The sequence below is a fragment of the Rhinoderma darwinii genome, chromosome 4 (genome assembly GCF_050947455.1).
Source record: "Rhinoderma darwinii isolate aRhiDar2 chromosome 4, aRhiDar2.hap1, whole genome shotgun sequence".
Classification (NCBI taxonomy): domain Eukaryota; kingdom Metazoa; phylum Chordata; class Amphibia; order Anura; family Rhinodermatidae; genus Rhinoderma; species Rhinoderma darwinii.
In genome coordinates, this window is record NC_134690.1 from 171,308,506 (window position 1) to 171,374,806 (window position 66,301).

Sequence of the window (66,301 nt, forward strand, 5' to 3'; positions counted from 1 at the left end):
CCTGCATTTAAGTCCTGTGTAGTTTCTCTTATACAGGACAGGAGGAGAAACTACACAGGACACTGGTGTGTTCTTACCACATGTGTCCTACACCGAACATTATGGGTAGGGCATTTTGGGGGATGCCTTTACATATTTAATTATTATTCAGCTACTCAGGACCTGCTGACTGGGAAGCAGAAACACTAGCAGTGAGCCACAGGCTGTACTACTTACGCTGTGTGGATGTGCAAGCATATACAGATATACAGTATAAATATATGGCAAAGTTCTATAAAAAAAATCAGTAAACGTTACAAAAGATAACGACAAAAACAATTGCAATAAACACATTTTTTTTTTTTTTTTATCATATTCAAAGTTTTTATTGGTTTTGAAACAAACAAGTATAAAACACATTTGGAGGAAAGGCCTCCACACGGTGAAAATAAAAATAACAACAAGGGCAAAGCCCAAACAAGTGGGTGGGCATCACATCCCATGACAAACGGCGGTATACATCAGTAGCAAGTGTAAACATACACCGTGTTCCAAATTATTATGCACATTGGATTTAAGTGTCATAAACATTTCATTATTAATTTTTAAATTAAACTCATGGATGGTATTGTGTCTTAGGGCTCGATGGATCATTGTAATCAATCTCAGACACCTGTGATATTTAGTTTGCCAGGTGTGCCCAATCAAAGGAAAACTACTTAAGAAGGATGTTCCACATTATTAAGCAGGCCACAGGTTTCAAGCAATATGGGAAAGAAAAAGGATCTCTCTGCTGCCGAAAAGCGTGAAATAGTGCAATACCTTGGACAAGTTATGAAAACATTGGATATTTCAAGAAAACTTAAGCGTGATCATCGTACTGTGAAAAGATTTGTGGCTTATTCAGAGCACAGGCGGGTTCGTTAAGATAAAGGCATAATGAGGAAGGTTTCTGCCAGACAAATTAATAGGATTAGGAGAGCAGCTGCTAAAATGCCATTGCAAAGCAGCAAACAGGTATTTGAAGCCGCTGCTGCCTCTGGAGTCCTGCAAACCTCAAGGTTTAGGATCCTCCAGAGGTTTGCAAGTGTGCATAAAGCTATTATTCGGCCACCCCTAAACAATGCTCACAAGCAGAAACGGTTGCAGTGGGCTCAGAAATACATGAAGACTAATTTTCAAACCATGTTGTTTACTGATGAGTGCCGTGCAACCCTGGATGGTCCAGATGGATGGAGTAGTGGATGGTTGGTGAATGGCCACCATGTCCCAACAAGGCTGCGACGTCAGCAAGGAGGTGGCGGAGTCATGTTTTGGGCTGGAATCATGGGGAGAGAGCTGGTAGGCCCCTTTAGGGTCCTTGACGGTGTGAAAATGACCTCTGCAAAGTACGTAGAGTTTGACTGACCACTTTCTTCCGTGGTACAAAAAGAAGAACCGTGCCTTCCGTAGCAAAATTATCTTCATGCATGACAATGCACCATCTCATGCTGCAAAGAATACCTCGGTGTCATTGGCTGCTGTGGACATAAAAGGAGAGAAACTCATGGTGTGGCCCCCATGTTCCCCTGACCTCAACCCTATTGAGAACCTTTGGAGCATCCTCAAGCAAAATATCTATGAGGGTGGGAGGCAGTTCACATCAAAACAGAAGCTCTGGGAGGCTATTCTGACATCCTGCAAAGATATTCAAGCAGAAACTGTCCAAATACTCACAAATTCAATGGATGCAAGAATTGTGAAGGTGATATCAAAGAAGGGGTCCTATGTTAACATGTAACTTGGCCTTGCTTTTGATTTCTGTAAATATGACCTCCTGATGCTGCAAATTCAACAAATTACCATTTTAGTTCTCTTTACAACCTTTAAAATGTTTTGATCTCTGTTGTGCATAATAATTTGAAACAGTGCATTTTGAGTTTTTTACTTCTAAAAAAAAATCTGTTATCATTAGGAGATTTGTTCAATAAAATTAGCATTATACTCCAACGGTTGATGGCTTGAAGATTATACTGACTGTCATTTGCATCGACTATTTAGGAAAATCAGCGAAAAATAACATTTGCATAATAATTTGGAACGTGGTGTAGTGAACAGGAGCATTGCATAAAGATGAGACAGAACAGCTCGGTCTCCTACATAACATAAAGTATATCTGCATCCTATAAGCGCTATCACAGGGAGCGAGGCACCACACACACTTAGACAAGAGAAGGGAGAAATAAAAGGGAGACAAACAGGGGCAAATGAGGGATATGGTAAGGCTCAAGTCATGTCGAGCCTGGACTCAATTTTCGGACTATTATAAGAAAGAAGCATCGAGGGCATCTATCACCTGGTAGAGACATGGTTGGAGAGCGCAAAAAAACACACAGAACCTCAACGGCTACCACCTCAGGTGAGAGCACATAGGAAGTAGAGGGGGAGTTAGGTCTCAGGTCACTACGTTCAAATATGTGGGAGAAGAGAGGAATGTAATCCAATGGGACCACGTAGATGTGTATCATGTAGAAGCGGCTGGAGAATGTGCCAGCAGCTGTTCCATTCTCTGATAAACACATTTTTTTTTAATACACTTTGTTAAATAAATATAAAAAAATGTAAATAATGTCGCTGCAGAATTTACATTGTCCATTAACGTTGGACATTATCTTCATTTGTCTATGAGCTCCAAATTAATGAATGCTCTCTCAATGGTGGATCTGAGAGTGGTCGGCCGGAGAGACCATGACACGCAGCTTCAGTGTTCAAACAGTCTCTGCCCTAGGGGGCGGATCCATCTTTATTTATAAGAAAATGAGAGTAGGTGGTGACCTCGTACTTGCAAAGCATGAGCATTCTAAATATGGGTAAAGGGGAGGAAGCCTCCAGCTCACCGTTCCAGCACCCGACACCTTCGCCTCGCCCGGATCTCCGCGACGGTCCGCGGCAAACAATAGTGGTTTAGGAAAGAATTTGATCCAGCGCTGCAGGTATGTGATTTAAAAAGGATCTCGGTCCCACTTTTATTTGTATCAAAAATTTAAAATTCGATATCAGGTGCATTCAGGCATCAAGGCAGTATTTTGTAGGTATTCAGCGCCTACGCGTTTCAAGCACGACTGGTGCTCTTAATCATGGCATCCATTCACACACTAAGGCCCAAGGGTATGAACTTATATACTGTGTTTTACTAGGTGGAGCTAGGAGGCCAGCTTAATTAAATGATTGCGAACAGCTTGTGTGTTTCTAAAACACAGGAAAATTTGTCTTATCTTTTAAATCATTATATATGTCAGTTTGTATTAAAAACACAGAAATCTGACTTATTATTCTGTTGTTATTGCAAGAAGGAATTATTATGCGAGCAACATTGGCTTAGTTGCTGTATTTTCCCCTTTTGCTGCATTATCTTGCTATTTAAAAGAGCCCCGATGTAGGAAAGGGGAAAATATACTGGCTTACTTCAGAACCGCGTGAAAAACCGTGGTTCAAGCTTTCCACAATGAATAGAAATAGGGCTTAGTACCTGTGTGTGAATGGGTGCTGAATTATTACCGATGTTACATCTTGTTTCGAAATTAAACAATTATATGTAAAAACAAACCGATCTAAATAGAAAAGTCAAAACATAAGACAGAAAGAAAACATATAAAATTGGGCTTTACAAATACCAACAAATAGTGTGCTGGGATCTGAAGATATTTAACATAATAAAATAAATGAGTATATCATGGATATTACATCTAAGAATATAAAATATTTTGGTATTTTTTATTTCTGTAGTACCTCACCGTGGTATTCATTGTAAGATAGTGGAAAAAACTCTATATATGCATATAAATTAATTTCTATACAGAACATTACTGTGTCATATTTACGTAGCTATATAAGATAGAATTCAATGATAAGCGCAATTATATATAGTTATGTTGCAATGCATATTTTTCTTATAATCGATGTTACTGCCTAAATATTTTTTGTGCATATACATTTATTTTTTATATAATTTATCGTTTAATATTAACATCCTTCGATCAATATGAAATAATTGTTAGTGAGTAGCTGTTATTTTTAATTGAACGTATTATATATGTGTAGATTTTCAAGTTTATAGTATGTTTATCATACGGTATGGAGTTATATAAACTGGATCTATGTTAGATAGAGAGATATGGGATTTGACAATCCTGCTTATGGAAACATGTATTTGAGAATTAACTCATATCTCATATGCTACAACATATATTGACTAAATTACCGACTTGTATGAACTGTAACCTCTAGATTTTATATGACAGATTACATTCACTTTTATTCTTTTTTTCCAATGGAACATCTGCAATCAAGCAGGATGGAAGGACTTCCTATTGCGTGCACCCTCTCCCGTGAAACACTCCCACTTTGTTTGAAAATCAATGATATACAAATTTCGTCTGGCTATGGGTTGTGAGGTATGTATTATTTTAAATAGATTTTTCAATGTTTATTTTTCCCATTAGACAATTTATTTATCCATTTTTAATTTTTGGTTAATATAGGAACATTAGCTCTCTTTTTAAATTAAGTCCGTGCGGAAACCTTGTTTGTAAATTAAATATCCAAAAAGCTTCTCGTGTTAGGAGTAATTTTTTAAGATTTCCCCCACGAGCCGTGTGTTTGATTTTTTCGATGGCATATGTTTTTAGATATGTGGTATTTCTGTCATGACACGTAATAAAATGTCGTGCGGCATTCGATATGTTGACAATTGCCGGGTTCCTAATGTAACCAAGATGTTCTAGGATTCTTGTTTTGTATTTCCTGGTGGTACTTCCTACGTATTTCAGGTTACAACTAGTACATTCTATTATATATATTACAAAATCGCTGTTGCAATTAATGTATGATTTAATAGGATGACTCTGTTGTCCACTAGAGTTTTCGAATTTTTGGACTATTCTCGTGTAATTGCATATTTTACAAGGGTGGGATCCACACTTATAGAAACCCAATTGCTCCAACCATGTGGCTTTAGTAGTATTTGATGGTAGTAGTGAGGGGGACAATGTGTTCCCTATTGTTAGACCTCTTCGTGCTACAATTCTGCATCCTTGTTTTAATATATCTACTAGTTTGTCATCATCATATAATAGTGGAATGTACTTTTGTACCATATTTCTGATAGTGGAGAATTGATTGCTGTATTGCAAACTTAATGTAGGAATGGCTTTGGTTGGTTTATTGGTATTAGTCGCTACATACTCTTTGTCCATTAATAGAGTGTGTCTATCCTTGGTCCTAACTATTTCCTTGGCCCTATTCAACATCCAGTTCTTATACCCCCTTTTGGCCAGTTTTTTGCTCATGTTTGATTGTTCTTTCTCAAAACTCTGTGTTGTACTACAATTCCTTTTGGCTCTTGTGAGTTCGCCTACCGGTATAGATGTAATCGTATGTTTTGGATGGTTCGAACTGGCATGTAATATGGTGTTTCCTGAAATAGGTTTTTGATATATTTCAGAATGTATCACTTCATTAGTTGTAGCAACTATATTTAAATCTAGGAAATTGATATTGTTCCTGCCTATTTTATGTGTGAATCTCAAATTGAATTCATTGTTGTTAAGGTAGGTAAGAAAGTCTTGTATGGCAGATACATCTCCCTCCCATATAAGTAGGAGGTCATCGATGTATCTGCCATACCAATGTATATATTTGTTGAAGGGATTGGACATAGAAAAGATGGTAATTTCTTCCCACCAGGCCATAACGAGGTTGGCTACTGATGGTGAAAATTTGGCTCCCATGGAGACTCCACGTTTTTGAAGATAGTACTGGCCATTGAATTTGAAGTAATTGTGGGACATAAGAAAAATAAGGGAATTACTCGCGAAATCCTGTAAATGCTTGTCATATGTGCCATATTTTAATAAGTGAAATTTGAGAGCTTTGACCGCAATTGTGTGTGGTATACTTGTATATAATGCGATCACATCGCAACTTAACCAAGAATAATTATGTTCCCATACTTTGTTGGAAAATATCTGGAGGACGTCTTTCGTGTCCCTAAGATGACCAGGGACCCTCTGCACAAGGGGCTGTAATAACAGATCGAGCCATTCTGAGAGCCTCTCTGTGAGAGACCCAATGCCCGACACTATAGGTCGCATAGGGGGTGGGACTATACCCTTGTGAGTTTTGGGTAGGGCGTGAAATATGGGTATAATGGGATGCTCGGTGAGTATATAATCCAATTCTTTTTTGGAGATAACCCCATTATCTAAACCAATGTTTAGTAGATCTTTTAGTTCTAACTGATAGATTTGGGTTGGGTTATGATCTAATTTTAAATACGTCTCTGTATCCATAAGAAGCTCCATAATTTGTTGGACATATATATCCGTATCCAAAACTGTCACGCTACCCCCTTTGTCGGACATGCGTACAACTAAGTTCCTGTTGTCTTGTAGTGACTTGATGGCTTTTTTATGTGCAATGGATAAATTGTGTCTATGTTGGCCCCCTCTAATAGATTCTTGTAAGTGTAATAATTCTTTTTCTATAATGGCTTGAAATTTGTCCATAGACTCAGTCCTTGAATTGATAGGATAATGTGCTGAGTTGGATGTCGTGAAATTGTTCAATTTTAAAATTGGTTCTTTTACAGTGTTGTCTGCAAGTTCTTCCAGATTTATAAGTGTCAACTGTTCTTGAAACATGAATTGTCGGTATTCATTCGGATTTTTCTTTGTAAGAGGGACATCTGATAATGCCGAAAGTGTGTCCGTTTCCACTTGAGATGAAAAATGTCTCCTTATTGTAAGGTTCCTAATGAACTTGTTAATGTCCAATAGTGTAGTAAAGATGTCAAAATCTCTGGTCGGCACGAAATTGAGACCCAGCGTCAGTACCTCTATTTGGGTCTTTGTGAGTACAGTAGAGGACAAGTTGATAACGTCCATGTTTAGTACTTCTGATTCCTCAGTTTCCGAGGTGGGTAATTTACCGCTGGATTTGTGTTTCCTGCCCCCCCTTTTTCCCCGTTTTTTGACATGTTTGATATTTCTCTGTAGTTGGATCTTTGTGCATAGTGGCTTGCTGGAAAATCCACGTCCAATCCTCCTATAGCTTCATCCGAAGTTTCCATTTCTGTTGAACTGAAGCTTACTCTATGGGGACTCACATTGCGTCTTTTAAATCTTCTCGGTTTTTTCAGGATGGATCTTGTTCCTTGTCTGTTGTAATCCCGATGATTCCAATTGTATACTTCATTTTTGGCATAGTCATTCATATCTCTCGTGAATTTGCTTTTTTTGGTCTCAGCAATCGATTTATCCAGTTGTTCCAAATATTGTGATGTTCTTATTTCCAACTTTCTGAAGTCTGGTAGGGTGGAGGATTTTTGGATTTCCTCTTTGAGAGTTTTGATATCCACTTGTAATTCTACCAATTTTAGCTCTTCCTGTTCCACAATGAGATTCATCAAACTTAAGGAACACTGCGATAATATGTTATTCCACTCCGCTGTAAAGTTGGGAGAATAAGCAAACGTTGGCGTTTTTCTTAAACGCAGTCCTCGGGGAATCATTTTCTTGGTAAGATAATTGCGTAATGTGGTGAGATCCCACCATATTTTGGTCTCTTGCGTCGACACTTTTTCCAACTCTCTGAATTGGTTTTGTAGTGAGAGATCCATGTTGTGGTGATCACCATTATCAAGAAAAACCGAGGCTGCCAGTTCAGCTCTTGAACTCTGCTGGTTGTGTGACATATTGATCGATATAATTAATTCCACGTTAATATCTTGAATTGTAGCCAGATAACTTTCATTTGTTTTCCATATTTGATGGTTATATGTGTATAACAAAGAATGAACATATGCTGCCTTGTATGGTAACTGTAATCATTAGTTGTTCACTGAACAATATATATTACATATAGTTACTCTTGATATATGTGTAGGTGAGCACGAGAGATATGACCGTAATGACTAGAGTAAAGGGGAGGAAGCCTCCAGCTCACCGTTCCAGCACCCGACACCTTCGCCTCGCCCGGATCTCCGCGACGGTCCGCGGCAAACAATAGTGGTTTAGGAAAGAATTTGATCCAGCGCTGCAGGTATGTGATTTAAAAAGGATCTCGGTCCCACTTTTATTTGTATCAAAAATTTAAAATTAATTGGAATTAATTATATTGATCAATATGTCACACAACCAGCAGAGTTCAAGAGCTGAACTGGCAGCCTCGGTTTTTCTTGATAATGGTGATCACCACAACATGGATCTCTCACTACAAAACCAATTCAGAGAGTTGGAAAAAGTGTCGACGCAAGAGACCAAAATATGGTGGGATCTCACCACATTACGCAATTATCTTACCAAGAAAATGATTCCCCGAGGACTGCGTTTAAGAAAAACGCCAACGTTTGCTTATTCTCCCAACTTTACAGCGGAGTGGAATAACATATTATCGCAGTGTTCCTTAAGTTTGATTAATTTAATTGTGGAACAGGAAGAGCTAAAATTGGTAGAATTACAAGTGGATATCAAAACTCTCAAAGAGGAAATCCAAAAATCCTCCACCCTACCAGACTTCAGAAAGTTGGAAATAAGAACATCACAATATTTGGAACAACTGGATAAATCGATTGCTGAGACCAAAAAAAGCAAATTCACGAGAGATATGAATGACTATGCCAAAAATGAAGTATACAATTGGAATCATCGGGATTACAACAGACAAGGAACAAGATCCATCCTGAAAAAACCGAGAAGATTTAAAAGACGCAATGTGAGTCCCCATAGAGTAAGCTTCAGTTCAACAGAAATGGAAACTTCGGATGAAGCTATAGGAGGATTGGACGTGGATTTTCCAGCACGCCACTATGCACAAAGATCCAACTACAGAGAAATATCAAACATGTCAAAAAACGGGGAAAAAGGGGGGGCAGGAAACACAAATCCAGCGGTAAATTACCCACCTCGGAAACTGAGGAATCAGAAGTACTAAACATGGACGTTATCAACTTGTCCTCTACTGTACTCACAAAGACCCAAATAGAGGTACTGACGCTGGGTCTCAATTTCGTGCCGACCAGAGATTTTGACATCTTTACTACACTATTGGACATTAACAAGTTCATTAGGAACCTTACAATAAGGAGACATTTTTCATCTCAAGTGGAAACGGACACACTTTCGGCATTATCAGATGTCCCTCTTACAAAGAAAAATCCGAATGAATACCGACAATTCATGTTTCAAGAACAGTTGACACTTATAAATCTGGAAGAACTTGCAGACAACACTGTAAAAGAACCAATTTTAAAATTGAACAATTTCACGACATCCAACTCAGCATATTATCCTATCAATTCAAGGACTGAGTCTATGGACAAATTTCAAGCCATTATAGAAAAAGATTTATTACACTTACAAGAATCTATTAGAGGGGGCCAACATAGACACAATTTATCCATTGCACATAAAAAAGCCATCAAGTCACTACAAGACAACAGGAACTTAGTTGTACGCATGTCTGACAAAGGGGGTAGCGTGAGAGTTTTGGATACGGATATATATGTCCAACAAATTATGGAGCTTCTTATGGATACAGAGACGTATTTAAAATTAGATCATAACCCAACCCAAATCTATCAGTTAGAACTAAAAGATCTACTAAACATTGGTTTAGATAATGGGGTTATCTCCAAAAAAGAATTGGATTATATACTCACCGAGCATCCCATTATACCCATATTTCACGCCCTACCCAAAACTCACAAGGGTATAGTCCCACCCCCTATGCGACCTATAGTGTCGGGCATTGGGTCTCTCACAGAGAGGCTCTCAGAATGGCTCGATCTGTTATTACAGCCCCTTGTGCAGAGGGTCCCTGGTCATCTTAGGGACACGAAAGACGTCCTCCAGATATTTTCCAACAAAGTATGGGAACATAATTATTCTTGGTTAAGTTGCGATGTGATCGCATTATATACAAGTATACCACACACAATTGCGGTCAAAGCTCTCAAATTTCACTTATTAAAATATGGCACATATGACAAGCATTTACAGGATTTCGCGAGTAATTCCCTTATTTTTCTTATGTCCCACAATTACTTCAAATTCAATGGCCAGTACTATCTTCAAAAACGTGGAGTCTCCATGGGAGCCAAATTTTCACCATCAGTAGCCAACCTCGTTATGGCCTGGTGGGAAGAAATTACCATCTTTTCTATGTCCAATCCCTTCAACAAATATATACATTGGTATGGCAGATACATCGATGACCTCCTACTTATATGGGAGGGAGATGTATCTGCCATACAAGACTTTCTTACCTACCTTAACAACAATGAATTCAATTTGAGATTCACACATAAAATAGGCAGGAACAACATCAATTTCCTAGATTTAAATATAGTTGCTACAACTAATGAAGTGATACATTCTGAAATATATCAAAAACCTATTTCAGGAAACACCATATTACATGCCAGTTCGAACCATCCAAAACATACGATTACATCTATACCGGTAGGCGAACTCACAAGAGCCAAAAGGAATTGTAGTACAACACAGAGTTTTGAGAAAGAACAATCAAACATGAGCAAAAAACTGGCCAAAAGGGGGTATAAGAACTGGATGTTGAATAGGGCCAAGGAAATAGTTAGGACCAAGGATAGACACACTCTATTAATGGACAAAGAGTATGTAGCGACTAATACCAATAAACCAACCAAAGCCATTCCTACATTAAGTTTGCAATACAGCAATCAATTCTCCACTATCAGAAATATGGTACAAAAGTACATTCCACTATTATATGATGATGACAAACTAGTAGATATATTAAAACAAGGATGCAGAATTGTAGCACGAAGAGGTCTAACAATAGGGAACACATTGTCCCCCTCACTACTACCATCAAATACTACTAAAGCCACATGGTTGGAGCAATTGGGTTTCTATAAGTGTGGATCCCACCCTTGTAAAATATGCAATTACACAAGAATAGTCCAAAAATTCGAAAACTCTAGTGGACAACAGAGTCATCCTATTAAATCATACATTAATTGCAACAGCGATTTTGTAATATATATAATAGAATGTACTAGTTGTAACCTGAAATACGTAGGAAGTACCACCAGGAAATACAAAACAAGAATCCTAGAACATCTTGGTTACATTAGGAACCCGGCAATTGTTAATATATCGAATGCCGCACGACATTTTATTACGTGTCATGACAGAAATACCACATATCTAAAAACATATGCCATCGAAAAAATCAAACACACGGCTCGTGGGGGAAATCTTAAAAAATTACTCCTAACACGAGAAGCTTTTTGGATATTTAATTTACATACAAGGTTTCCGCACGGACTTAATTTAAAAAGAGAGCTAATGTTCCTATATTAACCAAAAATTAAAAATGGATAAATAAATTGTCTAATGGGAAAAATAAACTGGGAAAATCAATTTAAAATAATACATACCTCACAACCCATAGCCAGACGAAATTTGTATATCATTGATTTTCAAACAAAGTGGGAGTGTTTCACGGGAGAGGGTGCACGCAATAGGAAGTCCTTCCATCCTGCTTGATTGCAGATGTTCCATTGGAAAAAAGAATAAAAGTGAATGTAATCTGTCATATAAAATCTAGAGGTTACAGTTCATACAAGTCGGTAATTTAGTCAATATATGTTGTAGCATATGAGATATGAGTTAATTCTCAAATACATGTTTCCATAAGCAGGATTGTCAAATCCCATATCTCTCTATCTAACATAGATCCAGTTTATATAACTCCATACCGTATGATAAACATACTATAAACTTGAAAATCTACACATATATAATACGTTCAATTAAAAATAACAGCTACTCACTAACAATTATTTCATATTGATCGAAGGATGTTAATATTAAACGATAAATTATATAAAAAATAAATGTATATGCACAAAAAATATTTAGGCAGTAACATCGATTATAAGAAAAATATGCATTGCAACATAACTATATATAATTGCGCTTATCATTGAATTCTATCTTATATAGCTACGTAAATATGACACAGTAATGTTCTGTATAGAAATTAATTTATATGCATATATAGAGTTTTTTCCACTATCTTACAATGAATACCACGGTGAGGTACTACAGAAATAAAAAATACCAAAATATTTTATATTCTTAGATGTAATATCCATGATATACTCATTTATTTTATTATGTTAAATATCTTCAGATCCCAGCACACTATTTGTTGGTATTTGTAAAGCCCAATTTTATATGTTTTCTTTCTGTCTTATGTTTTGACTTTTCTATTTAGATCGGTTTGTTTTTACATATAATTGTTTAATTTCTAAACAAGATGTAACATCGGTAATAATTCAGCACCCATTCACACACAGGTACTAAGCCCTATTTCTATTCATTGTGGAAAGCTTGAACCACGGTTTTTCACGCGGTTCTGAAGTAAGCCAGTATATTTTCCCCTTTCCTACATCGGGGCTCTTTTAAATAGCAAGATAATGCAGCAAAAGGGGAAAATACAGCAACTAAGCCAATGTTGCTCGCATAATAATTCCTTCTTGCAATAACAACAGAATAATAAGTCAGATTTCTGTGTTTTTAATACAAACTGACATATATAATGATTTAAAAGATAAGACAAATTTTCCTGTGTTTTAGAAACACACAAGCTGTTCGCAATCATTTAATTAAGCTGGCCTCCTAGCTCCACCTAGTAAAACACAGTATATAAGTTCATACCCTTGGGCCTTAGTGTGTGAATGGATGCCATGATTAAGAGCACCAGTCGTGCTTGAAACGCGTAGGCGCTGAATACCTACAAAATACTGCCTTGATGCCTGAATGCACCTGATATCGAATTTTACATTTTTGATACAAATAAAAGTGGGACCGAGATCCTTTTTAAATCACATACCTGCAGCGCTGGATCAAATTCTTTCCTAAACCACCATTCTAAATATGGTAATATCCCAAAACTCCACATATATCTTTAGCCATAAGAAATACAATGTCAGCACGTTTTCCCACGTTGCCGGTGTAACAGCTGAAATGCAAAGCCATAAACTAAACGACTTGAAATAGAATAGCCATCCCCCCATGTAGGCTCTTGTTTCAGCAGATCTGTGAGCTCCAGTGACAACTGTCTATAGCACTTTTAGGTTCACATATAAAGATATCAAAAATATTTTTGACAATTCCCTTCTTTTGAACATAAATTTGCTTAGCCATGTATTAGAGTATTCATCCGAGATTACGTTCTGGTTAGCTCCCCTAATCCAGGGCATTTAATGCCATTCACTGCGAGATGAATACTCAGGATACATGTCTAGCAATAGGTGCGCGTACAGCGTTACATACGGTACACACCTGAAGATTTAGGGAATTACAGGTTTCACAATTCGGGCAATACCATCTATCTTGGTGGTTTTCTACGGCTTGACAGGTAACTTTATCAGGTATGGAAGCATTTAGTGTCACGTAAACAGGTGGCTCTGAATGTATCCTCCTTTCTCGGTTCTTAGGGTGGTGGGTGGTCTGGACCTCATGCACTTTAATATCCTGTGCTGTTTTCTTAACTGCCGATACTTTTGCAATCAAACATGTTACATAATATATCTCTATCTAAGTAGCTGGTTGTAGTCTAGCTAAGGTACAAACTCCTGCTCTCCTGGGTGGCAACCACTTATATGCCTCGTACCCACATATATGCAGCATATGTTGGGTTGAAGCACATCCCTGGAGTGATTTAACACTCCTGCAATCCAGGAGAACAAGATCATGTCCCGTCCGGTGGCATTCATCGATGCCACCCCCTTTATCAGTTAGATTACCTCGTATTGCATCTTCTAGGCCCTGCGTTAACCATTTTCTAGCTGTCTCGGAGCAATGGGAGCTGCCAGTTGCTCTTATCCCCAGACTATACATATTCTGTGTGTCTTCCCTCACAGCCGGTGAGGTTTACAGCATCAAACAACTTGTCATTTTTATTAACCTGACCCATGTTTACACATCACACACTGTCATTGGGGTAACATCTAATCATGGACTGCGGTATTCCTGGCCTGAGATCTGTTTTCCACAGCGCTTCCCTCTTTGAATATCTTACACGGTTAAACAGACAGGGAACCAATGCCCCAACGCTGCTATTACAAGAGGAACAACTCCAGGAAAGTTAGGGTTAAGCGCTAGGGAAAAGAGAGGGGACTGCAAGTCCAAGGCAATAACTTCATATATCTTCACATATGGCATCGTCTTTGAATGGAGACATAAATAGTCCAGCAATTTAGTCAATACTGATATCACTTGATGTTTGATAAACGTGTCATTAAACTCTTCTTCTAGCTCATCATTTAGACAATAGGTAAAGTAGAGATGACAGAGAAGATGGTCAGCTGGAGCTTGACGAGACTCATAGTTCAGCATCGTGATTGAGGACCTGTCAGCAGTGACCGGCGCGTGTCAAAGTTCTTTCCTTCCAATGTAACGGATGTGGAAGTTGTGAGTCGGACTTGGTACGGACGTCACAGTGTGGCTCTAGTGCTTTACGGTGTCTCTTTAAACACGCCCAGTCCCCGGCTGTAAACAATGTCCTCCTTTCGCTTAGGTTCTGGAATGGAATCATAAACATATTTATACATCTGCGTGAGCTGTTTCTTCAGAGCTCCCACATAACTGGTGAGGTCAGAGGGCAATGGGCAGGCACTCAGTCCATGGTTTATGAGTTTCAGCCATGACCTTCTGGATTTTTAACTTTAAAGTCCCATTCCACCTTTCTACCTTCCCATTGCTCTTGGGATACAGGGTGTGAAAAGCTGCTCTATACCCAGGACCTGCAGGATGTCTTGGAGTTCCTCTCCAGTAAAGTGAATTCCTCTATCACTTTCTATTATCTCAGGGACCCCATATCTACATACCACTTCTGAGAGCCATCTTTTACTTTTGCTGTGGCCCACGTTACTGGCCACGCCTCAGGCCACCCAGAGAACAGATCTACACAGACCGGTACATGTTCATACTGTCCCACCTTTGGTAACTGAGTCAATCTGCAATCGCTGATATGGGTAGTCTGCCTTTACCATATGCCTTTTTGCAACCCGCACAGTTTTGCCTATGTCATGGCAGACACATATCATGCACCTCTGGACAAATCTGGCAGCAGCACTTGCTGAAATCCCGGGGGTACCCACCATTTGGTCACCATTGCACTCATTCCTTCTCTTGACACCTGCATTGGTCCGTGCATTAGTTGGGTTATCATGGGGAAGAGAACTCTGGGTAGGCACATCCTGTTACCCACATTCCATATTCCATCCTCCCCTTCACTGGCACCTTTTGTCTGCCAATGTCCTTTTTCCTCTTATGTGGCTTGACTTTGTAGTCTACTTAATATTATCATGTCTATGGGACCAGATACTATGCTGGTCAAGAATACTACGTCCTCCTCTATGAGGGACATGAGAGCCGCAGCTTTCGCAGTCTCGTCTACTAGTCTGTTTCCCCTCGCTTCGGGGGTAGCTTGCATTTTAGTAAGAGCTTGCACTTTGCATATACCTGCCTGCTTTGGCAGTGTCAGAGCCTCAAACAGTTCTCTCACTCTCTCAACATTATGGGTTTACCCGAGGATCCAGCAAAATCTCTGCTCCTCCAGATTAGGCCATAATCATGTGCAATACCAAAAGCATATCTAGAGTCAGTATATATATATATATATATATATATATATATATATATATATATATATATATTTGCGGTTTTACCTTCAGTCAGTCTACACACCTCAGCGAGTACCTTCACCTCCACCTCCTGTGCTGACACGGAGGATGGGAGTGGTTGTTTCTTTATTACCTCTGTTTCGGTGGTGACAGTATATACCCAGTCTTGTAGCATCCTTCATGGTGGTACCTGGAACCATCTACAAAAGAAACTCAAAAGCTGGATTAGATATTGGATCCTCTGTTACATTTTCTAATGTTTTTTTTTTTTCTGTTGTCATTCAAGACACTTATGTTGGTGACCTGTGTACTGGGGAATCAAATGTGCTGAGAAATCAACTTCCAACCAGGCTGGAAATTCACTGTGTGCTATTTCCTGCGACTCATCCCATTCCCTCAAGTCTCCCATTGACCATATATCCTTCTCTTCCTCCTCTGTTGAACCCTGCGTAAGCAATGTAGTAGGGTTTAACACTGTACACTGTACATCAATGTATGGTTAGTTTTATATGGGGTGATGAGACTGGTCTTATACTTAGTAGACATGTGCTTAGTGTGTGTTTGATGAAGAATCTCACTAACAGCATGGGGCACCCTGAGAACTAGAAGCTAATCTTAGCACTGTGTCTGTTGTCTTGTCTTTGAGTAGAGCAGCTGCTGCTTCTACACAGATACAAGACGGAAGGTACAACGCTGTTTGGCATTCTCAGGGAGAGGGGCTTATTATAAGAACATACACATTTCTTCATTACCCCGGCCTCCAAATACTGTCTTATCTGGTTATAAATACTTTTCAACTGTGGGAGGCTCGGAGGGCACTGCTTCAACTGAGGTTTGGGGCTGTTTGCAAACAATTATAACAGTCACAGGGGCCATAGACATGCGTCCTACGTCTGTTTAACCTGTGCTCAGAAGGAGGACAGGACCGCCCTCAATAATGCCTGAGGTGTGAGGTCTTCCTCTCAGTGAAATCCCCATAGAGTGCAGCACACATCAAATTTAGCACATCATCAATAACTTCAATCTGTCCATCAGACATATTGAATGACAACCTGAATTGCTGCAAGGATGTCAGAAACTATAAGATTGACTGGACAGGAATATGACACCATAAACGTGACAACAGCTCCTGTGAATTCTGTAATCTTATTGTCATTTTCGTTTCATAAAATATATTCCCAATATGTTTGTGTGTTGTGTGTGTGTGTGTGTGTGTGTGTGTGTGTGTGTCATGTGCATATGTAATGTATATACCATCATTAACCAGAAAGGATACTCTTATAATTGAATAAGAGGTTTGCAAAATAGCAAAATATTTGTTTCCTTAATTAGTATATGTCAATATTAAATAAACCAATCTTTTAACACAAATGATGAAACATATTGTGCACTACAGTGGAGGAAATAAGTATTTGATCCCTTGCTGATTTTGTAAGTTTGCCCACTGTCAAAGTCATGAACAGTCTAGAATTTTTAGGCTAGGTTAATTTTACCAGTGAGAGATAGATTATATAAAAAAAAAAAAATAAATCACATTGTCAAAATTATATATATTTATTTGCATTGTGCACAGAGAAATAAGTATTTGATCCCTTTGGCAAACAAGACTTAATACTTGGTGGCAAAACCCTTGTTGGCAAGCACAGCAGTCAGACATTTTTAGTAGTTGATGATGAGGTTTGCACACATGTTAGATGGAATTTTGGCCCACTCCTCTTTGCAGATCATCTGTAAATCATTAAGATTTTGAGGCTGTCGCTTGGCAACTCGGATCTTCAGCTCCCTCCATAAGTTTTCGATGGGATTAAGGTCTGGAGACTGGCTAGGCCACTCCATGACCTTAATGTGCTTCTTTTTGAGCCACTCCTTTGTTGCCTTGGCTGTATGTTTCGGGTCATTGTCGTGCTGGAAGACCCAGCCACGAGCCATTTTTAATGTCCTGGTGGAGGGAAGGAGGTTGTCACTCAGGATTTGACGGTACATGGCTCCATCCATTCTCCCATTGATGCAGTGAAGTAGTCCTGTGCCCTTAGCAGAGAAACACCCCCAAAACATAATGTTTCCACCTCCATGCTTGACAGTGGGGACGGTGTTCTTTGGGTCACAGGCAGCATTTCTCTTCCTCCAAAAACGGCGAGTTGAGTTAATGCCAAAGAGCTCAATTTTAGTCTCATCTGACCACAGCACTTTCTCCCAATTACTCTCAGAATCATCCAGATGTTCATTTGCAAACTTCAGACGGGCCTGCACATGTGCCTTCTTGAGCAGGGGGACCTTGCGGGCACTGCAGGATTTTAATCCATTACGGCGCAATGTGTTACCAATGGTTTTCTTGGTGACTGTGGTCCCAGCTGCTTTGAGATCATTAACAAGTCCCCCCCGTGTAGTTTTCGGCTGAGCTCTCACCTTCCTCAGGATAAAGGATACCCCACGAGGTGAGATTTTGCATGGAGCCCAAGATCGATGTCGATTGACAGTCATTTTGTATGTCTTCCATTTTCTTACTATTGCACCAACAGTTGTCTCCTTCTCACCCAGCGTCTTACTTATGGTTTTGTAGCCCATTCCAGCCTTGTGCAGGTCTATGATCTTGTCCCTGACATCTTTAGAAAGCTCTTTGGTCTTGCCCATGTTGTAGAGGTTAGAGTCAGACTGATTAATTGAGTCTGTGGACAGGAGTCTTTTATACAGGTGACCATGTAAGACAGCTGTCTTTAATGCAGGCACCAAGTTGATTTGGAGCGTGTAACTGGTCTGGAGGAGGCTGAACTCTTAATGGTTGGTGGGGGATCAAATACTTATTTCTCTGTGCACAATGCAAATAATTATATATAATTTTGACAATGTGATTTTCTTTTTTTTTTTTTATATATAATCTATCTCTCACTGGTAAAATTAACCTAGCCTAAAAATTCTAGACTGTTCATGACTTTGACAGTGGGCAAACTTACAAAATCAGCAAGGGATCAAATACTTATTTCCTCCACTGTATATGTGTCATCATATGCCAATAGAAATTTGTTAATATCAAATAATCATAAACTAAAATGTAACAATGACATAAAAATCTTTCTTGTTGAATCACTTATGTGGTGATTCCAAAGAAACCATTTCCCTTTAGAAATAGTTCATCACTCACAATACCAGCTGTTCCCAGACACTCTCAGTACTGGGAATCCAATCTCACACATGTATACCTTTTTGTGTGTGACCTTATGTAAAACAAGTATATAACTAGAATGACTGTGTATAAACTCCTATTATTCTTGGATTCTTCATCCAATGAACTATAATCATTTAGTAATGCGCATCATATTAAATTTAAATATGATTGTGAAGTTTTTCATTGTGGTCGATACATAAAACATATATAACGTAACATATAACATATAAACATAAAACATATAATACTCAATCCTGTCTTCTTATTTTGCACTATATGTGCACTTTCTGCAGACACAGCTAAACTACAGATAACAGAGAATGTAGCATTAACCCCTTACTAGCCAAAACTTATGAGCTACAACGTCAAAATGTCACCATGTGCTCCTGTCAATCAATGACAAAACCTCTTCACATGTTTTTTTTTTTTTCCCATATTGGATATCTGAGGCATCATGCTCTTGTAAGTAACACGTTATTCTCTTATCATTCGTTCTATTAGTCTAACACGGTTACTATAGATTAACAATAAATCTTGTTAGACATTCCATGCAATTATTAAAATGACTGTTAAATAAACCAAAAAGGAAAAAGATTTACAGTAATGTTTAAAATGTCTTGGAAAACTCCTATAACGAGAGGAAATTTCATTAATGACAATTTAGGACAGATGATTTACAAAGCAGATCTGGATAGAAATCCATAAGAATCTTCACTTTATCAATCTCACTTCTTCTACAATCCGGGTCATTATACTTATAATTATCCTATTGGTTTTAACTCTATTTCTAGCCAGTACCTAATCCACGTCTATCTCTCTATCAATAATCCCTGAACATTTCACCCAATGTTTCCTTTTTAGGAAGTGAAGAATTAATTGATTCCTTTATGAATTCAGATGACGCCTTTCTCTCTATGTATGGCAGATAACTAATCGCCTGTCACCCCGGGAAACCTCTTGTTTCTGTAAACCTTTAGTTTATAAAGCTGTACATAGAATAATTATACGTTGGTGTAACGGCAGGGGGTAGGGAGACGGACAAGTGAGCCCTAATCTACCCGCCACTCTGTCCCTGCCTACTTGCAACGACCCGCCCTAGGCGACGGGGTACAACTGGGCGGCGGTTCCTGCGCTCAGTAAGTGCACGACAAACACGACAAACATACAAGGAACACAAGCAAGGAAAAGGGGCCGTTGCCCACGGCAACACCGTGAGCAACCAGAGTGGTGAACGAGCCGAGTCAAGCCAGGAGTGTGCGAGGTACAAAACGAAAAGCAGAAGAGTAGTCGGTAAGCCAGGGTCGGTATGGAGCAGGATCAAAAATAGCAGGAGCTGTAGCTGGGCCAGGAACCACAAGGAAAGAAACAAAAGCAATAACAAGCACCGAGGGACAGGAAGTGCAGGCTTAAATAGACCGAGGGCGGGAGCTAGCTGAGTCTGGCCAGGTTACGATAGGCTCTCCCACTCCTAAGCCTGCCAGCCTGAATGGTGGAAGCAGGAGTCAGTCTCAGGGATGTATTCTCAGGTGCTGACTGATTAGTTCTGGGAGTTAACCCCGCTGTGCCTGGCAGATCCTTTACAGTACCCCCCCTTTTATGAGGGGCCACCGGACCCTTTCTAAGTGGACCTGGCTTACTGGGGAAACGCAGGTGGAACCTCCTGACCAATACCCCAGCGTGAACATCCCGGGCGGGTACCCAAGTCCTCTCCTCGGGCCCGTATCCTCTCCAATGGACCAGGTACTGGAGGGAGCCTTGGACCATCTTGCTGTCCACAATCCTGGCCACCTCGAATTCCACCCCCTCCGGGGTGAGGATGGGAACAGGAGGTCTCCTCGAGGGAGCCAAGGACGGGGAGCAGCGTTTGAGGAGGGAGGCATGAAACACGTCGTGTATCCGAAAAGACGGGGGTAACTCCAGCCGGAAGGAGACAGGATTGAGGACCTCAATGACCTTATACGGCCCAATAAACCGGGGAGCAAACTTCTTGGACGGAACCTTGAGACGCAAGTTCCTAGACGACAACCACACCAGATCCCCGACCATAAACAGGGGGTTAGCAGAACGTTTTTTATCAGCCTGAGTTTTTTGTACGCTCTGGGACACCTCTAGGTTTTTCTGAACCTGGGCCCAGACTGTGCACAGTTCCCGATGAACGACCTCTACCTCAGGATTGTTGGAACTACCAGGTGAAACGGAGGAGAACCGTGGATTAAACCCAAAATTACAAAAAAAAGGAGAGACCCCTGACGAGTTACTGACCCGGTTATTAAGGGAAAATTCGGCGAGGGGAATGAAAGAGACCCAATCAAATTGACAGTCAGAGACAAAACACCTTAAGTATTGTTCTAGAGACTGATTAGTCCTCTCCGTTTGGCCATTGGTTTCAGGATGGAAGGCAGAGGAGAAGGACAGATCAATCCCCAACTTCATACAGAAGGCTCTCCAAAACAATGAAACAAATTGTACCCCTCTGTCCGAAACAATATTGACAGGGACCCCATGGAGACGCAGGATGTGTTTGACAAACAAGGTAGCCAACGTTTTGGCGTTGGGTAGTTTCTTGAGGGGCACAAAGTGGCACATCTTACTGAAGCGGTCCACCACCACCCACACCACCGACTTGCCTTGGGATGGAGGCAAATCGGTGATAAAATCCATGGAGATATGTGTCCAAGGTCTCTGGGGAATGGGCAACGAACGCAGTAAGCCCGCTGGTCGGGACCTGGGAGTCTTGGACCTAGCACAAACCTCACAAGTGGCGACGTAGGCCTTAACGTCTTTAGGCAACCCAGGCCACCAATAATTTCTGGTAATGAGGTGTTTGGTACCCAGGATGCCTGGATGGCCAGATAGTGCGGAGTCATGATTTTCCCTAAGTACCCTTAGCCGGAATTGCAGGGGAACAAACAGCTTGTTCTCAGGAAGGTTCCCGGGAGCTGCACCTTGATCAGCAGCAATTTCAGAGACTAAATCAGAATCGATCGAGGAAATGATTATACCTGGAGGCAAAATACTAGCAGGATCTTCCTCCGAAGGAGGGCTGGCCATGAAGCTACGCGACAGTGCATCAGCCTTAATATTTTTAGACCCAGCCCTATAGGTAACCAAAAAATTGAATCTGGTAAAAAATAACGCCCATCGAGCTTGTCTCGGGTTTAGCCTCCGGGCAGATTCTAGGAACACCAGATTCTTGTGGTCGGTAAGGACCGTTACCTGGTGCCTAGCCCCCTCCAGGAAGTGGCGCCACTCTTCAAATGCCCATTTAATGGCTAAGAGTTCGCGGTTGCCAATATCATAGTTACTTTCAGTTGGCGAAAACTTCCTGGAGAAGTAGGCACAGGGGCGGAGATGGGTGAGGGACCTGGTACCCTGGGACAAGACAGCCCCCACTCCCACCTCAGATGCGTCAACTTCCACGATAAATGGCTCCATTTGGTTGGGCTGAACCAGCACCGGGGCCAAGACAAAGCACTTCTTAAGGACCTCAAAAGCCTGGACAGCCTCAGGAGGCCAGTGGAGGAGATCAGCACCTTTGCAAGTGAGGTCCGTAAGGGGCTTAGCGATGACCGCGAAGTTAGCAATAAATCTCCTGTAATAATTAGCAAACCCCAAAAAACACTGTAACGCCTTCAGGGAGGCAGGTTGGACCCATTCCGCCACAGCCTGAACCTTAGCGGGGTCCATGCGGAATTCATGAGGAGTGAGGATTTGACCCAAAAATGGAATCTCCTGTACCCCAAACACACATTTTTCGGTTTTGGCAAACAGTTTATTTTCCCGAAGGACCTGGAGCACCTTCCTGACATGCTCCACGTGGGAGGACCAGTCCTTGGAAAACACCAGTATGTCATCAAGGTACACTACCAGAAAAATCCCCAGGTAATTTCTCAAAATCTCATTTATGAAATTCTGGAAGACCGCAGGGGCATTACACAACCCAAAGGGCATGACGAGGTATTCGAAATGGCCTTCGGGCGTGTTAAACGCAGTCTTCCACTCATCCCCCTCTTTGATGCGAATAAGGTTATACGCCCCCCGTAGATCCAATTTAGAATACCATTGGGCCCCCTGAACCTGATTAAAGAGATCAGGAATCAAAGGAAGGGGATACTGGTTCCTTACCGTGACCTTATTCAGGCTACGGTAGTCAATGCATGGCCTAAGACCACCATCCTTCTTCCCCACGAAGAAGAAGCCAGCACCTACCGGAGAAGAAGAGGGACGAATGTAACCCTTGGCCAGGGATTCCTGGATATACACTCTCATAGCTTCACGTTCGGGACAAGAAAGATTAAATATCCTACCCTTAGGAAGCTTAGCTCCTGGTACCAATTCGATAGCGCAATCGTATTCTCTATGAGGAGGTAACACTTCGGAGGCCTCCCTAGAGAAAACATCAGCGAAGTCCTGAACAAACTCGGGTAGCGTATTCGCCTCCTTAGGGGGAGAAATAGAATTAACAGAAAAACATGACGTACAACATTCATTACCCCATTTGGTTAGCTCCCCAGTATTCCAGTCAAACGTAGGATTATGCAACTGCAACCAGGGAAGACCTAGAACCAAATCGTACGATAATCCCTGCATCAACAGTACAGAGCATTGCTCCAAATGCATGGAGCCAACAAGGAGTTCAAAAACAGGGGTATGCTGTGTAAAATAACCATTAGCAAGAGGAGTGGCGTCGATACCCACTACCGGGACAGGTTTAGGCAAATCAATAAGAGGCATAGCAAGGGACATAGCAAATTCCACAGACATGATATTAGTAGAGGACCCTGAATCCACGAAAGCACTGCCGGTAGCAGACCTACCACCAAAAGAGACCTGAAAGGGAAGCAAGATCTTAGTACGTTTCATATTTACGGGAAATACCTGTGCGCCCAAGTGACCTCCCCGATGATCACTTAGACGCGGAAGTTCTCTGGCTGCAACCTTACGCTTAGGACAGTTGTTCACTTGATGCTTGTCGTCCCCACAGTAGAAGCAGAGACCATTCTTCCTGCGGAATTCTCTACGTAGTTGGGGGGACACGGAGGCCCCGAGTTGCATAGGTATCTCTGAATCTTTCGGGGAGGAACGAAGCAACGGAGCTTCGGGAGGCATCATGGGGGAGTCGGAGGAGAAAACACATAAACGTTCACGTTGTCGTTCCCTGAGACGTCGGTCAAGTCGTATCGCTAAAGCCATAACCTGGTCTAGGGAGTCAGAAGAGGGATAGCTAACTAGCAGGTCTTTCAGGGCATTCGACAGACCCAACCTAAACTGGCACCTTAAGGCAGGGTCATTCCACCGAGAAGCTACGCACCACTTCCGAAAGTCAGAGCAATACTCCTCAACAGGTCTCTTACCCTGACTTAAGGTCACCAGCTGACTCTCGGCAAAGGCAGTCCTGTCAGTCTCGTCATAAATAAGTCCGAGAGCAGAAAAGAAACAATCAACGGAGGAAAGTTCAGGGGCGTCAGGAGCCAAGGAGAAGGCCCACTCTTGGGGCCCTTCCTGGAGCCGGGACATAATTATACCCACCCGCTGGCTCTCAGAACCTGAGGAATGAGGCTTTAAACGAAAGTAAAGCCTACAACTCTCCCGAAAGGAGAGAAAAGTCCTCCGGTCCCCTGAGAACCGGTCGGGCAACTTGAGGTGGGGTTCAAGAGGTGCGGTGCGGGGAACTACCAGGGTAGCATCGGGCTGGTTGACCCTCTGAGCCAGGGCCTGGACCTGTAGGGAGAGACCCTGCATTTGCTGAGCCAGGGTCTCACGGGGATCCATAGTGGTGTCAGGGACCAGGGGTAGACTAGGTATGGGCTTGTTATTATGTAGTGGCAGGGGGTAGGGAGACGGACAAGTGAGCCCTAATCTACCCGCCACTCTGTCCCTGCCTACTTGCAACGACCCGCCCTAGGCGACGGGGTACAACTGGGCGGCGGTTCCTGCGCTCAGTAAGTGCACGACAAACATACAAGGAACACAAGCAAGGAAAAGGGGCCGTTGCCCACGGCAACACCGTGAGCAACCAGAGTGGTGAACGAGCCGAGTCAAGCCAGGAGTGTGCGAGGTACAAAACGAAAAGCAGAAGAGTAGTCGGTAAGCCAGGGTCGGTATGGAGCAGGATCAAAAATAGCAGGAGCTGTAGCTGGGCCAGGAACCACAAGGAAAGAAACAAAAGCAATAACAAGCACCGAGGGACAGGAAGTGCAGGCTTAAATAGACCGAGGGCGGGAGCTAGCTGAGTCTGGCCAGGTTACGATAGGCTCTCCCACTCCTAAGCCTGCCAGCCTGAATGGTGGAAGCAGGAGTCAGTCTCAGGGATGTATTCTCAGGTGCTGACTGATTAGTTCTGGGAGTTAACCCCGCTGTGCCTGGCAGATCCTTTACAGTTGGCACATTCTTTTCTACTGAAATGTCTCTATCTATAGAATTAGACGCTGGTTAATTCTTACTGACAACTGACAACTGTGCTTCCATGTGTTTTTTTTTTTTTTCCTGGTACATTCAATCACTTCTATCTGTTCTCTGCAACTCTGTCTACTAATCCGGGGCCCATCATCTTTCAAGAAACCATCCCCTCAAGTATAACTGAAAACTCCCGCTTTTTTTTTTGTTTTAAATTTTCTCCAGGTTCTTTTACTGCCCCTTCCCCGCATCTGTTTTCAACAATATCTGCTGCTGTTTGTCCCCATCCTCAGAAGTCCCCATGCCCTCTGCTAGACTCTCGGCTTTCTTTTTAGTCTGTCAATGAGAATTCCCTAGGCACTCTGCTAACTCCTGTGTTTAGTCTGTCCGTAGGGCTCCTCGAAGCACTCTGCTAAATCTTGGGCCTATTTCTAGTCTGTCATGGTGGTTTCCCCCTCACGCACTCTGCTAAATATTTTAGACTGTTATGGAGTTTTCCTCTCCCACGTGCTCTGCTAAATATTTTAGACTGTCGTTGGGCAACCACATCTCTGATCCGGTCTTCTAAACAGCAGCCACACAACTATTGTCAACAAGCATTGGTTATTGCAAGTAACCTACTTTATGTTGTATTTAAAGGGATGGGTGTGATTTATAACTCACTGTCTCAGGCACCCATGGATATTCCATAAACTTTCTAGTTACAGAGATGTTACTTAATAATCAGCAACTCATTCAGTTCGGGCATCCGAGGATTAGCCCACATACGTACTCTTACTTCCGGCCAGGTGCACCTCCTATGGGTCACAGTCTGGATGCGCGAAAGTCCTAACAATCACTTGGGCGGGGATGGTTACCCGTCACTTCTGCAAGGATCAATTTGCAACCTGATCTTAATACATACTAAACCCAGGGGCCGGAGGGAACACTTCGGACAGGCCGTTTAGTGTTATCTCGGTATTTGGTTGTTTCTGTATGTTTTGGGATCAGAAAACAAACGCTCCCTTATCTCAGCCTCTCACAGATACACTCACAGATTCATTTCTACTCACACGCTTATTCCTATAATTCATACATACAACTCATAGACAAATGGTGTTCATGGTTCCCAAATAGTCAAAAGAGACAATACCTGGACGGCAGCTAAAACAAGAGAGAAGTGCACAGTAAGAATAACATTTCTTACTCACCGGTTTTGTGTGCAGTTCTCCGTTATCTTAGCCGTCATCCACCTTCGATTGTCGCCTTCGATCTGTGTTGAGAATCCCGGACAAGAGCCCCCAAGTAATGTCGCTGCAGAATTTACATTGTCCATTAACGTTGGACATTATCTGCATTTGTCTATGAGTTCCAAATTAATGAATGCTCTCTCAATGGTGGATCTGAGAGAGGTCGGCCGGAGAGACCATGACACGCAGCTTCAGTGTTCAAACAGTCTCTGCCCTAGGGGGCGGATCCATCTTTATTTATAAGAAAATGAGAGTAGGTGGTGACCTCATACTTGCAAAGCATGAGCATTCTAAATATGGTAATGTCCCAAAACTCCACATATATCTTTAGCCATAAGAAATACAATGTCCGCACGTTTTCCCACGTTGCCGGTGTAACAGCTGAAATGCAAAGCCATAAACTAAACGACTTGAAATAGAATAGCCAACCCCCCATGTAGGCTCTTGTTTCAGCAGATCTGTGAGCTCCAGTGACAACTGTCTATAGCACTTTTAGGTTCACATATAAAGATATCAAAAATATTTTTGACAATAACATAGACATATTTGGTATCTCCATTACTGTAGCAAACCGTACAATACAGTGAACACATTATTCATGGTGATCGGTCAATGGCGTAATTAAAAATGGTGGAATGTTTTTTTTTCTGCATCTCCCCATAATAAGAATTTAAGGGGTAATTTCACAAGGATAAGCCCTTTTTAAAAAGAAGGCCCACTGTGATTCTATCGCCCAATTTCAGACCTGATAAAACTCTGTGTGTCAACACATTACAGAGCTATTCTCGCTTAGACGCAAAGCTTTTAGGGTAGAATACTCTGTAATACCACATATGATGAAGCATGCTGTATGAATCAGAGAGAAAACACATACAAAATTAGAGGCATACTGAGGGACAGTATGGGCCAATAATCTGCAATGGGTGCCATATTACGACTCCATACAAGCTCAGCTGTGTGCGTGAGGCCTAATGGTTAACTTTGTTATTTGCCTCAACTTAACTTCTCTATTCTTAAATTCTATATCCAGCTCCATAATATCTTTTGTCAAAGATTTGGTCAACACTTTTCTGCTCAGGCTGTAAATGTAGCGCATGGATTGTCTTTTAATATTTGTATTCTTCCTATGTCTCCGATGAAACTCCAGACATCTAATGAATATGTAACGCTGTATAGATTTTTATGATCCATAGCTATAACAAAATGTCAGAAACTCATGAGATTGAAGAAGATATTCTCATGGAGGAGAAGGTGCTGGTCACTGAGATGAAATTTGGCTTCAGTAATAAAATTACGGAATGTTTTCCTGAGCTGTTATTATGTGAACTTGAACTGTTTGCTTTATTATCTGGGCTTGCTGCATATTTGTTTACACATATAGGTTGGGTTCATACTGTGCATTTTATGTTGCGTTTTTAATATGCGTTTTTTTTGTGTTTTGCTAGATAAACTCCCATGTCTCTCAAAGGACGTTCATCAACCAAAACATAAAAATCCATTTAAAAAATGGAAGAAAATGTAGTGTAAACCCAGCCTTATTAAATTTCACATATTTTTCTGTAATTAATTCTCGTGCACCACTGAAGTGACTACAAAAAATTAGATTCCCAAGCAATGCACCATGTAAAATGTATGCATGTAACTGCCCGCAAGAGCCAAAATGCACTTTCATATTTCCAATAACATTGCAGTTGTTTACGTCAGAACCCAACTTTCCAGCTGAATTAACTCAATATGATAGTTATGCCTTTTGTTTTTAATCAAATTAACTATTAAAGGGGTTTTCTGGAATGTGAATTTTTTTCTGGAAATTTATGAAATAACCAAAATAGCAATCCTTACCTATCCTTGCCCCTGGAGATCCAGCGTGGCCGCTCTGGTGACACTTTCAGTGGTTGTTTACATACACGTAGCATGTAACCGCTGCAGCCAATCAGAGGGCTCAGCAGGGCTCACTGGTAACTAATCGTATTTTTGGCCTAATGCCAGAAATACAACATATGGCTGCTAAGCCCCTTTATTGGGTGCATTGGCCAAATGCTACATGCATGTAAACAACCACCAGGAGTGCCGCCGAAACGACAGCTCTGAAGTGCCGACGCAAAAATAGGTAAGTATTGCTTTTTTGGTTTATTTATTTAATTTCCAGCCCCTAATAAAAAAGTTCACATCCCGGATAACCCCTTTAATTATCTTAGAGCCTGTTTTTTTCTTTTTATACTAAATCTCCTGTATTTATGGTGAATCTGATTGTTGTCTTTCAGGCACTAAAGTTGTGGGTTTGTTACACTGTGCTGATCGCACAGCAGAAGCCTTTCATGATTCATTCCATGAAGTGTTTTTGAAGAAGGCTTTCCGCCCATCAGAGGATCTTAATTATCCAACATCAGTAAACATTACCATCACACTATATGCTGTTTTAGGAGTGGTATGTATAATAAGTGTAAATATTAGCTATTACATTCCAGAATAATGATATACCTATTGGTCCATACACAGAAAAATTAAGGACATCCCATCAAATTTTATATTTATTCATGTGTGGTCATTAAACACTATATAAGGGTGCAGTCAGACGCAGCAGATTTTGTTGCAGAAATTTTATACAACTGGAAATCAGTTCCATTCATCTGAATGGAATTTACAGATAGCCAAGCATTTGCAGAAGAAATAACCCCATTCAGATAAATGGAACTGCACCTGTGAGGATTTTCTGTGCGGAAATTCCGCTGCATTTTCGCAACATAAATTGATATGCTGCGGATAGAAACTCCATACAGCAAGTACATTTTTGCATGTCTTTTGTGCTGTTTTTTTCTATAGCATGAGGATAAGATTTGTTGAAATCTCATCCACTTTGCTGCTGCAGAATTTTGGGCGGAATTGGGCGCATCACCTGACATTTCTGAAGGGAGTTCCATTGGCCCTGATGGCCTGGGCACCTTGATCTTGCATACCGGATCCCACACTTGGTGCCCAAACTTATGATAGGCAGCTGTAGACAATGCAGATTCGTACCCTAGTTTTTTGATGAGGCAGAGATTAGGCAACTGTCTGGCAGTGCTATTTGGACACTTTTTGGCAATGTTATTTCTACATTTTAAAATTTTATTATTTGAGCACTCTATAGTACTCCATAAGAGGGGGCATTAATAGAAGTCTCTGCACAGGGCACCATCCAACTGGCCCCCTAGGTTTTGCAATTACTATAATAGTATTTATAACCATGTCTTGATCAACACTTTTAATCGCCAGAGATTTTGAGTATAAGTACAGCAGTTTTTATTACCTATGGAGATTGTCTCATGACCAATATTGTTTATTTTTTTTTCTGTATATTTTTTAAAAGAATGAGAAAGATCAACTACTGACAACCTTTGTATGGATACAAATGGTAAGTGAACAAAAAAATCTTAAGCTCCGTTGAAACGATTCCATGGTCTAAAGTGTTTCCTTCAGTTCATTTTATGGCTTTATTATATTCTATCAGATAGATATTCAAGACCTAATGCTGACCAAATAATATATTGCTAAGGCCATTTATGTATGCTGTAAACTGATAAATGTAAGGACGAGCCAGCTTATAACAAATGTACCGGTATATAATAAAGTATTAGCACTTGGTGCAATACCCACACCAAATTATTCAAGAATATCTAGGCTCAAGAAATACAGCAAAAATAAAATTGTTTTCCAAGCATTGCTGGTTATTATGTACCTGGTACATTTGCTGGGTATGCTTGGCAATGCTTGCTATATGCATTATCCTGGAAGGGTGAACAATTAATTAGGCCATGTTCCCATCTACGTTGGTGGCTCCATTAGTGGCCTTCGTCGCAGATCTGGCAGGGATTACTGGAAGCATGCTGTGCTATTGTTTCCGGTAAAATCCCAGATACCCCAACGGAAAGCCGACGAAACCCATTCATGTCAATGGGTTCTGTCAGTCGCGGGCAATGTCCGTTGTGCAACGGAACCGTTGCTTCCTTTCTTCCCTTGTTTGACTCATCTGAAGGAGCAGAACAACAGAACCCTCTGACGCAAGTGTGAACATAGCTTTAGTATAGACTCAACTTCATTCACAACAAGAATATTTTGCTTCACTACTGAATAACCAAATCCAATTAAAAACCCTAATGTGGTCTATTCTAAATACATTACTCCTTTGAGATTATTTATTTAGCTTTGCCTAACAACATTTTACCTATTTATTTCAAGCTGTGGTATAATGATTTTGCAAAATGGGATCCAGAAGAGTGTGGCGGTATCAGGGACATCTCAGTTCCAATTGAGAAGATGTGGGTTCCAGATATATTTATCCAGCAGTTGTGAGTATCATCCAAAGTCCTAGATCCTAGACTTTAAGTCAAAATAATAAACACTCATTATATTGTGCCTCATATGCCTGGAATATCATAAATCAGTCCTAAAACGTTTAGTAGGATTTGTTACATTTTGACCTCAACACACATAGATTTAAAAGTGGTTGTCTCACAAAGAGAAGCTGGCCCGACTTCCGCCATCAGCTGTTATTGCTGGGGGAAGGCACGTCTGACCATACATTTCCCCAAATAAATGGCCGACCATGTTATGCATGGACAGGCCAGGTCCGCCAGAGTGGCTTTCCTTTCTGGCTCATAGGGGGTGGTTTGGGGTTGGGGCGGACCTCTTTTTATGATTTTTTATTTTTTTTCAACTGTGTACTTATTGAAAAGTTTTTCCGTTAAAATAAGAAGGAAGAGAAGCAAACAATATGTTGCAATAAGAACTGTGACCAAGATAATAATGAAAGCATAGCATTAAAATACTTCCAAAAGTATATCAAAACAAGTTAAGCATATCTACGGCATATAAACAATTACAATATACCAGATAAAGAATGACAGTTCACATGCTTCTGTAATAGACAATAAAACAAAAATACTGAATACATACATAACAATACAGGGAATACAATAGAGATGAAAGGGAAAGAAGAGGGGGGAGGAATGTTTGCAGACCGCCATGGCCTTTCGTTCCAGTCACAGCAAGAATAGAGATCCATTGTCATCCTCTAGGAGGTCAAAAATGACTGCAGTAAGATGCTCTAGACATCTAATATCTTTAATCCTGAAGTATAAATCAGTCATTCTTTTTGAAGTTTAAATGTACTAGCAGGCCATATGGACAGCAGTTGTCCTGATTGGACAATCCCTTTAAAGCATAACCCTTCTACCTGGTAGGTTGGTTTCCCATGGGTCAGATACACTGCGTAAAACCACACAGCATATGCATCATAGGACCCGCAGGGAATTCCGCCTGAAAAAATGCACCAAATTGTGAACCCAGGGGGCCGGCCTGGATGGAGAACAGAGGCATGTGTCTCTATGATAACGCCCACGGGGTAAGTATTAAAGTTTTTATAAATGTTATCAATTTCTGCGATTTTTGCAGTAGAAGCACAGCGTTTTCGCTGCAAAAGTCGCAAAATTTGCTATGTGTTGCTGGTTTTACCTCTCCATTGTAACCAATAGGGAAAACCTGCAACAAAAGAGCAACATTTCCACAGGATAAATTGACATGCTGCAGATTTAAATTCCGCACCGCAGGTCAATTTATGAACGTTTTCGCAGTGGAATTTTTCGGCAGCATGTGCATGAAATTTGTTTAAATCTCCTCCACTCTGCTGTTACTGTAAATGCTGCAGAATTTCCACACAGCACTCCGTTGCAGAAATTCCGAACCGTATACAATTCTGAAATTATTTAACCCCTTAGTGACCAAGCTTGTTTGGACCTTAATGACCAAGCCAAATTTGTCAAATCTGGTATGTCTGACTTTATCAGAGAATAACTCTGTGAAAGTTTTGAATATCCAAGTAATTGTGACATTGTTTTTTCGTCACATGTTGTACTTTATTTTAGTGGTAAAAGTAGACTGATACGATTTGCGTAAATTAATTAAAAAATAGAAAAATGTAAGAAATTTTGTAAAAATCAACATTTTTCCCTATTTTTAACTGCAATATGTCACATTTGTACATACATACTATACAATTTTTTTTATTAAATATATATTTCCATCTGTTTACTCTATTTTGGCAGCACTTTTAAAAAAATAAAAAATTGTGCAATTTAGAAGACTTACAAATGTAATAATAATTTTATACATTTTGAAGTACATTTTGTTTTCCAGCAACAAGCCAGGTTTTCAGAGGATCATAGGTGTCAGAATGATGGAAACCCCTACAAATGACCCCATTTTGAAAACTACACCCCTTAAGGTATTTATTAAGGGGTGTTGTAAGTATTTTGACCCCACAGTTTTTTTGTAAGAATTCATGTAAAGCAGGCATAAAAAAATATAATTACATTTTTTTCACAAATGTGTCATTTTAAAGACCGATTTCTTTATAAAGCGAACATTAGAATGAAGAAACACACCCCAAAATCGATCACCCTATTTCTCCTGTTTCCAAAAATACCCCCATTGTGACCCTAATGCGTTGCCTGGATAAACGGCAGGGCCAAAAAAGAAGGGAGCACCCGGAGGCTTTCAGGACTCATATTTTGCTTGAAAATATTTTAGGCCCCACTGTACATTTGAAGAGGCTTTGAGCTGCCAGAACGATAGAAACGCCCCATAAACTACCTCATTTAGAAAACTAGACCCCTTAAGGTATTTATCTAGGGGTGTAGTGAGTATTTTGACCCCACAGTTTTTGCTAATTTTAATGCATAGCAGTTAAAAAAATAAAAGAATTCACTTTTTTCATAAAAGTATCAATTTGAAGACCGTTTTCTTTGTAACGCGAACATGAGAATTAAGAAACACACCCCAAAATCTATCACCCTGTTTCTCTTGTTTTCAAAAATACCCCCATTGTGGCCCTAATGCGTTGCCTGGACAAACGGCAGGGCCCAAAAGGAAGGGAGCACCCGGAGGCTTTCAGGACTCATATTTTGCTTGAAAATGTTTTAGGCCCCACTGTACATTTGGAGAGGCTTTGAGCTGCCAGAATGGTAGAAATCCCCCATATTTGACCCCATTTGGAACACTAGAATAGTTATTTAGCGGTGTAGTGAGTATTTTGACCCCACATTTTATTGGTACATTTAATACAAAGAGAGTAAAAAAAATGATTTCATTTTTTTGACAAATCTGTCGTCTTAAAGACAGGATTTTTTGTAAAACAAACATGAAAATGAAGAAATGCACCCCACAATGTATACATCTAGAGGTATAGTGAGAATTTTTAGTTTTGTTTGAGGGATTTTACAGATAATCCACTTTTGTATGAACAATTGTAAAGGTGTTCATCATAGTGACAATTTTGTCAGCACAAGCATTTGCCAGCAATTTATGCAGTGGGTTGGCACAGAAAAAAATTGATACTTTATTTTTACAAAGGTGTCACGTTGTGGCACCTTTAAAAGTATTAATCTAGGGGTATAATGATAATTTTTTGGTGTGTCTGTGTGTGTGTGTGTGTGTGTGTGTGTGTGTGTGTGTGTGTGTGTTCCAATTTGTAATGGGGCAGTAAAGTAATTGGCAAAAGGGTAAATTACATTGAAATAATCAATCTAAAAAGGGCAAACGTAACAGAGCCAATAAAGTAGTTGTAAAATTAATATTCTAAAGTGAAATGATAGATTTTGAAACAATCTTGGATACAAAGCCCAGGCTTGGAGGGGCACGTGTCACACTGATGAATTGTGTCTTTGCGAATTCCTTTTTTATAACAGACACGGCATCTTTTCTGGGGCCGTCTTTTTTTTCTGTGGGAGGCACCTCAGATGGGAAATGTTGCCCTCTAACAATTCTGGAGGCATCACTTCCGGAGGCTGAATTTTCTCCCCCCTCTTCGATGTCTGCAAAAATATTTTTTTTTATTATTCTTTCCTGGTATTCCAGGCAGTGGCGTAACTACCGCTATAGCAGCCGTAGTGGCTGCTACGGTGCCCGCGGCATGAAGGGGCCCGTGTCGCCCGCCGGCACGGGCCCCCACCATGGCCGGAGGCTCCGCTAGTAGCCCCTATGGCTGCTACAGCGGGACGCCACTAAACACTACGGCAGAGCAGGGAGGTATCTCCCCGCTCTGCCATTAAACAAAAGACATGTATCCCCTATCCACAGGATAGGGGATACATGTGTGATCGCTGGCAGCGATAGGGAGAACGGGGGACTGAAAGTCCCCTGAAGTTCTCCATCACAAACCTCGGACTTCCGGGGTCTGTGTCAGCAGCTCCGTAGAAATGAATGGAGCACCGGTCGCGTTTGTGCGCTTCCGTGACCAGCGCTCCTTTCATTTTTATTGAGCTGCGCAGACGCCGGAAGTCAGAGGTTAGTCATGTGGAACTTGGGGGACTTTCGGTCCCCCGTTCTCCTTATCGCTGCCAGCGATCACACATGTATCCCCTATCCTGTGGAGAGGGGATACATGTCTTTTGTCTTTTCACACTGTAGGTCGCATTTTTTTGGGGGGTTGGGGACGCTGTATGGCATTCCCTACAGGGGGGGCTGTATAGCGTTCCCTACAGGGGGGGGGCTGTATGGCGTTCCCTACAGGGGGGGCTGTATAGCGTTCCCTACAGGGGGGGCTGTATGGCGTTCCCTACAGGGTGGGCTGTATAGCGTTCCCTACAGGAGGGGGGCTGTATGGCGTTCCCTACAGGGGGGCTGTAAGGCATTCCCTACAGGGGGGACTGTAAGGCGTTCCCTATGGGGGGGGCTGTAAGGCGTTCCCTACAGGGGGGGCTGTATGGCGTTCCCTACAGGGGGGCTGTATGGCATTCCCTACGGGGGGATGTATGGCGTTCCCTACAGGGGGGGGCTGTATGGTGTTCCCTACAGACCCCCCTGTAGGGAACGCCATACAGACCCCCCCTGTAGGGAATGCCATACAGACCCCCCCTGTAGGGAACGCCATACAGACCCCCTGTAGATTAAGCCACACAGACCCCATGTAGATAACGCCATACAGTCCCCCCTGTAGATAACGCCATACAGTCCCCCCTGTAGATAACGCCATACAGCCCCATCTGTAGAGAACGCCATACAGCCCCCCTGTGGATTGCGCCATACAGCCCCCTTGTAGATAACGCCATACAGCCCCCCTGTAGATAGCGGCATACAGCCCCCTCTGTAGATAATGCCATACAGCCCCCCTGTAGATAGCGCCTCACAGCCCCCTCTGTAGATAACGCCATACAGCCCCCCTGTAGATAGCGCCATACAGTCCTCCTGTGGATAGCGCCATACAGTCCCCCTGTGGGTAGCGCCATACAGTCCCCCTGTAGATAGCACCATACAGCCCCCTCTGTAGATAACGCCATACAGCCCCCTCTGTAGATAGCGCCATACAGCCCCCCTGTAGATAGCGCCATACAGCCCCCTCTGTAGATAGCGCCATACAGCCCCCTCTGTAGATAGTGCCATACAGCCCCCTCTGTAGATAGCGCCATACAGCCCCCTCTCTAGATAACGCCATACAGCCCCCTTTGTAGATAACGCCATACAGCCCCCTTTGTAGACATCTACAGAGGGGGCTGTATGGCGTTATCTACAGGGGGACTGTATGGCGTTATCTACGTGGGGGACTGTATGGCGCTATCTACAGAGGGGGCTGTATGGCGTTATCTACAGGGGGGGCTGTAAAAAAGGCACTATCTACAAGGGGGGGGGGTTGTGTGACACCCAGGGGAGGGGGGGGCCCCAGTCAAAAGTTTGCTATGGGGCCCAGTCTTTCCTAGTTACGCCCCTGATTGCAGGTACTTTTTCTGATGGCCAGCATATCTGTACAACACATAAGAATTGTACAACGCCATTTGCATCAGGTGTACAACTAGTTTTTTGTACCACGTACAGGACTTTCTCATCGTATCATATGGCTTTATCATCTGATCCGATAAATCGACTCCCCCCATATGTTTATTGTATGCCTGGATACATACGGGCTTTGGTGTTTATTCTGCTCTGCCACGCATGAGTACAAGAGTGCTCTCTTCATTGTGGATAGTCGTAAGCATAAGGACATCTTTTTTGTCCTTATACTTTAGGACCAGCACCCCGTCATTACACATCGCCCTGCTCTCGCCTCGCTTCAATTTCTGGGCTATGAGGGTCTTTGGAAAGCCTCGCTGGTTCTTACGGACCGTTCCACAGGCCACTGTTTGCTTCAGGGCAAGACTTTTCAAAAGCGGTACACTTGTGTAAAAGTTATCTAGGTACAAGTGGTAGCCCTTTTCAAGGAAGGGGTGCATGAGGTCCCACACAATTTTCCCACTTGTACATAGATAGGGGGGGCAGTCTAGGGGATTTATTTTTGTGTCCTTCCCCTCATATATTCTGAAGGTATGTGTGTACCCAGATTCTGATTCACACAGCTTATAAATTTGAATGCCATATCTGGCCCTTTTATTTGGAAGGTACTGCCTAAATTTTAATCTTCCCTTAAAGTGAACAAGGGACTCATCGATTGAGATGTGCTTCTGAGGTGTGCATAATTCTTTAAATTTTTTTGTAAAATGAGCAATGACTGGTCGAATTTTAAAGAGGCGATCAGAGTTTGGGTCATCTCTGGGTGGGCACTGGGTATTGTCATTGTAGTGTAAAAATTTAAGAATGGCCTCAAACCTTCCTCTGGGCATTGCATCACAATACATTGGTGTATGATGTAACACATCTGTTGAACAGTATGATCGTATTGTTGGCTTCTTTGTCAGGCCCATATTCATCAGCAATCCCCAGAATTTTAAAATTTCGGTTGCATCAGTGGGATGCCACCTGCATTGTCTGGCAAAAAAGGTTTGCGGGTTTGCATTAATAAATTGTTGTGCATAGAGGTTAGTTTGCACAATCACTGAATTAATAAAATCATCAGTTATATAAAGTTTGAAAAATTCAAACTCATTTAGCCCTGATGTATCCACTCTGATTCCTGAGGCACCAATAAATTCAGGAATTTGAGGGTTAAAATTACATGGGGGTGCCCAGTCCTCTTCACTTGTGCCAGGCAGGGCTTGATGGCTTCTCATTTCAGAGGTTTGAGGGGTTCTGTATTAGTGATCTAGGTGAACATACCTATAATATGTAATCTGTTACAGTAAACTCTACTGTAACAGTAATATAATGTAACAAAGTTTTTTTTTTTTTTATATATTATATTATTTTTATTTTTTTTAAATAAAACGTTCCTAACAAACATACAACTATCCCTAATGGACAATGGCAGGTGATGGCGGTTCACAGTACAGGGCACGTCACTCTGGGTTCCTCACTGGGTAGAGCAGGGAAGGGGCACTGAGCAGTGGCAGGTGATGGCGATTCACAGCACAGGGCACGTCACTCTGGGATCTGTACTGGGTAGAGCAGGTAAGGGGCACTTGACAATGGCAGGTGATGGTGATTCACAGTACAGGGCACGTCACTCTGAGATCTGTACTGGGTAGAGCAGGTAAGGGGCACTGGACAATGGCAGGTGATGGCGATTTACAGCACAGGGCACGTCACTCTGGGATCTGTACTGGTTAGAGCAGGTAAGGGGCACTGGACAATGGCAGGTGATGGTGATTCACAGTACAGGGGACGTCACTCTGGGATCTGTACTGGGTAGAGCAGGTAAGGGGCACTGGACAATGGCAGGTGATGGCGATTCACAGCACAGGGCACGTCACTCTGGGATCTGTACTGGGTAGAGCAGGTAAGGGGCACTGGACAATGGCAGGTGATGGTGATTCACAGTACAGGGCACGTCACTCTGGGATCTGTACTGGGTAGAGCAGGTAAGGGGCACTGGACAATGGCAGGTGATGGCGATTCACAGCACAGGGCACGTCACTCTGGGATCTGTACCGGGTAGAGCAGGTAAGGGGCACTGGACAATGGCAGGTGATGGCGATTCACAGTACAGGGCACGTCACTCTGGGATCTGTACTGGGTAGAGCAGGTAAGGGGCACTGGACAATGGCAGGTGATGGTGATTCACAGTACAGGGCACGTCACTCTGGGATCTGTACTGGGTAGAGCAGGTAAGGGGCACTGGACAATGGCAGGTGATGGCGATTCACAGCACAGGGCATGTAACTCTGGGATCTGTACTGGGTAGAGCAGGTAAAGGGCACTGGACAATGGCAGGTGATGGTGATTCACAGTACAGGGCACATCACTCTGGGATCTGTATTGGGTAGAGCAGGTAAGGGGCACTGGACAATGGCAGGTAATGGCGATTCACAGCACAGGGCACGTCACTTTGGGATCTGTACTGGGTAGAGCAGGTAAGGGGCACAGGACAATGGCAGGTGATGGTGATTCACAGTACAGGGCATGTCACTCTGGGATCTGTACTGGGTAGAGCAGGTAAAGGGCACTGGACAATGGCAGGTGATGGCGATTCACAGCACAGGGCACGTCACTCTGGGATCTGTACTGGGTAGAGCAGGTAAGGGGCACTGGACAATGGCAGGTGATGGCGAATCACAGCACAGGGCACATCACTCTGGGATCTGTACTGGGTAGAGCAGGTAAGGGGCACTGGACAATGGCAGGTGATGGTGATTCACAGTACAGGGCACGTCACTCTGGGATCTGTACTGGGTAGAGCAGGTAAGGGGCACTGGACAATGGCAGGTGATGGCGATTCACAGCACAGGGCACGTCATTCTGGGATCTGTACTGGGTAGAGCAGGTAAAGGGCACTGGACAATGGCAGGTGATGGTGATTCACAGTACAGGGCACGTCACTCTGGGATCTGTACTGGGTAGAGCAGGTAAGGGGCACTGGACAATGGCAGGTAATGGCGATTCACAGCACAGGGCACGTCACTCTGGGATCTGTACTGGGTAGAGAAGGTAAGGGGCACTAGACAATGGCAGGTGATGGCAATTCACAGCACAGGGCACGTCATTCTGGGATCTGTACTGGGTAGAGCAGGTAAAGGGCACTGGACAATGGCAGGTGATGGTGATTCACAGTACAGGGCACGTCACTCTGGGATCTGTACTGGGTAGAGCAGGTAAGGGGCACTGGACAATGGCAGGTAATGGCGATTCACAGCACAGGGCACGTCACTCTGGGATCTGTACTGGGTAGAGAAGGTAAGGGGCACTAGACAATGGCAGGTGATGGCAATTCACAGCACAGGGCACGTCATTCTGGGATCTGTACTGGGTAGAGCAGGTAAAGGGCACTGGACAATGGCAGGTGATGGTGATTCACAGTACAGGGCACGTCACTCTGGGATCTGTACTGGGTAGAGCAGGTAAGGGGCACTGGACAATGGCAGGTAATGGCGATTCACAGCACAGGGCACGTCACTCTGGGATCTGTACTGGGTAGAGAAGGTAAGGGGCACTGGACAATGGCAGGTGATGGCGATTCACAGCACAGGGCACGTAATTCTGGGATCTGTACTGGGTAGAGCAGGTAAAGGGCACTGGACAATGGCAGGTGATGGTGATTCACAGTACAGGGCACGTCACTCTGGGATCTGTACTGGGTAAAGCAGGTAAGGGGCACTGGACAATGGCAGGTGATGGCGATTCACAGCACAGGGCACGTCATTCTGGGATCTGTACTGGGTAGAGCAGGTAAAGGGCACTGGACAATGGCAGGTGATGGTGATTCACAGTACAGGGCACGTCACTCTGGGATCTGTACTGGGTAGAGCAGGTAAGGGGCACTGGACAATGGCAGGTAATGGCGATTCACAGCACAGGGCACATCACTCTGGGATCTGTACTGGGTAAAGAAGGTAAGGGGCACTGGACAATGGCAGGTGATGGCGATTCACAGCACAGGGCACTTCACTCTCTGGGTACTTTACTGGGTAGAGCAGGGAAGGGGCATTTGTCAGTGACACTGGCAGGGAATTGATATAATTCTTTGTTCTCTGTCTTCTCTCACGGTCTCTCACTAACACACGTCTGATCTCCTCACTCTCTCTCTCACAAAAGGAGGAGATCAGACGCTGTGAGCAAAAGTTGATGCCCAGAAACTGACATCAATAAGCTGTGATTGGTCAGTCACTACAGACTGACCAATCACAGTGATCAACAACGATTGGTCCCCCACAACATAAAAGTGATTATCTGCTGTCTTCGACAGCAGTTGTCACATTGTGAACTCCTCCCCTGGCTCTTTCTGCCAGGTAACTCTTAGACTGCTGTGATTGGTCAGTCACTACTGACTGACCAATCACAGAGATCGCAAACGAGGGACTGTGATTGGTCCCCACTGCTTGTCAGTAACGATCTGTCACTGCTATTTCTGCCGGGTTAGGCTGTGATTGTTCAGTCACTACTGACTGGACCAATCACAGTGATCGCAAACGGGGGACCGCTGTGACTGTTCCCCCACATCTTGTCAGTGACGATCTGCTGTCTTTGACAGCAGTCGTTACGTTAAATTCCCTAACCCGGCTCTTTCTACCGGTTTACTATACTAAAACGCTGTGATTGGTCTGTCACTACTGACTGACCAATCACAGCGATCGTGGGAGGTGCCTCACTGTAATTGGTCCCTCACCGTATCAGCGTGACTATCGGCTGTCTGTGACAGCTGATATCATTCTTCTGTCGCAATGTCTTTTGACATGGTGACAGTTTTTAGCCATGACGTAACTGTACCTCATGGTGCCTTAATGCAGGGCAAACCATGACGTACAGTTGCGTCATGGTGCGTTAAGGGGTTAATATATTTTTTGATTCAGCACAATATGACTTTTTATTTTCATTATATATTTTACATTCAGTGTATAAAATTGCATTAGCTGTTTACATACAGGGAAACCTCCTTAGAAGACTACGACTTTGGGCGGACTCCTCTCCCCCCTTCCCCATAGAGACCAGTGATGACTAAGGCCCCATGCACACGACAGCAAAAAACCTCCGTTTTTGCGGACCGCAACCGCGGTCCGCAAAAACGGAGCCATTCACTTTCATTGAACACTGATACCTTTCCGTAGCACTACGGAAGGGTGTCAGTGCCGTGGAAATTTTCCGGGAATTATGGAACATGTCCGTTCTTTCGAATTTTGCGGGCCGTGCTCCCATACTTTGTATGGGAGCACGGCCCGAAAATGCGGCTGTCAGTCAGTGGCCGGCCGTGCCCGCAATCGCGGGCCGGGATTGCGGGCACGGTCGTGTGCATGGGGCCTAAGTAACTGTACGTCGTCATGGGAGGTTACTTCCTGCATGAAGACGTACACTTACCGGGTCTTTCCTGGTGCACACTCTCGGTGACAGTGTGCACCAAGGACCGAGAGGTCAGGTGTCTCCGACACCTGACACTCCACTGTTGCCGGCCAGCGGTCCATCGCTGCTGATTTTGGCAATTAACCCGTGAAATGCAGCGATTCATTGTCAGAGTGACAGGAACATTACAATTACATTTATAATACATTATACTACGTATGTATTGTAATGTATTCTAGCAGCGATCAGTGCTGCAGGTGTTCAAGTCCCCTAGTGGGACCAAAAAAAGTGTACAAATAAATGTTATAAGTTAAAAAAACAAAAAATGTTTGTTTGTTTTTTCCTATTAGTCTTTTATTATAGGAAAAAAATGAAAACATTAAAAATAAGTACACATATTTGGTATCATATAAATAAAACTATAATGTTATTTTTTCCGTACAGTGAACACCGCAAAAACAAACAAAAAAAAAAAAAACAACGCCAGAATCGCTAAGCCCTTACACAGCTCCAGTGGTAAAAAAAATGAAAAAGTTATGTCTCTCAGAATATGGAGTGTTCCAAAAGCGGATAAGATTAAGCACCATTTATTAGTGCGACACTGGCCACACATCTGCAATTTATTATTTATTTACCCCATTATTATACCCTCTTATTATACCCTGATGTACTCCGCACAGCTTACATATGCCCCCACATTATAAACTGAAATACCAGTAAAACCCGAAACAGAACAACTACCAAGCAAAATCTGTGCTCCAAAAGCCAAATGGCGCTCCCTCCCTTCTGAAACCTACAGCGTGCCCAAACAGCAGTTTGCATCTACATATATGACGTCGCCATACCCGGGAGAACCCGCTTAACATTTTATGAGGTATTTGTCTTCAGTGGCACAAACTGGGCACAACATATTGTGCACAAAAATGGTATGTCAGTGGAAAATTGCAAATTTCACTTTTGCACCATCCGCTGCGCATTAACCCCTTCGCACACCATGACGTAATAGGACGTTGTGGTGCGGGGGGTGATGTATGGAATGGGCTCACGTGATGAGCTGCACCATACGCTGCGGGTGTCAGCTGTGTATTATAGCTGATACCCAGCTCTAACGCTGTTACAGAAGCCTGTAAAAATGACAATATACTCAATACATTAGTATTGCAGTGTATTGTACCAGCAATCTAACGACCGCTGGTTAAAGTCCCATAGGGAGACTAATAAAATGTGTAAAAAAAAGTAAAATAAAGTTATTAGTACTGAAAAAATATATATATTTATGTTTCCCACATTTCTACTAAAGTAATGTGAAAAAAAAAAAAAATTGTATTGCTGCGTCCGTAAAAGTCCGAACTATTAAAATATACAATTAAAATATTAAAATATACAATTATTTAACTTCCACAGTGAACGCTGAAAAAAATAAAGAATTCAAAATGCCAAAATAGCTGTTTTTTGGTCACATTAGCTATACCTTTATTTTACCAATAAAAACGACAGCTCATCCCGCAAAAAATAAGCCCTCACACGGCTCAATCAACCCCAAAAAAATGTTCTTAACAAATTCTTTATTTCTTTGTAAAAGTAGTAAAATATAAAAATAAACGAGATAAATTTCATATTACCGTAATCATATTGACACGCACATCAAAGTTAAGTTGTCGTTTTTACCGCATGGTAAAAGCCGTAAAAACGAAATCCAAAAAACAATGGAGGAATCACAGTTTTTTCCAATTTCAGACCGCAAAGATTTTTTTTTCATTTTCCTAGTACAGTATATGGTACTTTAAATTGTGTCAATATAAACTACAAACGCCTCCCGCAAACAATTAGCCGTCACACCACTCTATTGACCAAAAAAAGTTATGGGTCTTGGATCAGTCCTGAAAGGGTTAACTAATTTCTAATTTAAAAATAAAACAACAAAAAAAACATTTATGACCTCATGTGGTGTATTGCCGTACTCGGGAGAAATTGCTTTACAAATGTTGGGGTGCTTTTTCTCCTTTATCCCTTGTGAAAATTTTAAAATTCAACATTTTATTGGAAGAAATGTTGATATTAATTTTCACTGCCTAAGGCCGGATTAAATGCGGCACTTAACATCTCCGTGTATCATGATCATATGGTGCGCGGCTGCTTGCTTTCCGCGCAGCCGCCATCATTATAAAACTGTTTGTATGTTTGTAAACAGAAAAGCACGTGGTGCTTTTCTGTTTTCATTCATACTTTTCACTGCTGTTGCGCGAATCACGCGCGTCCCACGGAAGTGCTTCCGTGTGCCATGCGTGGTTTTCACGCACCCATTGACTTCAATGGGTGCGTGATGCGTGAAATACGCACAAAGAACGGACATGTCGTGAGTTTTACGCAGTGGATTGACGCTGCGCAAAAATCACTGACTGTCTGCACGGCCCCATAGACTAACATAGGTCCGTGAGAGGCGCGTGAAAATCACGCGCGTTGCACGGACGTATTTTACATTCATCTGAATAAGCCCTAATTCTAATAAATTCAGCAAAAGACCTGTGGGGTCTAAATGCTCACTATAACCCTAGATAGATTCCTTAAGGGGTTTAGTTTCCCAAATGGGGTCACTTTTGGGGTGTTTCCTCTGTTTTGGTCCCTCAGGGGCTTTGCAAATGTGACATGCCGCCGCAAACCATTCCAACTAAATTTGAGCTCCAAAAGCCACATAGCGCACCTTCCCTTCTACACCCTGCCGTGGGTTCACACCGCAGTTTGTTACCACATATGGGGTACTGCCGTAATCTGGAGAAATTGCTTTAAAAATATTGCAGTGCTTTTTCTCCTTTATTCCTTGTAAAAATTAAAAATTTCTATGTTTTTTCACAAAAAAAGTCGTTTTCCATTTTCATGACCTAATTTTACTAAATTATGCAGAAAACCTGTGAGGTCAAAATGCTAACTATACTCCTAGAAAAGTTCCTTGAGAGGTGTAGTTTCCAAAATTCGGTCACTTTTAGGCGGGTTCCACTGTTTTGTCACCACAAGACCTCTTTAAACCCGAAATGGTGCCTAAAATATATTCTAAAAAAAGGAGGCCCCAAAAACCACTATGTGCTCCTTTGCTTCGGAGGCCTGTGTTTCAGCCCATTAGCACACTAAGGCCACATGCTGGATATTTCTAAAAACTGCTGAATCTGTGCAAAAAATATTAAGTTGCGTTTCTCTGGTAAAACCTTCTGTGTTACAGAAAAAAGTATTACAAATGAATTTCGGCAAAAAAAATGATGCCCTCAAATTCACTTCAGAACTGAATTGGTCCCTGAAAAAATAGCCTTTTGAAATTTTCTTGAAAATCGGAGAAATTGCTGCTAAAGTTCTAAGCCTTGTAGCGTCCTAGAAAGATAAAAGGATGTTCAAAAACGATGCTAACATAAAGTACATATATGGGAAATGTTAACTAGTGGTATTGCTATCTGTTTTACAAGCAGATACTTTTCAATTTAGAAAGTTTTGCAAATTATTCAAGATTTTGGTGTTTTTCACAAATAAATATTGAATTTATGAACCAAATTTTTTTCATTAACATAAAGTACAATATGTCACTAGAAATCAATCTCAGAATCGCTTCGATAGGTAAAAGCATTCCGAAGTTATTACCACAAAAAGTAACACATTTCAGATTTGAAAAAAATCGGCTGTGCCCTGAAGGCCAAAACAGGCTGTGTCCTCAAGGGATTAAAAACTATGTACCACCTCTCATTCTTAATGGTCACCACCCTTTTTGATCAGGGTGTTTACTCGGACCACTTTGTAACAACCCCAGCTGTGTCCCATGAAAATAAAATGTCATAATACAGTATTGTCTGCTATATGCAAACTGTGTCATTGATGATTTGGGGTGTTTCATAATTTTGTGTGTTTATTTGTGTAGTGTACATGTTTGCTGGCTGCATAAAGCACTTTAACCAGCATTCTTTCTGTATGCTTTTTATTTTTTGAGAGGACCACTGTATCTCTGCCTGCAGTTCTATATGTATGTAACTTTTGTTAGCTGCCACCTAATAGATAGAATCTGGAGGCCACAACGTGTTGATATTTTATAGCAATTTATGTGTAAAAGCACAGTGAGAATGTGGGAAGATAAGGTACTCTATATATTTGATTTTGCCTTCTATGAATGCTGACAAGACAGACTGCAGTGGATCCCGCAGTATTCTAGCCATTTAGTCAGTAGAAAATAGTTTTTAATCTGATTAACGGTGATTAACCTCCAAAAATCATTATGAGCATTAGATTGATGTATCTAACTATTGTATGTATAAGGCAGGGCCGGCATCAGCACCCGGCGAACCCGGGCCCACTACCTTTGTGGGGGCCCACTCGGCCACCGGGTGCTGTCGCTGCCGTCGTTACGGCACTCCGGGTCTCCGCCTCTGGGGAAGTCCCTGACATCACTGTCCATATATGGACAATTATGCCAGAGGGAGAGAAGGAGTTCCAAGCAGAGCGCTACAAGCGGCTCTGCTCATGGACTCTGTCTCTGGGGAAGCCTCTGCAATCACTGCTTATATATGGACAGTGATGTCAGGAGGAAAGGAGTCCCAAGCAGAGCGTAAGAAGAGGCTCTGCTCCGGGACTCCGTCTCTGGGGAAGCCCCTGACAACACTGTCCATATATGGACGGTGTTGTCAGGAGCAGAGCAGTGTCCCGGGCAGCGTGCTAGTAGCGCTCTGCCCGCGGGACTTTGGCTCTGGGGTTGCCCCTGACATCCCTAGCCGTATATGGATAGTGATGTGAGGGGCTTCCCCAGGGCCGGAGTACTGGAGCAGAGCCTTTACTAGAGCTCTGCCCAGGACTTTAGCTCTGCTCCGGACATCACTATACATATATGGACAGTGAGGTCAGGAGCAGAGCAGAAGTCCCAGGCAGAGTGCTAGTAGTGCTCTGCCCGGGACTATGGCTCTGGGGTTGCCCCTGACAACACTGTCTATATATGGACAGTGACATCAGGGGTTTCTAATGAAGCGGAATCCCCAGCCAGAGCATAGGCAATGCTCTGGCTGGGGATTCTACTCCTAGAGGGAACCCCAAAGGCGCTACCTACAGGGAGGGAGGCTGTGTGGTACTACCTGGGAGGGGGGCTGTGTGGCACTACCTGGGAGGTAGGGGCTATGTGGCACTACCTGGGAGGTGGAGGCTGTATGGCACTACCTGGGAGGTGGGGGCTGTTGTGCACTACCAGTGAGGGGGGCTGTATGGCACTACCTGGGAGGGGGGCTGTGTGGCACCACCTGGGAGGTGGGGGCTATGTGGCACTACCTGGGAGGTGGGGGCTGTATGACACTACCTGGGAGGTGGGGCTGTGGGGCACTACCTAGGAGGTGGGGGCTGTGTGGCACTACCTGGGAGGTGGGGGCTGTGTGGTACTACCCGAGAGGGGGGGATGTGTGGCACTACCTGGGAGGGGGGCTTGGTGGCACTACCTGGGGAGCTGTGTGGCACTACTGTGTGGCACTACTTTGTTGATATTAATTTTCACTGCCTAAGGCCGGATTAAATGCGGCACTTAACATCTCCGTGTATCATGATCATATGGTGCGCGGCTGCTTGCTTTCCGCGCAGCCGCCATCATTATAAAACTGTTTGTATGTTTGTAAACAGAAAAGCACGTGGTGCTTTTCTGTTTTCATTCATACTTTTCACTGCTGTTGCGCGAATCACGCGCGTCCCACGGAAGTGCTTCCGTGTGCCATGCGTGGTTTTCACGCACCCATTGACTTCAATGGGTGCGTGATGCGTGAAATACGCACAAAGAACGGACATGTCGTGAGTTTTACGCAGTGGATTGACGCTGCGCAAAAATCACTGACTGTCTGCACGGCCCCATAGACTAACATAGGTCCGTGAGAGGCGCGTGAAAATCACGCGCGTTGCACGGACGTATTTTACATTCATCTGAATAAGCCCTAATTCTAATAAATTCAGCAAAAGACCTGTGGGGTCTAAATGCTCACTATAACCCTAGATAGATTCCTTAAGGGGTTTAGTTTCCCAAATGGGGTCACTTTTGGGGTGTTTCCTCTGTTTTGGTCCCTCAGGGGCTTTGCAAATGTGACATGCCGCCGCAAACCATTCCAACTAAATTTGAGCTCCAAAAGCCACATAGCGCACCTTCCCTTCTACACCCTGCCGTGGGTTCACACCGCAGTTTGTTACCACATATGGGGTACTGCCGTAATCTGGAGAAATTGCTTTAAAAATATTGCAGTGCTTTTTCTCCTTTATTCCTTGTAAAAATTAAAAATTTCTATGTTTTTTCACAAAAAAAGTCGTTTTCCATTTTCATGACCTAATTTTACTAAATTATGCAGAAAACCTGTGAGGTCAAAATGCTAACTATACTCCTAGAAAAGTTCCTTGAGAGGTGTAGTTTCCAAAATTCGGTCACTTTTAGGGGGGTTCCACTGTTTTGTCACCACAAGACCTCTTTAAACCCGAAATGGTGCCTAAAATATATTCTAAAAAAAGGAGGCCCCAAAAACCACTATGTGCTCCTTTGCTTCGGAGGCCTGTGTTTCAGCCCATTAGCACACTAAGGCCACATGCTGGATATTTCTAAAAACTGCTGAATCTGTGCAAAAAATATTAAGTTGCGTTTCTCTGGTAAAACCTTCTGTGTTACAGAAAAAAGTATTACAAATGAATTTCGGCAAAAAAAATGATGCCCTCAAATTCACTTCAGAACTGAATTGGTCCCTGAAAAAATAGCCTTTTGAAATTTTCTTGAAAATCGGAGAAATTGCTGCTAAAGTTCTAAGCCTTGTAGCGTCCTAGAAAGATAAAAGGATGTTCAAAAACGATGCTAACATAAAGTACATATATGGGAAATGTTAACTAGTGGTATTGCTATCTGTTTTACAAGCAGATACTTTTCAATTTAGAAAGTTTTGCAAATTATTCAAGATTTTGGTGTTTTTCACAAATAAATATTGAATTTATGAACCAAATTTTTTTCATTAACATAAAGTACAATATGTCACTAGAAATCAATCTCAGAATCGCTTCGATAGGTAAAAGCATTCCGAAGTTATTACCACAAAAAGTAACACATTTCAGATTTGAAAAAAATCGGCTGTGTCCTGAAGGCCAAAACAGGCTGTGTCCTCAAGGGATTAAAAACTATGTACCACCTCTCATTCTTAATGGTCACCACCCTTTTTGATCAGGGTGTTTACTCGGACCACTTTGTAACAACCCCAGCTGTGTCCCATGAAAATAAAATGTCATAATACAGTATTGTCTGCTATATGCAAACTGTGTCATTGATGATTTGGGGTGTTTCATAATTTTGTGTGTTTATTTGTGTAGTGTACATGTTTGCTGGCTGCATAAAGCACTTTAACCAGCATTCTTTCTGTATGCTTTTTATTTTTTGAGAGGACCACTGTATCTCTGCCTGCAGTTCTATATGTATGTAACTTTTGTTAGCTGCCACCTAATAGATAGAATCTGGAGGCCACAACGTGTTGATATTTTATAGCAATTTATGTGTAAAAGCACAGTGAGAATGTGGGAAGATAAGGTACTCTATATATTTGATTTTGCCTTCTATGAATGCTGACAAGACAGACTGCAGTGGATCCTGCAGTATTCTAGCCATTTAGTCAGTAGAAAATAGTTTTTAATCTGATTAACGGTGATTAACCTCCAAAAATCATTATGAGCATTAGATTGATGTATCTAACTATTGTATGTATAAGGCAGGGCCGGCATCAGCACCCGGCGAACCCGGGCCCACTACCTTTGTGGGGGCCCACTCGGCCACCGGGTGCTGTCGCTGCCGTCGTTACGGCACTCCGGGTCTCCGCCTCTGGGGAAGTCCCTGACATCACTGTCCATATATGGACAATTATGCCAGAGGGAGAGAAGGAGTTCCAAGCAGAGCGCTACAAGCGGCTCTGCTCATGGACTCTGTCTCTGGGGAAGCCTCTGCAATCACTGCTTATATATGGACAGTGATGTCAGGAGGAAAGGAGTCCCAAGCAGAGCGTAAGAAGAGGCTCTGCTCCGGGACTCCGTCTCTGGGGAAGCCCCTGACAACACTGTCCATATATGGACGGTGTTGTCAGGAGCAGAGCAGTGTCCCGGGCAGCGTGCTAGTAGCGCTCTGCCCGCGGGACTTTGGCTCTGGGGTTGCCCCTGACATCCCTAGCCGTATATGGATAGTGATGTGAGGGGCTTCCCCAGGGCCGGAGTACTGGAGCAGAGCCTTTACTAGAGCTCTGATCAGGGCTTTAGCTCTGCTCTGGACATCACTATACATATATGGAGAGTGAGGTCAGGAGCAGAGCAGAAGTCCCAGGCAGAGTGCTAGTAGTGCTCTGCCCGGGACTATGGCTCTGGGGTTGCCCCTGACAACACTGTCTATATATGGACAGTGACATCAGGGGTTTCTAATGAAGCGGAATCCCCAGCCAGAGCATAGGCAATGCTCTGGCTGGGGATTCTACTCCTAGAGGGAACCCCAAAGGCGCTACCTACAGGGAGGGAGGCTGTGTGGTACTACCTGGGAGGGGGGCTGTGTGGCACTACCTGGGAGGTAGGGGCTATGTGGCACTACCTGGGAGGTGGGGGCTGTATGGCACTACCTGGGAGGTGGGGGCTGTTGTGCACTACCAGTGAGGGGGGCTGTATGGCACTACCTGGGAGGGGGGCTGTGTGGCACCACCTGGGAGGTGGGGGCTATGTGGCACTACCTGGGAGGTGGGGGCTGTATGACACTACCAGGGAGGTGGGGCTGTGGGGCACTACCTAGGAGGTGGGGGCTGTGTGGCACTACCTGGGAGGTGGGGGCTGTGTGGTACTACCCGAGAGGGGGGGATGTGTGGCACTACCTGGGAGGGGGGCTTGGTGGCACTACCTGGGGAGCTGTGTGGCACTACCTGGGAGGGGGGCTGTTTGGCACTATCTACGGAGGGCACTAAATTGATGGGGGTACAAACGGGGGGCCTAACTTCTATATGGGGGCATAAACAGGGCCTAATGGCTATATGGGGGCACAAAGTGATGTTTTTTGCCATTTTACTGCCGCTGTGAGTTCCCCCGCAAAGGGGCCTACTAACTCTGTGTCGCCCAAGGGACCACATAAACCTGGAGCCGGCCCTGGTATTAGGAACCATTTTGTACGTTTATGTGATCATAACACCAATACAGTCGGATGACCATTTACACGTTACATTTACTTCATTTTTTTATACCTCACAATGTTACACTTTATGTCCAATTGCTTACTCCTTGTTGATATGTCTTAGAATTAAGTATCATTGCCTTCCTGATATTTTCATATTTTAGTGTTGATGAGGACAGATATCAACATCTTTCTTACCTGATGGTGGATCACACAGGATGGGTTAGACTCTTGAAGCCAATGAGAGTCGTTAGCACTTGCAATCTCAACATTTTTAGTTTTCCATTTGATATACAGAATTGTTCCTTGACATTTGGATCATCCCTGAACACAGGTGAGTAGACTTTAACAGACTAATCATCCATTGGTAACAAATAAAGTAACAATATCACAGAACGTTTATCATATGTAATATTAGGGGGCTGTGCACGCAAGAGCAGTGATGCAGTAGTTGCGTGTGACCGAGAACTGCGCAGCAAATCTTGGTGCAGTTTTAACGCAAATTGCAGTGGTTTTGTGATGGGTTTTTGGCCATGTGGCAACTACCTCAGCATGGCGGCTACATGTATTTGCAGCTATTGTATTTTGATTGTATTCACCATCAATTTTGCGATTGGCGTTTAGTAGAAATGTTATACTTTGTCTTGTGAACCCCTGGACAGAGACTCTTCTCCAACTTTTATAACTATAGATATCGCTACACTGCCCCTGTAGATAGCACCATTGGGGTTCCCTCTAGGAGCGAAATCCCAAGCCAGAGCGTTGCCGATGCTTTGGCCGGGGATTCCTCTCCTGTAGGAGCCCCTGACGTCACTGTCCATATATGGATAGTGATTCAGAGGCTTCTCTAGGAGCGGAATCCCCGGCCAGAGCATCGGCAATGCTCTGGCCAGGGATTCTGCTCCAGAAGGAGGCCATCACGTTTCTGTCCATATATGGACAGTGACTTCAGGGGCTACCTCTAGGAGCGGAATCCCCGTCCACTGCATTGGCAACGCTCTGGCCAATGATTCCACTCCTGGAGGAGCCCATGAGGTCACTGTTCATATATGGTTAGTGACGTCAGGGGCTTCTCCAGGAGCAGAAATCCCCGGCCAGAGCGTCGGCAACACTCTGACTGGGGATTGCACTCCAGGAAGAACCCCTCACGTCACTTAAATCTTTGAATCATTGGTAGAGAAAAAAGGCAATTTTCATACAGCAATATTTAGGTCACTATTTTGCTTCAGTGTTTGTAACCCAAAACTAGGAGAGAAACTTTAGCAGAAAAAGTATAATGGAAAGATTTACAACTCTTCTATGTTTTGGACTCACTCCCCCTTTTGCCTTAGGCCCCATGCCCACTTCAGTTTTTTCCTTCAGGCTGCTAGCCGTTTTTCTGACGGCTAGCACACTGACCCATTCATGCACACTTCAGTTTTTTTGACGGTCCCGTTGCTCCGTTCCGATCCAAAGTAGAGCATGTCCTACTTCAGTCCGAGATTCCGTGACCGTGCGGCCCATGCAAGTCAATGGGGCCGTCAAAAAAACTGAAGGCACACGGAAGGCATCCGTGTGCCGTCCGTGTGTGACGGAGCCGTTGCCTAGCAACGGCCGGGCGGGCAGAAATACATTACAGAAATATTACACTAATCGGCAGCCACTAGTCTCTATCAATCACTGATAGAGAAAAGAGGCTGCTGATTAAAAAAAAAACAAAAAAAAACAGTTCATACGTATCCGGTCGTTGTCTTGGTGACGAGTCCCTCTTCTTCCCCCAGTCCGACCTTCCTGTATGACGCGGCAGCCTGTGATTGGCTGCAGAGGCCGCTACAGCCTGTGATTGGCTGCAGAGGCGGTCACGTGAGATGAAGCGTCATCCCTGGAGGCCGGCCTTCTGACGTCATCCTGACGTGCGTGACCGCCACTACAGCCTGTGATTGACTGCAGCGGCGACATGGATGAAACGTCGTCGCTGGAGGCCGGACAGGAGGAAAGTAAGTATGAACTTTATTTTTTTAATTTTTTTAATTACATTTAAATTGTATTTTCCGAGCCCCGAGCATGGTACTGTCCAGGGTGCTGAAAGAGTTACCGCCGATCAGTGCAGCCCATTAACTCTTTCAGCACCCTGGACAGTACCATGCTCGACGCTTGGAAACGGAAACACGGAGTGCACACGGGAGTGCACACGGCCGCTAAAATGGGCACACGGATCCGTCAAAAATGGCCGTGAAAACTGTGTCAGAAGTGTGCATGAGGCCTTAGGCTTCATGCCCACTTCAGTCTTTTCCTTCAGGGTGCTATCCGTTTTTGTCACTGATAGCACCCTGAACCCATTAATTTCAATGGGGCCATGCACACTTCAGTTATTTAAACGGATCTGTTGTTCCGTTCCGTCAAAAGTAGAGCATGTCCTACTTTGGTCAGTGATTCAGTGACCGTGTGGCCCATAGAAGTCAATGGGTCAGTCAAAAAAACGGATGGCACACGGAAGGCTTCCGTGTGCCGTCCGTGTTTGACGGATCCGTTGCCATAGCAACGGCTGGGTGAGCCAAAGTTCACAGACTCACAGACTACAGTACACATTCATTCCTGAAGATGGATGTGGAGAGACTCATAACATTGAAGCATGATCACCCAGAACTGTGGGATACGCGGGCAGAATGCTGCCACGACTGCTATAAAAAGGACGCCGCATGGGAGGAACTTGCCAAGGAGCTTTTGACGCACAGATGGCAGCAGGGAACTAGTGCCCAGCGTCACAAAATAAGTAAGTAAATGCACACATTTCACTCCAAAAATCCAAAAAAAACAAAGCAAGCCAAGCAGAGTAATCTTAAACTGTTCTATATGCTCTGAAAGCTACAGAAAACAGCACCAAAAACGTCTTGTAACCTTTCTATGGGTGTTTCCTGGGACATGTGACAAGTTGAAATGAAGTTTACCTTCCGTTTTTTAAACGGAAAAACGGAAGCCAAACGGAAACGCAACGTGCGTGTAAAACGGAAACACGGAACGGAAACGGAGTGCACGCGGAAACAAAAACGGACACACGGATCCGTCAAAAACGGCCGATAAAACGGTGATGGAAGTGTGCATGAGGCCTTACAAATACTGATGCAAAATACTGACCAAAAAACTGCCGTGTAAAAGTAGTCTAAAACAGCAGCGTAGTCAATACTTTGCCAAAGGTCGGTACACAGGTAAATGCAGCAGTACGTCTCAGAGGATGGCAGCAGAGCAACAATGAGCTAAACTAAAGGCACGTAGCACAATAATCGGACAAAGAGGAAGTGTAACGGGGAGGCTTTTGCAAGAAGTTTAAAGGGCAGGGCTAATCAGGCAAACAAGGCAAGGCTCAAAGGGACAAAAAAAAAACAATATATCCAGCAGTGGAGCTGTCCAGCATCACCAGTAGCTTAGTGAGAAGTGCTACTGCCTGGGAAACAGGAGTTTCTGTTTTCGAACTCTTGACAGGTTGCTGCTGTTCAGTTTACTGTAAATGTATATCACCAAGTCCTTTTCTATGTCACTTTTACCCATTGTTATCTAGAAAAATATCTTGTGGCATCTGTTCTTGGAAGTATTGTTGCAGTTGCAAGAGCTGTTTGAGATTCTGTAAATGCAATAGGAAACCTTGCCAGGATTGCTCCACCATTAATGGCCACATAAAGTTTGCCGTAAACTGCAACGTCAGGTAATAATCACAGATGGAGATACTAAGATTCATCGATGTAAGCAATTACAAGAGTGTTATCAGATTATATATTAGTGTATTTGCTAAATGATAGTATCACACAATGGCCACTCATGGTCTCCGTAAATTAGAAATTTTGATAGCTTAAAACAAAACCTGAAAACCTATGACGTTCATGGGTGCCTTCGTTTTACTTTGCATAATCATTTCCATCTTGAACTGCTTGTGTTCACAGCTCAACACATTAAACTTGGTCTTCTCATGACAAATGGAAGCATTAGGAACATTTCTTTAGATGATGATGGTCCACAGGGTGAGTGGGAATTGGTCCAGAAAGAAACTTTTGATGGCAGGAATATGCAGAACATGGTGACATTTAATGTAAGTAAAATATTTTTAGAATTGATGTCCATTAAATGGGTTTTCTTGATATTAACATTTCTTACCTATTCACAGAATAGGGGATACATGTTAGATCAATGGGGGTCCAACTTTTGATACCCCCGCTCATTGCTAGAATGGGGGATCCCCATTTCTTCAGGTGTGGAGAAGTTGTATATTCATAGCCAAGCATGTGCACAGCCCACTCCATACAAGTCTATATGGATACTGGAACAGCTGATTGAGAATACTTTTCTGTTTCCGAATCTCACATAGATTTGTATGTAGTGTCCCCCACACAGCACAACTCCCCCCCACCACGGCCTTCCAGTGAAGAAGGAAAGGAAAGGGTGGTCCTGCTTTTAAACGATCAGTGAGGATCTTAGCAGTCAAACTCCCTCAAGCTACAATTTATCACCTAGTTCAGTGTTTCTTAATGTTCCGATCTGTGGGTATGTGGACCCACTGGGCTGTACCGCCGTAGCGGTTTAGCAGCTGGCCAAACAGGGTACAAAGTCAATGTCTATTCTTCGGATAAAGGTACCTGTGGAAATTCAGACAGCAGTGATGGTTAAGGCTCGGATGGAACTCTGGCTGCAGGCAGATAACAGGTGCGGAGAAACACAGTGGATGTATTAGGCGACACAACACGACTCCAACTCAGTATAGCACAGGAACACAGTAGCACGAACGGGAACACTGGAACTGGAAAACACTCAAGGACAGACACAGGTAGATACAAACACGCTCAGGCAAGGAAGTAAGTGGCTGGGCCCTTCTTATAGTCCAGGGTGATCTGGGAGCAATCAGCTTAATCTCACACATGCGTGCGCTCTGGCTCCTTAAGGCTGGACTGAGCTCACGAGCACACCCTAGTGGTCACTGCGGAACAGGACAGCCGTATGTGCAGACATCTCTGGAGAGAAGGGCGTCGACAGGATGGGAGGAGTTCGTGGTCAGCGACCACGGACGTTACACTTAACGTTTCTAAGCCAAGTACTGGTTACTTAAATAAATTTAATTAAAGTACACCCAAGGCTATGATTAAAACTACAGCATGAGGACAGTGCAAGTACCCCCTAGAGACACGGTGCATACCCCCTAGGGTTTACGTACCCCAGCTTGAGATTCTAGGGCCTAGGTGATAAATGTTAATAGCAGGAAAATCCATTTAAAATGTATTGTATTGCTAGTTTAAGGTAATGTATATGATTATCTCAGATTATTATCAAACGCCGGGCAATCTTGCATGTGGTGAATCTGCTGCTCCCAAGTGCCTTCTTGATGTTAATAGATATCTTCAGTTTTAACCTTCCACCTCACAGTATGGACCGAGCTACCTTCAAAATGACTTTACTATTGGGTTACATGGTATTTCTTCTCATTATAAATGGTTTGCTACCTGCTACATCCAGTGGAACACCACTTATAGGTAAGGGACGATAATTTTGAAGCAAAATCCCGAAGTCTTTTTTTATTTTATAGTATATTCCTATAGGTTACCTTGGTTACTATTGAAAATTATTAGAGTTTTTGTATGAAACATTTCAATAATGTGTTCAATGCATTCTTATTCTAAAGTATATTCTTCTATGTATCTGAGTGTATATACAGTATAGATTCCATTTGAACCTATATTTTGGAATACATTAGCCAGGTGTTTCTTAACAAGTATGGGTGCCAGGGGATTTAAATTTCTCACAAGTTTTCCTTAAAGAGGTTGTCTGACAATGACAACCACTTTAAGCTAGTCATACAAATAAGGTTTGGCCGACAGCTACCTCTCACAAATTCCCATAAACATGCTTTCACGAATTAGTCAAACGTACAAGTTTGTTTTACATTCCACTTCTGACAGCAGCTTAAAGGGGTTTTCGGAGATCCCCCTAAAAAAAAAAAATTTGGCAAAACGAGCTTCCTTACTGAAGCTGAACTGATGACCATATTTCTACCGAAAAAATTGGTACTTACTGCTACTCGTTCCCGGTTCAGACCATTTGTTGACATGGTGTGTTTGTTTACTCAGCTTCCTGCTGATACTTTATTTCCCAGAAGACTTTGCGCTGGCTAAACATATCCGCACATGCGGTCATAAATCTCTATTGCTGAATGTAGCGGGGACCATGTGTGCGCCTTCCCTGCTGTGAAAACAAACGCCCCGAAATAATATATACTCACCAAGACTATTGGCTCCCAGCCCATGCGATCAGTATACGGCATGCCACTAGAGGCAGAAGAAAACATGTCGTCACAGGCCACATGATGCGTGGGGATAGGCAAGAACGGGGGCACTTTTAAAAAAGTAAGTAAATTACGATGTTAGTGTTAGGTTAATTTACAATATAAAAATGTATCTTGGAAAACCCCCTTAAGGCGGTCATACAAATGAACACTCGTTTGGCCAACAGCAATCCCCCCAATCTCCCCATAAACATGCACGCTCAGCTGTAATGTGTATGGGCACCTTGAGAATCTGTTAGCACAATATAGGCTTGTGTTTAGGGCAATTTCCAGTCTATGAACATACTGTAGACAACAGACTGTTACAAAAAAAAAAAAAAAAGAAACAGCCTGTAGTCTGCAGATGGATAGGAGGAAAGCTCTACCACTTTTTCCATGAAAGTAAGATATTTTCTAATTGTTTTCTGATGTCATTCAGTGAGCCTTAATTTGGGTTCACATATATCAGTTGTGTCTGGCCAGTTGTTTTATGGCTGCACCAGACACAACTGATGACAAAGTAGTGCACTAAATGCACCGACCCTACATCTATAGCTGGACAGATAATACTGCATGCATCGTTTGTCAGGCAGGCGCAGGGAGACGCCTGGCGTCACAATTAGTGCATGGGATGCAAAAACTGCTGCCATAGGAAAGCATGGAATGAGGTCTGGCATCAGATTCTCTCTGGTGTTTCTGTACCATGCCTGAAGGAAACAAAACCAAATTGCCAGACATATGTGAAGGGTGTCTTAAGATGTCTCTTATTCGTGGCGCACTGCTTTTTACCATTCTTTTTGAAAATTCTTGACCAAGAGATACTGAACAAAAGAACAGATTAAAATTAATTGACTCAGGACTGGAAAAATCTGCAAATTATATTATTATTATTATTATTATTATTATTATTATTATTATTATTATTATTATTATTATTATAATAACTTCCTCCCTCCCATGTCTCAGGGTTTCTAGCATCATAGCTTCACCTTCAGTGTAACATAACTTTTGACTTGCCCAGTTTAATAAATTTATACCAAGATCAATAAAACAAACCCATGTTTCTATAATGTGTATTTACCATTTTTTTTTTTTTACTTCAGGTATTTATGTGTCACTATGCCTGGCACTGTTGGTCATTGGACTTTTAGAAACTGTTTTTATAATGAATATTTTGCACAAATGTTCCTTGACACGTCTACGTGTGCCAATGTGGTTACATACATTAGTCCTGAATTATGTTGCTATTCTAGTGTGCTACAAAACACAAGATCATTCTAAAAAAGAGCAACAACAAAATATCATCCGTGAAGCTGCAGGTATGATCTGTTCCTTCCATAGTCAGAGCATTTGTGTTAATTGTTGTAATTGGATGCAAACGTTGCGTTGTGTAACTGCTGTGTCAGTAATGCTTTACCAGTGTAACTGGTTTGCTATGATGCCAAAGCGATAGCACAATAACTTTCTTGTAATATTGAGTTTGTCAATAATTACTCCAGTATCCATTGCTTATTATCTATACTTTGTTATCATATACAGGAGATAATTATGAAATGGAAGCCACACAAGTGACATCTAGCCAGGGACAACAGTCCCAGATATTTCTGAGCAGCATCTCAGATGATCTACACAGTATGAGGCAGATGATGGAACGTTTTGATGAGAGTCAAAAACTAGCAGAGCAGTGGCTGCATGTTGGACTTATTCTTGATGCTCTGATTTATCGGCTTTACATGTTCTTCATGGTTGTTTATGCTGTTATACTTTGGGCTGTTTGGGGGACATGGTACCATGCATAAATGATGTAATGCTTATTAAAGTTGAGTTGAGAAGAAGGAACTGTTAATTATACATGTAAAAAATGTTATTTCCTAAAGGAATTCATAATGGTTTGAACTTTTAGCCATAAAGGAAAGTTCACAGAGTTTTTTGCATGCAGAAAAAATCAGGTTCAAATTTTTTTCACGAAGATTTTTGAGGCAGATCTTGAACAGCCAGCATTGTTTTAATGCTTTTTTTCTTCTGTGTTTTTTGCCCGCGCCCTTAAATCTAATGTAAAGACCGTAGGAAAAAAAACGACATGGAAAAAACTAGTGTTGCAGGTTTTTCTGCCTCCCATTGAGGTCAGAGGCAGAAATGGCTGGAAGAAAAAGCATGCCGCTTTTTTTTTTTTTTCTGCGAGCGGCGAAAAGCTCTGGATTACAAGATTTGTATCTGTGTTGTAAAATATTATTATTTCTGAAGGACATGTATGCAAGTATGCCCTAATTTCATGTCTTCATTTTAAGTAATGAAATGGTATGTTAACCTCTTAATGAATGCCAATATATTTTTGTACAGTGGTAATTAAGGGGACCTATTCTACAGCACTGTGTTTTTACGGCACTGTAGAATAACGGCTGCATGGGTGCAGCCATGGTTCAGGTGCCTGGCTTTTAGAAACAGCCACTCACCCACAAGAGAAGACAGATATGGTATTTTTCCATTTCTGGCTTCCCAGTTACTTTATACTCAGTGCTCATATGATGTAAGCAATGACGGCATTGGTCCCGGCAATCACGTAATTGCCAGATGACAGGTCAGATGACCATGCTGCTTGGTCTAACTAGATTAAGCACAGCTCTGACATGTGACAAGCTGTCACTTGTCAGGGCTGTTTTCCCCAGTAACCGGGGCTGTTCTGTTAGCTGTTCCTCCATCATCCAGATGTTTCTCTACAGTTCTCGTTGGAGGTTGACGCCTCCTCTGTCGGTGCTGGTGCACTCCTCTTCCAGAGAGGTTCCAGGAACAAGTCAATGGTATGTGGATACTTCTCTAAGCTCTTCTCTTCCGCAGAATGCAACTACTCGATTGGGGATCGGGAGTTACTGGCTATCAAATTGGCTCTGGAGTGGAGACATCTACTAGAGGGCACAGCTCATCCCATCCTAATTTTTACGGACCACAAGAATCTCACCTATCTCCAGACGGCCCAACGGCTGAATCCTCGTCAGGCCAGGTGGTCGCTGTTCTTTACCGGGTTCCAGTTTGAGCTCCATTATCTCCCGGCTGACAAGAATGTGAAGGCTGATGCCTTGTCCAGATCTTTCCAGACAGAGGACACCATGGAAAGTCCACATAATATTATTGACCCGTCTTGCATTGTCTCTGTCAACCCCCTGCAAGTTGGGGAAATTCCTCCAGGGAGGACCTTTGTGCAAATGGCTGACAGAAGGAGAATCCTCCACTGGGGAAACTGCTCTAGACTAGCAGGTGACGTGGGGACCTGTAAAACCGGAGACCTGATTGCCCGTCATTTCTGTTGGCCCACGCTGCCCATAGACATTATGGACTTTGTTTCTTCCTGCTCAATGTGTGCAGCTAACAAGGTCGCTCACTCCAGACCTGCTGCTCCAGCCATTGCTTGTGCCAGATGCTCCCTGGCAGCATATAGCTATGGACTTTGTTACGGACCTGCCTCCCTCTGCGGGATGCAGTACTGTCTGGGTGGTGGTGGACCGATTTTCAAAGATAGCCCACTTTGTTCCACTGACCGGTCTTCCATCTGTTCCTCAACTGGCCAAACTTTTCATCCAACACATCTTCCACCTGCACAGCTTGCCGCGGCATATTGTGTCTGATCGGGGGGTTCAGTTCACTTAGAAGTTCTGGAGAGCCCTCTGCGGACTCCTCGGTGTGAAGTTGGACTTTTCCTCCGCCTACCGTCCCCAGTCCAATGGTCAGGTCGAGAGGATCAATCAGATCTTGGAGAACTACCTACGCCACTTCATCTCCAAGCAGCATGATGACTGGGTGCAGCTGCATCCGGGGCTGAGTTCTCATATAATAATCACACCAGCGAGTCCACAAGGAATACACCATACTTCATTGTCTACGGCCAACACCCACGAATTCCCCTCCCGGTGCCCGATACATCCGAAGTACCAGCGGCTGATTTTGCTTTTAGAGACTTCCTGCAGATCTGGCAGCATCCTACTGGCAGTCGACCGCATGAAACGGAAGGCTGACAGGAGAAGAGAACCTCCTCAATTTCTCCCTGGCACGAAGGTCTGGCTGTCCTCTAGGAATATCCGACTAAGGGTGCCATCATACAAATTTGCTCCCAGGTTCCTCGGACCCTTCGAGATCCTACAGCAGATCAACCCTGTCGCCTAAAAGCTTCGGCTGCCTCCTACTCTCAAGATTCCCAACTCCTTCCATGTCTCCCTCCTGAAGCCGGTGTTTCTGAACCGCTATATCAAGACTCCTAGCCCTGCGGTTGCCTCCAGCAGTTCTTCAGACACCTTTGAGGTTAAGGAGATCCTGGACACTAACAAAGGAAGAGGAAGAACCTTTTAGTTAGTAGATTGGAAAGGGTTTGGTCCAAAAGAGAGGTCCTGGGAGACAGTAGAGAATATCAATGCTCCTACCCTCATTAAGAGGTTTCTCTCTTGTTCTGGTCCCAAGAAGAGTGGGCATAAGAGGGGGGGATACTGTAATGTCTGTGGTCGCTGACCACAAACTCCTTCCATCCAGTCGACGCCCTTCTCTCCAGAGATCTCTGCACATACAGCCGTTCTGTTCCTCAGTGACCACCAGGGTGCGCTCGCGAGTTCAGTCCAGACTTGGGAAGCCAGGGCGCATGCAGGTGGGAGATTGTGCTGATTGCTCCCTCGGCTGTGGGAAGGGCTGTGCCCCTCCCTGCAATGCCTGAGCATTGTTTGTCGTATCCAAAGTTTGTCTATGCAAATGGTCTCCTAGTGTTTTCCAGTTCCCAGTGTTCCCCGTACCTGTATCCTGTGCTATCCTGATCAAGTGCCGTGCTGAGCTGTAGCCGTGCGGTGCTGTATTCCACATCTGTCCTGCTACTTCATGCCTGACGTCTACCTGCTGCCTAGTCCCAGTCGAACCTGCCTTGCTACTGTCCGAGCTGCACAGGTACACTATACGAACTATAGACTGTGACCCGAGCCTTGTTGGCCAGCTACCATACCGTCAAGGCAGTACGGCCCAGTGGGTCCACTAACTCAACGTGACAGTTTATACATCCTTGTGTGTGTGTGTGTGTGTGTGTGTGTGTGTGTGTGTGTATATATATATATATCTATACATGCCTCCTGTGTGTGTATACATGCCTCGTGTGTGTGTGTGTGTGTGTGTGTGTGTATACATGCCTTGTGTGTGTGTGTGTGTGTGTGTGTGTGTGTGTGTGTGTGTGTGTGCATATGTATACATGCCTCATGTGTGTGTGTGTGTGTATACATGCCTATTGTGTCTGTATGTATGTATACATGCCTCGTGTGTGTGTGTGTGTATGTATACATGCCTGTTGCGTCCATGGCCGGTGATCACCGTTCTAACTCACCCCCTGACGATCCCGGCCATGGACACCTCTCTGCTCGGCGTCCTCCTCCCTCTGGCAGACGCCGGCACTGTCTTCCAGGTCCTCGTGCCGTTCCCCGCAGGGCGCGCCTGCCCGCGCGTGCATGGCCTTCAAGGGCCAGTAAGCGTCCAGCTGCCAGTTATCCGTTATCAGCCCAAATGGCTGCTGGACTATAAAAAGGGGCTCTGCCCACTGGTTCCTTGCCTGAGCGTTGTTGTATACCCTAGTCTGTCTTGCTAAAGGTCTCCCAGTGTTTTCCAGTTCCCAGTGTTGCCCGTTCCTGCTGCCTGTACCCTGTATCCCGTACTATCGTTACTTGCTGCGAAAGTCAAGTCGTGTCTTCCGCCGCATCCGCGGCGTCACCTGCTGTAAAAGCCAAGTCGTGTCTCCCGCCATATACACGGCGTCTCCTGCTGTGAAAGCCAAGTCGTGATCCTGCCACTGTCTACATTGCCTCAGGTACCCGTTTTGAACTATAGACATTGTTTTGTACCTTGTTGGCCAGCTGCTACCCCGCTACGAGGTACGGCCCAGTGGGTCCACACCCCGCGCCATGACAATGCCTACTGTGGGTGGGTGTTTGTGTATACATGCCACCTGTGTGTGTATACATGCCTTGTGTGTGTGTGTGTGTGTGTGTGTGTGTGTGTGTGTATACATGCCTCACGTGTGTGTATACATGCCTCGTGTGTGTGTGTGTGTGTGTGTATACATGCCTCCTGTGTGTGTGTATGTATACATTCCTCCTGTGTGTATGTATACATGCCTCGTGTGTGTGTGTGTGTGTGTGTGTGTGTGTGTGTGTGTATATATACATGCCTCATGTGTGTGTATGTATACATGCCATGTGTGTGTGTATGTATACATGCCATGTGTGTGTGTGTGTATGTATACATGCCTCGTGTGTGTGTGTGTGTGTGTGTGTGTGTGTGTTTGTGTGTGTGTATACATGCTGTGTGTGTATGTATAAATGCCGTGGGTGGGTGTATGTATACATGCCTCCTGTGTGTGTAGGTGTGTGTGTGTGTGTGTATGTATGTATACATGCCTCCTGTGTGTGTGTGTGTGTGTGTGTGTGTGTGTGTGTGTGTGTGTGTATGTATACATGCCTCGTGTGTGTGTGTGTGTGTGTGTGTGTGTGTGTGTGTGTGTGTGTGTGTATACATGCCGTGTGTGTGTGTGTGTGTGTGTGTATGTATTGTGACATACACAATTGTGACCACTTAGCTCACAGGATCGCCATCTCCAGGATGAGATGGTTGGCACACATACAAAGTTCACTATGACTCATTGAATAAAAGTTTAAACCAGCCGCAGCTAGCTTTATTGTCTTCACATATGAAAGATGGTTTTACACAGCATTTCAAAACAAACCCTAGGCCGTGTGTGTGTGTGTGTGTGTGTGTGTGTGTGTGTGTGTGTGTGTGTGTGTGTGTGTGGGTATATATATTTGCCTGTATGTCTAAATATATCTGAATACAGAATACTGATCCAAAATACTGCCGTGTGAAAGTTGCCTGTTGCTGTTCCTTTTTTTTTTAATCCACTCTTGGCTTTACCACAAAAACTTCCACGAAAAATGTATTTGTGATTCCAGCCTAAGGCCAGGATCACACACACAGTTTTGATGAAGTGTTTGGTGCAGTTTTTTGAACCAAAGCCAGAAGTGGATCCAAGTAGAAGAAAGGGTATAAAGAAAAGACTGATACATCTCCTTTCTTTTGTGTCCACTCAAAAAATAGCCAAAAACTGCATTAAAATTATGTGTGGTTCTGGCCTTAAGAGGAGACTGGAGGAATGGATAGACATGACATAGAATTGTTACTTAGTTACAAAAAGAATTGTCTAACAAAGTACCATAGAAATGAACCATCACTTCTATGACCTTTTACTGATTTCCATTAAAGACCAGTAAATAAATATACATAACCAGTTGAAAATGAAACCTTGTAAACAAAAAAGTAATGTGATCTGACGTCTTTCACAAAAGGATGGGTTGGGAAAAAAAGAAGATGCCTTCAATTCCAGAATTCTGCTGACATGTCTGACCAAGAAACATGACATTATTTTAATGGACAGTAGGGTTGTAACTATTGGAGGTCCCCAGTTGCACCTGAGAAGACAGCACTGTTACAGGATCTTTAAAGGGGTTGTCCGAGATATATTTTTATTTAAAAGTTAAACACACAATACACACATTAACTATTCCCTAATATACTTACCTGTGCAATCTTGCTTCTGTTCTCCGTTCTGGCAGCTCTTTTCTGCCGATCACATGTCTTCTGACGTCACGTTTTCTTCCTCCTCCACTGTCGTGTCGTGTCCCGATCACATGGTCTCGCCCCAGCGAGACCTCGGATGGGACACGACACGTCACTGGAGATGTGTCGTTTCTGCGGGTGCCCGCCCAGCCTATGCAGCTTTTTTTCACTGTGAGCGCGCCTATGCGTGTTCACAGTGAAAAAAGTGAAGAGGGACGGCACCCGCGGACTAGAGAGGTACAGTGACCTCTGTACTTTTAGTTCTTCCCCTATCAAAGCCTACACATAGTAGGCTTTGATAGGGGATCAGACAACTCGATGCAGTACACGGGTCGCATGCAGCCCTTGAGGCTGTTATCTGCGGCCCGCGGGACACCGTTGCGCCGTAGCACCGAGCAGGCCCAAGGAGGAGCCGCACTACGCTATTATAGGCTCTGCTACGATGTCAGGAGTCCCGGAGCAGAGCGTATAATATTAAACTGTAAAAGATCTTCTGGGGTCCTGTATCTAAGCCTACATTGTTAGGCTTAGATACAGTGGCTAAAAAAAATTGTCACACATGGAGCCTGTATCTAAGCCTAACACAATGTATGCTTAGATACAGGACCCCAGATGACATTCTTTTTATTCCTGTATAAGATTTGTGTTTTGGGGCCCTGTATCTAAGCCTAACATGTATTCTTAGATACATGGCCCATGTGTGACACTGTCTGCTTGGGTAATGTATCTAAGGCTACCTTGTGGTAGGCTTAGATACATGGTCAAACAGACAGTATCACACATGAGCAGTGTATCTAAGCATCACTTTTTTTTTCTTAGTTATGTGTTTTTTACAGTTCAAGGACTACTTCAATGACACCCTTTTTTATTTTTAATAAAATCGTTAACCAGTGTTGTGTGTGTTATTTCATTACAATATTTTTTCTATGTCCTCATTTATTTTAAAATGTATTACTAGTTCATTACTGTCTAACAGCGTCCATTAGTAAGGCTTCATGCACACGAGCGTGTGTATTTTACACGCGTGAAAAACTTGCGTCAATCATGTCTGTGTGTGTGCGTTACGGCGGATTTACACGAACGTGCTATACGTCCGTGCAACCCGCGTGGTTTTCACGCGGGTCGCACGGACCTATGCAAGTCTACGGGGGCATGCAGACTGTCCGTGAGTTTTGCCCAGCGTAAGTACGCTGCGTAAAACTCGCGACATGTTCTATATTTCTGCGTTTTTCGAGCATCACGCACCCATTGAAGTCAATGGGTACGTAAAAATCACGCGCACCACACAGAAGCACTTCCGTGGGACGTGCGTGATTCGCGCAACAGCAGTAAAAAGTATGAATGTAAACAGGAAAGCACCACATGCTCTTATAAACTGGGTACACCCCATTTAAAGTTATGTTATTCCTGTATTCCAAGATGATAATGACCCATACACACTACTAAAGAAAATTCCAGTGCAGCTTCAGAATGCATCAATGAGGTTGAACAGACCAGTTTTCTTTGATACCATAAAGCTTGGGCTGATGTGAGGATACACATTGTTCTCCTCTCTTTTGTTTTGAAGAAGCATTGTCAATAGATAAAA

At 43.2% G+C, this 66,301-nt stretch overlaps 1 protein-coding gene across 1 annotated transcript; it reads left to right on the forward strand.

Moving 5' to 3' along the window:
- The first annotated feature begins 27,688 nt into the window (after positions 1-27,688).
- Positions 27,689-58,889, forward strand: LOC142760478 (5-hydroxytryptamine receptor 3A-like). Its single transcript, XM_075863670.1, has 9 exons — positions 27,689-27,767; positions 28,750-28,913; positions 29,835-29,879; positions 30,704-30,813; positions 50,975-51,144; positions 54,725-54,870; positions 56,092-56,302; positions 58,194-58,409; positions 58,630-58,889. The coding sequence occupies exons 1-9, from the start codon at positions 27,689-27,691 to the stop codon at positions 58,887-58,889; spliced, it is 1,401 nt and encodes a 466-aa protein (XP_075719785.1).
- Positions 58,890-66,301: the final 7,412 nt, after the last annotated feature.

Excerpts from the sequence above, each read along its gene's own strand:
- LOC142760478 (XM_075863670.1), top strand. The coding sequence starts at position 27,689 with ATGTCAGAAACTCATGAGATTGAAGAAGATATTCTCATGGAGGAGAAG. Across the intron at positions 28,914-29,834 it reads TATATGCTGTTTTAGGAGTG|AATGAGAAAGATCAACTACT; the intron begins GTATGTATAATA and ends ATTTTTTAAAAG. Across the intron at positions 51,145-54,724 it reads TGGATCATCCCTGAACACAG|CTCAACACATTAAACTTGGT; the intron begins GTGAGTAGACTT and ends TTGTGTTCACAG.